Source organism: Varanus komodoensis, unplaced genomic scaffold (genome assembly GCF_004798865.1).
Source record: "Varanus komodoensis strain SLA01 unplaced genomic scaffold, ASM479886v1 scaffold1, whole genome shotgun sequence".
In the NCBI taxonomy this organism is placed as follows: domain Eukaryota; kingdom Metazoa; phylum Chordata; class Lepidosauria; order Squamata; family Varanidae; genus Varanus; species Varanus komodoensis.
Window position 1 is genome coordinate 129,671,507 of NW_025335268.1, and position 72,089 is coordinate 129,743,595.

The 72,089-nt window shown below is 41.2% G+C and overlaps 1 protein-coding gene and 1 non-coding gene across 5 annotated transcripts; both read right to left on the reverse strand.

Moving 5' to 3' along the window:
• Window positions 1-2,203: 2,203 nt before the first annotated feature.
• On the reverse strand, window positions 2,204-22,408 carry LEMD1 (LEM domain containing 1). 4 transcript variants are annotated; one of them, XM_044445927.1, is made up of 9 exons: window positions 22,247-22,408; window positions 18,017-18,095; window positions 17,622-17,791; window positions 14,329-14,445; window positions 10,788-10,861; window positions 9,742-9,825; window positions 7,605-7,703; window positions 3,732-3,790; window positions 2,204-2,526 (listed from the first exon to the last, which is right to left on the reverse strand). In XM_044445927.1, the coding sequence occupies exons 3-9, from the start codon at window positions 17,776-17,778 to the stop codon at window positions 2,316-2,318; spliced, it is 801 nt and encodes a 266-aa protein (XP_044301862.1). In that variant the 5' UTR covers window positions 17,779-17,791; window positions 18,017-18,095; window positions 22,247-22,408; the 3' UTR covers window positions 2,204-2,315. The 4 variants fall into 4 exon arrangements, with proteins under 4 accessions (XP_044301862.1, XP_044301846.1, XP_044301855.1 ...); XM_044445911.1 differs by having other exon boundaries at window positions 18,017-18,101; XM_044445920.1 differs by lacking the exon at window positions 18,017-18,095.
• TRNAW-CCA lies at window positions 22,049-22,120 on the reverse strand. The gene has a single exon. It is a non-coding gene; the product is annotated as a tRNA-Trp (tRNA).
• Window positions 22,409-72,089: the final 49,681 nt, after the last annotated feature.

Sequence of the window (72,089 nt, forward strand, 5' to 3'; positions counted from 1 at the left end):
CAGCAAGGAGTGGGTCCTGTCAGTTTGGTTGCACAAGTAGGACTCACCACTTAAGCAAGGAGATTTAGCAGGAAGCCCTAAAAGGAAGAGAGACATGGAAGAAGGGAGGTTGACAAAACTCCCTTTTGCAAGCACTGCCAACTTACTTCTTTCCAAAAATGAGCATTCATGCCCATTTTTATTGCCCCAGAAGTGTTAAATTGCCTGTGCACAAGCAGTGGAGATGTAAGAAAATTGGCAGGGGCGTAAGTTTCCCATTGTATTCTACTTGCTGTGTATCACACATGCTACCAATAGTATATGTCATTTACTTTGATAATTTACTTTTGCCAGGTGAACAGGTAGTATTAACTCCTTTGGGGAAGGGAAGTTATTGTTTCTATTAGAGACAACACACATACTTTCATTATTCTAGGACTAAAGCCTAGGCATTGGTTTAAGAGTTTACATTCATACATTCATATACCAATGATGACAACAGATTTGAGGGACAGTGGTCACCCTTCTTTACTGTAAGCTTTCTGCACATTATTATAGGGTAATTGTACAATATAATTCCTGCAGGTATTCTAGGAGATATAAAACCATCTCTCAGTCTTCTTACTAAATCATACATCAAAAGGTAATCACAGGAAACATTCATTGGAGGAGATGAATGACAGCTAGATTGCTGCTTGTGCCCCCTCATTACCACAGGGTAAAATTTAAGTTGTGCAATTTAGAGGGATGGGAGAAGTGTAATAAAGCACTTTTTGCAGGTGGTTGAAACTTGACATCCACAGGTAATGCAAAATACAACATTTATCAGAAAGCAAATTCTGAGCGTTCACCATTTGAGACCTGCTATATGCTATTCAAAACTTAAAACAGCTGAAACACAGTACTTCAATTTCTTGGTACCAATTAAAGTAAGTACAAGAGGAGTTGAACTTTATAATATGGTTCTTTTTATGCTTCAAAATATAGAAAGCCATGAGGAATTGTGAAAAGCTTAGTCCAAGGTTTTAAAGATAACAGGTAGCTATGAACATGATTTGCATGTATTTCAAAATTAGACACAAGAAAGTGTAGTCATTAGCACTGGTGTTGACAGTTTTGTTTTTAAAGCATCAGCTGTAATTATACTCTTACAATTCAAATGTCAGAATACCAATCAGAAGGAGAGAAGGGGACAAAACAACTATTTTAAGCTGGATGAGCTATGGCTGTGCCCATTCATTTTAACACAGTTAGACGGCTTCCCTCAAGCAGCAGAAGTTTCAGGACAATCTAGCAGCCTGCTCCTCCGGGTCTGGCTGGGAGCAGTCTGCAGCTTCGTCCCATGAAGCACAGGAAGAACTCCTCAGAGGCAAAGTGCTCAGCAGTGATGGCACATGCAGGCATGACCTAAGCTCTCCAGCACAGTGGTAGTTGCATATTTGGATGGCTGGGATCTGTTTGGCACCTACTGGGAGCCACTTCACAGCTTAAGCTCCTCTACACTTCTATGGAGCAGAATTCCTGGCCTAGCTCTATTAATTTTTTTTCTGAGTTTTCACTGTCTGGCTAATCAGACTTACTCAAGCATTTCTGGACAGAGAGAGCTTTTCATCTCATAACCATTACTGAGGGGTGAGGGAATTTGCTTAGCGAAACCTATACCCTCTATAATATGGATGAGGAACTTCTCATAGGTCAAATGCAGCTCTCTGAGATGTATGTCAAGGCGATTAACCTTCAAATACCCTGCAGAGAACTGAGATGTGCTGACCTCAGGCAAGAGATCTGTTGCACTGGGGTAAGTAGTAGAAGACTAAGTAGACTTGCTTAGAACTGAACTACATTTTGTATGCTTGCTATGAAAACATCCAAGCTGATATGAATTTTATTTGTCCCTGCCTACATTTTATTTGTCCCTGGCTTTCTTTGTTTTTTACCATATCCCATGCTTGTTAGCCCCATAAACCACTGCAGTGCAGCCCCCAAGACTGTTCCCAGAATGGAATTTGTATCCTGGGCAAAAAAAAAGCGGAGTGATTCCACTCCTCTACCGTTAAGAAAGGAGCAACAGTCAGGCTGAATTTTCATTAAACCTGCTGAGAAAATACCCATCTATGGTTTCCACAACAAAGAGAGAAACTGTAAAGAAGGGAGATGTTGCCAGATATTTAAGGACAGAAAGACTTAAGTACATAACAATTCCAAGGAAAGAGAATAAACATACTGGGGTTTTTTTTGGGCTGCTTTATTAGCTAACCAAAACACTTACACATAAGCAGATAGACAAAGCCAGTTTCTTTGGTCTTGCAGTTCCATCTCTATAGGATGGGATACCCTTATTTGTGCATGATGAAGGTTGTGAATGGATTCTCTAGATTCGTTTCCATAGTTACATACACAAGGAGAAGGAAAATGAAAATAGCAAACACAGCAATCTTTACACGCATTGGTATACGATCTACCCTTGGATACACGGGCACCGCCATGCATTTGGTGTCAGGACCTTGCTTCGGTGGAGGATCCTCTCTTACCGTTCTTCTTCGAGTACTAGAAAGACAAGACATAATATATTGAGAATCTTTTTTTTACCAGCAGAGAAACATTTACTAAGTTTAGGCATATAGTCTCCAAATGGACCAGCAGCATACTGGGTAAAACACTGGGGGTGGTAGATAGAGAGGCAGAAAGCAAGTGTGTTACAAGACTTCAATTGTTGCAAATTAAAAATAAACATTTTTGTGAAAGGAATACTGATATTTTCAACCCTGCCTAGCAGCAGTTGTAAATGAAGTGTACTTTATACCAGACACAGGCAGTATTAAGTAACTGGAATAACATATGTATAGAATTTCAACATGCACTTATTAGCTGCATAAAATACATGAAGTGCTTGCAGAACTCCTGTAGTCTGGGACCAGAAAAGGAAGTGGACGGTTAACACACTGCTGACAGTTTTCTGACCTAGCTTTTCTGGGAAACCTTTCAGGGCAGGCCTACTATTTAACAACAGCCTTGTTAGACAGACCAGTTGCTGAACTGCTAGCATAATGAAGACTCCCTCCATCGGAAACCTATTGATGCTTGTCTTTTTCTGAAAAGACAATCGTTCCTCCAGTTCCACTTAGCCTATTCAATCTTTAATACTTTATAAAGTCACTTACTTCTCTTAGCTTTTCTTCACAATCATATTATTCTTTTAATTTAATACAGGGCTCCCAAATAATAAAAAAGGAGTGTCCCTGTCCCAAACCTGCAATTTAAAAGACAGGAAATACAAAGAAAAAGGAGGCAAAGGGGCAGGTGGAAATGGAGCTTTTCAGTGGAGTTGATAGAATGACTCTGCTCTCTGCTATCCATTTCCTCATTACAGTCTGCTGGACTGGCTGTTGGTGTTGACAGTTGAGGGAGGAACAGCCTCCATGGGGTGAGTTCCATCAGGGCTTGTGGAATGCCTTGTTTCCTAGCCTCACATTATTTCATTTGCAGATATCACAATCAATCATGGTTGATTTCCATTCACAGAAATGTTTTCATACATTTTTATTCCTTCCAATTCACTATCACTGTCTAACAAGTCAGTTTCTCCTCCAGCTAGCAATGTTCATAAATTTGGTCCACTCAAAGCAGTTACTTCCCAACGTATGGAAAGCCATGATAGAACCTTTTCAGCTTCCTTCCAAGTGAACAAAATGCCCAACTGATCTACAGATCTTGTTTGCCAGGCTTCTTTAGGTAATTTTGAAGAGCTTTACCTTTGTCCTACACTGTTAGCATCAGGGTACCCGTAGTCTATAGGAGGTGCACCACTTCTCTATGAAAAGGAAAAAGTGTTATGACAAGGCAAGATTTCATGTGCATCCTTTGTGTCATTATGACTAGGACTTTTTATTCATGCAATTAAAGCAGCTACTGCCTTATGGTGGCATGGCCAAATCTTCTAGTGAAGGCAGATAGCCAAATAAGTATAGTAAAAGGCTATTTCAGACAGTATGGTGTGAGGGTGTCTTGCAATAAGGTTTGTGCAGTTATTAAAGCAATTCCTTTAACACAGGCAACACTGCCACATCTCCTTCCCATTGCTAATCAGAACTTCAGAAAAATAAGAAAAGTATGTTCCTGTTAATAGCAGTCTCCTGTGATGTAATGCCAGATATGTCAGCTTACTTTGAAATGAGGCTGTTTGGATGTAACAGAAGCATTCCTGTGACATCTGCATCTGGGTTTGTTTCTGTGTTAAATAACCCTAAGAACAAACTGTGGGTTAACTCAAGGTTGTTTAATCCATGATGAACTAGGGATATATGGGTTTTTAATCTGTGTTTTGAGGATTGACAGGTGTCCTTCATTTTGTCATCTGCTCATTGACAGAAACAGGGTTTTTAATCAGAAATTTGTACTCAATACATAATCTGTATTGTGGACAAGAAGCTATGGTTAGGCCAGCATGTAGAAAAGCAGAATGATTTCCCATTCACAAAGGTGTCAGACAAGGATATATTTTATCTCTCTATCTGCTCAATATGTATGTGGAACATATCATAGGGAAAGCTAGATTAGAATCAGAGGAAAGACTGAAAATTGACAGATTGCACATCACTAAATTAAGATGCACAGATGTTATCATAACTACTGGCAGAGAGCAGCAGAGAATCAAAACAACTCCTGATGAAAGTGAAAGAAGCAAGTGGGAAAGCAGGACTGCAGCTGAGAAAACAAAAGTCATGGCTACAGAAGAATTACATACCTGAAAGAACATAAGAAAAGCCATGCTGGATCAGGCCAAAAGCCCATCTAGTCCAACATTCCACATACATAGTGGCAAACCATTTGCACACAGCATTACTCAAGCAGGATGGATATAAGGCCTCCATTTGCCCAAGTTCCTGAGAAATGGTATAATGCAGGCATCTGGTAAAGCAGATAGCTTTCAAGGCTAGCAGCCACTGATAGCCTCCTCCTTCATGAATCTGTCCAATCCCCTTTTAAAGCCACCCAGACTGGAAACTCCGGCTCCTTCAGAATCTTGTGGCTCCAACGTGAATAAAGGAGACAAAATGTAAATTGCATTTCAGGATCAGCAGTATAGCTGAAGGAGCTAAGCCTTCCTTTGGTCAAATTCACTAATTATGAACAGGCAAAATGTGATATAAAGAAGTGCTCCACAAAGATTGCAGATTGGCGACAAAGGAAATCAAAGTTAGGCTAACTGCCTATTAAATGTTCCCTGAATGTATTTCTCTCTGTGTCTTAAACCAAAAAAGACCTTCTATGGCTTACAAAAAGGAATTAAAAGATACAACATAAGATTTTAAACACCTATTTTCTTAGGTCCTCAGGGCTTATGATAGAATATCAGAATGGGGATGGGTGAACAAGTGACATTCCCATTCACCTGGATTCTCCAACCATCAGCTTGATTTTCTTCTTGCAGTATTACTTCAGTCATTTGTTTTCAATTTGTACACATGGACAAATTACATAAAGTGACTGATAAAGGCAAAATTGCCCCCAGATATGCATATTTTCCAAAGTTGTACAACTTCCCTCCACAGACTAAAGCAAAGAATCCTGCAATTCCAAAATTGCACAATTCCAAGCTGCTTGTTCAATAAGAATTTGCATATTTTCCAAATATAAACACACGCTTGATCATTTGTGAATACTTTTGGAGAACTCGTGTTCCTGTTTGCAAGGACTGCATTTGCACAGTTATACCTGATGCACCAATTGCATTCCTTCCAGAGTTAATTTAATTTGGCAACCATGCATTGGTCACACCATGAGACTATTGCAATACACCTTTGAAGAGCATCCATAAGCTTCAATTGGTATAAAATGCAGCAACTAGGCTGCTAACCAGTGCATGGTATAGGGACCATATTATTCCTCTCTTGACAGATGCTCACTGGCTGCAAATTGCTCTCAATTCAAGGCATTGGTGTTAACCTTTAAAGCTTTAACCATCCAAGAACTTAGCTAAGGATCTTCTGTCTCATTACTAACATGCCTGGGTATTAAGATCCACAGGAGAGGCCCTTTTGAGAACATCAGTATCTGGAGAGGCCCATTTGTCAGATGTGGCTGAAAAGCCTCCCTCAAGCATCCTAGGAGTGATGCATATCTTTAAAAACTTTGGTTTTTCCACTCTCTTGGCTTTTAAAAAGGACGTGAAGATACTTTTTTAAACCTAAGCTTTTAAATTATATCATTGTTTTAGTGTACTAAAGTTTTACTGTTTCATTTTTATTGCTTTAAATTTCAGTGTGTAGCTTTGATGACATTTTAGCAAATACAGTGGTATATAAATGTTTATCATGAATAAATTTTACCTTTGCTTAGAGAGCTAGTTGTGTTTTGGGGGATATAACTAATATTATTGAACAGCACCACCCATATGCTTGCAGCTGCACCTTTATAAAAATGTTTGATCTGTCCATCCTTAAACAGACTGTTGGTTATTGCTGTTATTATCATTGTTGTTAATACTGTTATTATTATGATGGCCCCTTAGGTTTCCAAGGCTCTGTCCTCCAAAGGATAAAAGAAATATAAAAGCTATTGGATACTTCCTGCCAGATGTTAAATGGAAAACATGAAATAATAGGCAACATTTCTTTAGATGTAACTGCTGGAATAGGATATGGTTCTGATATTCATCCTCCTGAGGGGCTGAGATTGGAATTAATACATCACCATGTGGTTCTTAAAGACAGAATGAGTGGTAACTTTAACCCATGACCACAAAGCCCATTGGAAATGTGTGCTCTGTTTAAGAACCAATGTTAGCTCAGCCTAACAAGCAACTAACAGCAGTACTGAGAAATATCTCCTTAAAAAATAGTTTTATGATGAACAAAACAAAAGCCTTCATCAAAGCCATCTGATGCATCATAACCTGAATGGTCTTATACCAATAAAGCCTTCAACTATACTATGATTCCTTTATCCAAGAGAAAGCAAGAGTTCAGATAAAACAGCCTGTGAAATATTTACAGCAACTCAAGAGTGCAACTAAAAAGGTTAGCTGTCTGAAGTCTATTCTATTTAAAAATATATTAGCATCTGGAATATTACTTGGTGTCAAGACATAATGTTTTATCCTCCCTATCTTCCTGAGGGATTGAACTCAACTGGTTTAACATCCTATGCTGATGTGATTCAGCCCACAAAGAACTGAGGTGGGCAAATATCCAGCCCCGCAAACTAATTCTCCACCATCTTAGAGAAGGCCAGTATTCTACAAAATAATTTGGATATATCCCAATAGCTCATAATACCTTCTTGACTACATCATTCTTATAGATTAAAAAAGCAGTTCAGATTTTCAAAACCAAGTAAACTTTTACATTATCCATGAACAGAAGTGAATTAATGATAGCTTGCCAGTCCCTATAGCATGTAGGGCAGACATCAAATGTTAAACAACTTTGATCTAGCAAAGATGTAACAGGTTGCAGCTGTAGGACAAAGAGGAGGAAAAACAAACAGAATGATACATTATAGCTGTGTGCTGTTTATAAGTGAGCTTCTCTTTTTGGTTTTGCTCTACTCAACTTTTACAAGTAGCGTCTTTAGTATCTAAGATTTAAAATCTCTAAGTACATTGCGACTTATCACTAAGGTACCTTTTTTCTGTAATTATTTTCAGGACTTCCGCCAGCTTTCCGCCTTACTCCTGGAGACCGCTGCAGTGCTACTTTACCCTCCGGGAGGATTTCCTGTAACTGTCAATAGACAAGATGACATCATTAAACAAGCATGGGCAGGGAGGAAAAGGATGAACACATGAAAAACTAATGGCAAAGTTTATCCTGTCATCTCGGATAAAAGTTCAGGAATGTGGGGTACACAACCACATTAATTGGCACTTTTCAGCCTGCGTAAAAAAAAGCAAACTGCTTGCAACATGCCCTTTATCAACAGTCACTTCACTAGTGCATCCTGCTAGTTTAAAAAAGAGTAACGCTGGATGCCTCCACATTAACTCATTTTCAAACAAACTCTATGCTTCTGCTCACTTTCATTCATGCTTCCCAATGAAGCTCAATCTAGTACACACAGTATGTGCATGTATGGAGAGAGGGCAGGGAAGGGCAGGAGAGAGAGAGAGAGAACCTAATCTCACCCCCATTTTTCTAATTCAGCATCTTGGAGTATTGCCTTGCCTGTCCTTAAGTATTTCACCTACTTCTTTTATTTAAGCAGATTTTATATAATCTACACAGCAACAATATCATGGTGGTTTTTTCTGCTTATTCTTATTTATTTTGGAAGGCTTTTTCCATTAACAACCCTGTGTCACAATACCACTGAATACCTCAGTCATTCCTGCTTCTCAGTTTACATTAAAGTTATTTTGCACACATACCTGAATATATGTGATTCAGCCCCATTTAGGAAAATTGGAACACATAATCCCAAATAGAAGGAAGAAAAATGTACAGGGAACACTGAAATGATTTAAGTTTAATTATTTAAGTATGATTTAAGTTAGTCATAAGTAACTATTCTTATTTCTCACTGTAATTTTATTAAACTAAACTATAATAATGTTAAGATTTAATCCTTCTGTTATGAAATTAATAAATGGCACTCAGTTCTTACAAAAGTTTTCTTCCACCAATTTCTCAAATACATCTATTTGGTTACTTACATGACTGCAGCAACACAATATATTTTATGAAATCATTGTTTTATTGGAGATGCTGCACTGTTCCACCATTTAGAGACTATAAGAGTTAGAGTTAAGGTTAGGGTTAGGCCACTGCTAAGATTCAGGTTATTCCTACTTCTGTTTTCTTTAAAATAACCTAACAGTTATTCCATACCCTAATCTTATAAACTCAAGATGCAAATTAATACCCCACTGCAAATATCTGTAGCACTGATCATTTATATTTTTACAGATTTTATATAATCATGATAGGGTCAGATTCAAATGGTATTTCATAATGATTTCCTTAACATTCAGACAAAAACAAAGTACTGGCCAATCTAAAATGCCCATTTGCTTATCATTCAATTGTTTCCATTTACATTTAAATCTAGGAGCATATTCATACAGGCACACCCTGAGTTATGCATGCCTGGGTTACAAACAACCCATACTGATGAATGAAGTGCCATAAAGCCTATTACCTTAAAAAATTATAGCAGAAAATCATCATCACCATAGACAGAGGAAGCAAAAGGGAAGAGAGGGAATGCCTTTCTGTTCCACCCATCCAGAGAGGAAAATCCCTCTGGCATTTCCTTGGTGCAATGAGGCAGCCACAGAAAGTAGTTATTCCAACAGAAGGGACTACAATATACTTGGATTTCTAACCTGCTGCCACTGAACATCTCTCATGGTTCCCTCCAGATTCTCTGCTTTTCCTGTTTTTTTTTAATTTCTTAAGATTTGTTTTTAACCAGTAGGCTGGTACAAAGCAAGCAAAGTGCTGCCCTCCAGCACTACCTTGAGTGCAAAAGAGAAGTTTTGTGTTTGGAGCTCAGACTTCCACTCTGTCCTGCATTAGGTTTTGGGGGCATTTACTTTCCTTTTATTCTCACCTGTTTGTCTTTTGAGAAATTAATGTTGTTGGAACTTGTCAAGCCTCTCCACTGGCAGCTATTAAAAATTCCACATGTGTTCACCACCCCAAAAGGACTGGTGAACTACACCATGCTGAACAAGAAGAGTCTTTAAATGATCCACACAATTCAAGATGAATAGTTGCATCAGCCTAACTGATTCAAAGAGCTGCAGCCATAACTACTTACTTCTGCCACTATTTTGGCTAAGCTGTTCTCAGCATCAGGTGACAAGAGTTTCTTCTGGCGTTCTTCCACATCTCTAACAGGTTTCTGAGGTAGAAGGGAAATAATGAAAAACATGACTGAAGCTCAAGCTAGGAAAGGTTGTCCCAGGTCATATGGGGTGTACGGCCCACTGCCAGAGAACAGACACAAATGGAAGGATGAGTGGCCTGTCCCACTAGGTTAGTATACTTTTGTTGTATGGGCATGTATAATCTTTGTGCTTCTTATTGGTAGTAGCGGTGTTCATTGATTATCGGAAGTTCCTTGGCATGATGTTTCTTAAATTAATGTGGCTCCATGTCATGTACTGGCATGGAGCATTCAGAGAGCACTTGAGATAGTGAGCTGCCTTTTGTGCAAATGTGCATAGCAGCACAAATGTCAGGGGTCATCTACAGGGGTTGTTCCCTAGGCCTAGAGCTGGGCACTGGGATAGGTGGCTGAGTAAGATGTGGAATCTTCTATGAAGTTTTAAGGGTCTTGATAAGTAAGTCTTAAGCAGGACTTAAATGCAGAAAAAACTTGTTGATGCAGAGGGTTGGATCTGATAAATGCTTAGATATGAGGTTAGCATCCCTGGGGATGTGCTAGGTTTCCAAGGAATATAAAGTTCTACCTTGGTGCCTTCCCTAGAATAAATAATCACTAAGCCAGAGGTGGAGGTGCATGTTGTTTTGCCCTTATTGGGAGGTGGGGGTGGGATATCTATATATAGGGAATACCCAACTACAATTCCCTCAGACCTACACATTCTGTCTGTAAATAAAGTTAGCATATTCTTAAACACCTGACATATTCTTAAACACCTGTTGCAAAAACATTTTGCAACAGATTTCCCAGGGCTCTAGTACATTAACAGAACCCACAGAAGATGTATATTCCAATTATGTGATTGGAGTAATTGCTTCACTTGTCAGGACTCTGACACAAAGTACACCAGTTTATATTGGCTCACAATTCCTACATTTAGTTGTAGCCATAAAATATTCATGCTGTGGCATACTTACATTATCAAGCCCAGAGGCACACTCAGCTGTCACTTTGAGGTTGTTTGTTTGGAGGACTACTTCAGTGGTTAATCCTGGGCAAAACAAACAAGGAGTCTTGAGTAATTCTCACCAAATGAAGCAGACTGCATTACACAACAATATACTTTTAAAAAGATGATTCTCCAAACTCAGAGCCATAAAGATGCTGAAGTCAAGTTTCAAAAGGGTTTTCACAGATTGACAATTTACTGTTAGAATGCAAGGATAAGCAATTTTAGGAAAATTGTGTGCTTGACTGTTATATTTGTAGATACATCTCTATAAACCTTTGTTTCCTTGTTAATCGACTATTTATATAAGGGATCAAACATCTATGAAGCTTCCCAAATTAATGCCAGAATGCAAGGATAAATGATTTTAGGAAAATTGTTTGCTTGCATGTTGTATTCTCAGATACATAGAAACAGAGCGAGTCAGAAGGGGCCTCCTGGGCCATCTAATCTGACCTCTGGCACCGGCCGGCTCTGCTCACGACATGCCCACCATGTGCATGTCCAGCCTATCTTTGAACACCCACACCAATGGGGCCTCAACGACCTCTCGTGGAAACCCATTCCACACCCTCGGGGTCCTAACTGTCAGGAAGTGCTTCCTGGCATCCAAATGGAACCCTGGTTCCCTGAGCTTTGCTCCATTGGAACGCGTCCTGCCTTCCTCTGCAGGAGAGAACAGATTTCTCCAACTCCAGAAAATATTTTCCTACTTACTAGATCATTTACTCAAGTGTTCACACTTCTGTGAAGCTTCCCAGTTTGACACAACAAAAACCAGGTGTCCAGTACCAGCTAGGGGCTGTGTGCTCGTGGGAAGCAGATTTCCACACACACATCTGGATGGTGAACCATGCATGCAACTGACATGCTCAGATGAAGTCTAAAAAGACACAAACTGCACAACCAAATACAGAATCCTGATTATCAGCTATTCAAGTGATGTGTGCAAGAGACTGGCTTAGGGCCATGATGCATTGTGGATGGGTACAAACACATACCAGCTCAGCCATAATTCCATGCTGAGATCCCCATAGAAGCCACCTTGAAAAAGTTGCCTTGGGTATGGCAGGAAGTTTCATGTAGACTTTTAAGAAATCTTTGAAAAGACTTTAATCACTAAAAGTTCTGGAATGTTTGTTCTAAAAGGGTCTTGGGATTCTTTCTGTTGGAATGTGAGCAATAGTCAAACTCTAGGCATATTATGCTGATTGCTGAAGCCCTGGCTTGCTTTCTGATCATGCTTTTGACCTGTGCAGGAATAATCTCCCCATGAATATTCTGATACTCTAACAGCACTGGTAATTACAGTTTCCTGTCTCGAAATCTCAGATATGTTAATTCATTTTACCCAGATTCATCAATACCAACACATTTGCAATTTGATATCCTGGTGTCCACTCTCTAATATGAAGAGAGCTTCTGAAAGGAAAGGACTTCAGTCAAGCATGAAGGAAGGCATATGCATACAAATGAAGAAGGAACAGACATCCCTGGTCACATCTGTATTTGTAAAACCTGAACTCCTCTATTCCAGCTAGTTAACTTAGGCACTAGTTCTTAGATATTCCTTTTCTTTCCCTTTCTTCCCAACCCCTTTTTGTGTTTTAGGCTGCATTGACATGGAGACTGCTTTGTTATTGATCTTTTAAACTTATTGGATTCATTTTTTGCTGTAAAGTGGGATAAGGATACATAAATATATCCCACTTCTCCCTCTATATAGGAGGCTCAAGCAATTAGCAAAGCATTAAATAATTCCCTCCCTCCATCTCTCTGTCCCTCCCTCTGTATCCCCCACACATATAAAAAATTCCATTTGACCATTTCACTTAAAAAGACATTCACCAAGAACCAATTTAACAGCTGCTTCAGACCAGCATGAAGCATGCAAAATCAGTTATGCAATGATTGTGTCTGAAGGCACCTAACAGTTTTTTAAACTCCCCCTTTTAATACAGATGCATGGATCTGCATGAAATTTATACTAAAAAAATTTCTTTAGTATAAATTTCTAAAATTTATACATAGGCTTCAAGAAAAGCAGACCATATACCTAAATAAGTATCCATTGGAAGTTGGCATCTCTATGTCAGTAATATCAAAACTGAAAGCATTGCAAGATCCTCAATCCATTGCATCAGAGAAGGTGAGTGTTTGGTGTAATAATTTACACTAACTCTTTGTTCATTTCCAAAGGGTAAATAATTTAAAAGAGCATGTACCTCAATATTAAAAGCCACTCTAGTACAAAATTTACTTGTGTAATACCCTCCTCACAAATAGAGGCAACTACTAGACACTGGCAGATCTTGTTTAAAAGAAGCATTAGCTGTATTTCACCTCTAGCAATTAGCTGAATTAGACAATCCCTTATTAAAGAGAAGTTATGTTACCCAATAGACACAAATGTCTTTGCCGATTAAAACACACACTAAGATTCACAGACATGACAAATAGATGCCAAAGCAGCAATTCCCTGATTAGGGATTTTGTGGTGGTACCAACAGCAGTTTCTCAAAATATGACTATGGCCCTGCACTAACTTGTTTTGCTGACTGTTTTTGTATGGGAGAACAAAACGGCATTATTTCTGATCTTACACAGAAGCGGTTGCTCCAGACACATCTAGAAGTTCTCCTCCCTTTCCTTCTCAATGTACTAGACCCAAGTTCTTTGTATTATTACAGTTTATTACATGAGTGTTCCTTCACTTCCTGTTCTTTCCTTAAAGCAGTCATATACAGTAGGGTAGGCTGAATGATAATGATTGGCAGGGACACCCACTGAGCTTCACAGATGGATGGTAAATATGAACATGGAACTCTTCAGTACTAGTCCAACATTTTAATAATGAAACAACTGTCTGGGCATATATTTAGCTTTTAAAAAAGTCAAGCCCGAGGAGGACAGTGATCTATGTAAAGTACTGCAAACATAAAAACCAAAGCAACCTATAAGTACCTAAAGAGCTACAGTTTGGTCATAGAATATACCTCTGAAATTAATTAAGGCACAATCCTATGCATGTTTTGCCAGAAAAAAGTCCTACACCTTTCAGAATTCCCCATTCAGTAAGGTTGGCTAGGGAATGTTGGGACTTGTAGGAATTTTTTAAATCTAAAGGTAGCACAGCACTGCAATGTATTTTCTGCATGCAGAAAGTGCTCCTTTGGGAAATTTCTGTATAATACCTCCAACTCTGAGGTCAACCAGAATACTAAAGGACACCTTTGGATGACAGCTAGAGAAGGTAAACAGCTGCATATGGAGAAAGGAAGAAAATGGCTTTAGCTTGCAAATTCCATATTCTAGCATAATCCAGAAGGAACTACTCTGCAAGCCATGGAGACTACTCTAGAAAATCCATTTTCATCCATTGTTGTTACTGCAAGGACTTACTGAACTATGCATTTCTACCCACTAGCAGCACAATCACTTGCACTGTACTACACATTCAGAAACACTCTCAAAAGCAGAATTTTATTTGAATGATAACCATGCAGTACCTTTTTTTTCATCCTTTTCCAGGTCAGACTCAGCAAGTCTCTTACTCCCAGCTGCTATTGTTGGGCATTGCTTCATCAGTTGCAACAATTTTTTCTCATAAGTAGTCCTTGTAGAAGCTAAACCAAAGAGGTCAGAGTGCAAAAGATTATAGTACTGGCACACTGCACTTCTGTGTGTTCTAAATCTGAGTGATAATTTTCACATGCTCAAAACAGTTGATGTCGGAAGGGGTTTGCAGGCTGTTAGCTTAGCTCCCTGCTCAGTGCAAGAAATCCAGAGGTACAATATCCCCAACAGATGATCCAGCCTTTACTTTGTGAAGACCCCCAGTAAGCAAGATACCCCTGCTCAGCTAATTATTTCCAATGTTGAACCACTTTCATCACTTAAGGATATACCACTTTTGGTATATTCCACCAAAATACATTAAGATGGTTAGATGTAGTCCTGCCTTTTAGCACAGCAGAGAATAAGCATTTGTCCTTTTGGTGTGACAGCTCTTCAAATATTTGAAAATTATAATCATGTGTCCGTGTTGTCCCACCTAGCCACACCCTTCTGGGTTCTTTTCTCCATACCCAGTTCCTTCAGCATTTCCTTACAGGGCTGGTTCTCCATCCTCCTGGCCAAGCCATTGCCCTGATAGGAACCCATTCCGATTTATCTATATCCTTCTTAAACTGCAGCATTCAGAAAGGGACATAATACTCTAGATAAGATCTGACTAAAGCTACTCATGTTTTGGGAAATATACTATTAATACAACCTAAAATAACATCAGCCTTTTTTGCTGCAGCACCACATTCTTGACTCCTCTATGTTTGACTATAATCCCAAGATACTTTCGGCATGTACTACTGCTAAGCCACGTATCCTCCATGCTATACATTTATACTTGTTTTCATACCTCAACACAGGACTTCACAACTGTGCTATTTAGTTAGATTAAGCCCAGTTTTATTCTGTCTACTAAATTAATAACAATTCCCTCCATCATTAAATTAATTCATAAAAAAAGTTAAAGAATACTGAGTAGAGGACAAAACTATTGCAACAGGCTAAGCAAATCAGCAGTGTGATGTAGCAGGTTAAAGAAAAACACTAATAAATTCTTGGTTGCACACCTATGAAATGGTAATATCCATATCACAACCGGCAATTGTAGTGTTTTATTCTGTTTTGGTCAGACCTCACCTGGCATGCTTTGTCCAGTTCTGAAGAAGTGATTGGCCATCTGGAATATGTCCAGAGGAAGTTGATGAAGATTGCTAGTGAAGGTGATCCATGATGGTGATGAAGATGGTGAAGGTCTTGGAGACCAACACGTAGGAAGAAAGCTTGAAGGAGTTACATACGCTTAGTATAGAGAAGCAATTAAGAATCAACTTGGTACCCGTCTACAAATATTTGAAGGGCTGTCACATATGATGGAGCAATCTATTTTTTGATCAGAATTACAAGAAAAGGGTTTTCTGCTAAATATTAGGGAGTCTGAGGGCTTCAAGCTATTTGAAAGGGAAACAGTCTTGTAGGTGGTGCAGTAATAGATGATGTCTTGCATCAGTGGAAGATTAGGCTAAGTGACCTCTAAAATGCCTTCAAACTCAGATTCCATCATGGAATGCAGTTTTCCAATTAGCTGTGAATGCACCTGATCCAGCCTACATTTCATGTGTTAACACCTACTTGCTTAAATCAGACAAGGACTCTGGACATGCCTCCCCTTCTATTTTTTGCTTTTTTGCAAAATAGAACAGCTGCATTCCGCTAGTCATACATAGAGAGGACTGTTTTTGTAGAAGCTAAATGTTGAAGTTCCATGAACAAAAATAAATGCATAACCTGAACTGATGTGAAAATAGAATTTTCTCCTTTTTTTAATCATGGCTTCTGCATCATGCCTGGATACCAGCTACATACTGAGACAGAATTTCAACAGGCAAAACTGTTCTACTATTGTAGAGAGATGCTTTCTCTGCCTAAGCGTCAACTAGTTTACTGAAGCAGGGTCTGACATAACCAACTACTAGTGGCATACTGAGTAAGTTCCTTTGAGTTCATTTGGGGCTTAGTGCATAATTTTATTTACTGGATTTTTATCCCATGTCATTAGCCAGAAGGCTCCCTGAGCAGTAATAAGCATAAGTATAGTTAGAATGGCAACTGCCATTGCTCCATTTAAAAAAAATGCAGTGTTTGAAAATGTCACTCTAATGGTCCCTATATGTAGATAGAGGAATCTCTTCTCAGTCAAGTCCCTGCAGGATGAATCTAGTGTTTTGATCAGAGCCCCAGAAAAGCCATCACCATTGAGACTTGTTGAGATGAGCTCCGTCCTGCAGCATCAGGCAGCTCGTACAACACCAAATGGTACCAGTAATTCTTTGAAGGGAAGTCTGGCTGAGATGTAAGAGCAGCCTTTTGGGGTTTCTAAACATAAAATATTGTACAAGAGAGGAGGACTGGACTGAAGTCAGTAGTGTCAGACATAAATGGTCAAGCTGAAAAGAGGGAGTAAAGCTATGCTAATTGCTGATGTCTTTTGAGCTCAGGTTAGCTCCATACCTTGTCAGCTAGAGAACACTTATAGCCTCAGTACTGTGGTCCTCTGGAGAATTGTTTAGGCTTTATTAGTTCTTCAGTCTCTGATTGTTGTTTTAATTATCTTCATGGAAGACCGAAGTGCAGGGGAAGTATCTGAAGTTTTAAAGCTTCGGCAAACATGAGAACTAAGATGGGGAAATGTCTTGAAATGAGTCACTAGCAAAATATTTGGCAGAGGCCAAATACATTTTTAAGTAGCAAGGGAGAGAGGCTTCAGCGCTCTAAATAATTGCTTGCCCCTTCCCAGGTTTAGATGAAGCTGGTAAATAGACAAAACAAGTAGATATGATTTTTGCATACTCAAAAATGTGCAGAAGTCAGCCTTTGGGTTATCTCAGTGTAAGATTTGTTCTTTTAGTGCACAGTATATCCAGACTTGATGAGTTTTGGGAAATCTACAACATTCCAAGTCCACAGGATGAGATAGGTTATACATCTGAATAAACAAAAGCACCTGTGCCAGAGCAGATGCAGAACATTTTGCCCAGAGGAAAGGAGAGGCATCTTAAACCATTTGCACCTACTGCCCCTGATCAGAATTGTTGGATTTGTTATGAGGAGCAATCCCTTCAAGCTAGAATCACATGTCTCCTATTGGCAATATGTAATTTGAACCTTTAGGGTACAGCACAGAGCTCTGCTGTTCTTTATATCCCCAAGTTCTATCTATCTTTCAGTTGATGCATACGTAATATTGGTCCAGGGCTAATTCCATACAGACAAAGCTGTTCCCTTAGTTCAGTGTCATCCAGAGCTTTCACATCAATTTCATCACTGGAGTCTTGTTTTGTTGGATCCTTTTCCTTGTTTTCTATTAGCACATCTACAGTAACCTTCTCCATCATCTAATAGCATAGCCTGTGAAAAAAGGGACAAGGTTAGTTAAGGCTTGTCTCTTGGGGTGCCTCCAGACAAGGCTTTTATCATGTAATTGCCCTACCTCATTCAGAGAATTTTAGGAGGGTGGGGACAGATGGCATTCTCTTTCAGTCTCACCCCTCCCATGCTTTTCCATTTCTTCAATCTTTCTTCCTTACAGCAAAAAATCCAGTAAGAAAAGGCCATGGAATAGCTGCACAGTACCTTCAGATTATTAGCATTAGGTTCCTCCGTCTGAAGCACCCTTTGTCTCAAAGCATTTTTTTTTTTCATTTAGTCACTTCTGTATCTGAGAAGTAAACATGAATTAACTCAACTGCTACACCTGGATCTCTGCCAGTCTTGGAATGATTTCTAAATGACTTAACAGTAGCATCAAATCAATAGGATCACTGTGTTACCATGCTTAGCGTATAAGAGCATTCATAAAAAGAAAGACACCAAATTAAGTATAAATTATATGATTGATAACTAAGAGTCGTAAAAACCATTCTGCTAAAATTGTATATGAGTGTTTTTCTTGCCTGTGAAAGGAATTTAAATCAGGCTATATAAAGAGCTGGCCTGGAAGTGTGATTATTTAGTAAAATACCAGTGTGAAAGGATATATTTGGGGCCTGAGCAGACATTACAGCAATCGTTGCAAAATTGATAGCCCTGTGTCTAATACTCTTCCTTTGCCCAGAAACAACTAGTGAAACTCTTCATACAATATGGCCATTTCACTCCATAGTACTGTCTACCCATTTTGGAACTATAATATATTTCCTTATTTTCTACCTTATTTTGAAGTGACTATCTTAGATGAAACTCTAAGGAGTATCTATTAAAGATTAGATAACAGAACTGTGATTGGATGACAACAGATGTGGCAGGAAAAATGGACCAAATATTCATTCCAGCAGTTATTAATAACATGGGTTATATAAAAGTAGTATGTAAGCTCAGATATAAGCTTTGGGCCTCTTACATGAGGAATTTAAGTAGAGGATTCAAAAACAGGGAAAAAAGAATAATTATAAAGGAAAAGATTTAGAGTGCAATGCTATGGCCTTCCAACATTGTCTGGGACTCCAAAGGACCTGCAATCTTGGTTTTGGGATTCCGAAGACTGAAATCTTGCTGTGCTGGTACAGAGGGAATTGCATTGGTTGTCTCTCTAAGGCTGCAATCAGTTTCAGATGGGAGAAAGGGGGAGGGGAAACACCCCAACCTCTTTCCCTTGCTCTCCATGCCACTTCCTCTAGTCAGCTGAAGATGGCTGCCTAGATGAAATGCAGAGCACAAGGCACAGTGTCAACAAAGGGCACCACCACCATGTCATACTCCCTTTATTGGAGACTTGTATGCATTGAGGGCTAGGGGCACTGGATTGCTCCCTTAATGTCAAAATCAGGTATGATACAAAGAAAACCACTACACAATATGTTTTCAGATTAGATTCTGTTTCTTTTAAATCATACAACGTAGGATTCTGGCAATGGAGGGGGCAATCGTACGGTTCCTAGAGAGTATCTGAGTGCCATAGGATTGTTTGGATTCTCTAGCTGAGATTGGACATGGAGCTCCAGTTTCAGGATAGGAAATCAGATCCCATTCCATCTCCTTGCAGCCAATTGGTAAGAACCATACCGCATGCCTTCAAAAGTTAGGAAGGGGAGAAAGGGATTTTTTCCCCCATTGGGTGCAAAGAGGAGGAGACTGGAGAGGCCAAGATGCAAAGTTAACTTGAAACCTCTGCAGCCTCCTTCCCTCCCCTTCCGAAAAACCCCAGCTAGATCAGCAAAAAAGCCTCACTAGCAAAAATTGGAGAGCACAAGGATGGCAAGGGAAAGACAACCCCCACTGTTCTTTCCACTTTGCACAGGATGACCATAAACCTCTAAATCTGGGGGCTTACATTCACTGAGGTGCCACCCAGAAAGTATCATTAAGTATCATATCTACCCTCATTAGATATGCATTTTATTTCTATGCATAGTTTCTTGTCTACAAAATTATGTGATCTTTCAAGAATAACGCATACACACACATCTTTGGAAAGAGATTTTTGTGAAAAATGATAGAGGATTTCCTACCTTGGAGAGGTGATGGCAAAAAAGATGATACAAATAAGTATTATTGTGTTACTACTTCTTTGGAAGATGCCCATTTTAAGGTCATTTCTAAATGGGATATGAGAACTCAGAACAGGATTTTAAAAAGTTATGTGTTTGCATAAATGCAGATTAGCATCATGTTTTAAAGCTGTCCTGAAGTTAAAACTTATTATGTGTCTTACAAATAAGTTAACAAAAACCGATCTAATATTTCAACAATGTTGTTAAGTAAGAGCACAAATATATCTGAAAATATTATATTTAGTACCTCATAAGCTGCTAGGTTTAGACTTACATTTATATGAGTTTTACTAGTAATAAAGAATGGAAGCCAATTGCAATCACAACATTAGCCAAACCTGGCACATTCAAAATTGTATTTTCAGTTTTTCAAGTAAATACTCCTAGCAACTATGGCAGTACACATACACATGTAGACCTCAATGTGAAATCGAGCTAATAAAGAGTGACAGTGAAACTGAAATTCCCCAAACCACCTCAGTTTCAGGTTCCTGAACTCAGCTGAAATAGCAGTTAGCAGGTCATGCACAGCCAACTGAATTGTTAAAAATTATTGGTGTGTCATCAGTTTTCAGTCTTCTTGTACAGGGGAGGGGGTCTTAAGCAGCTTAAGCAGGGGAAACATGCTATTGTCTTTTTCTTTCAAATATTCTAATAATGTTTTTGCAGAATATATGAAAATTAACATGGGGTACCTTTTAAAGCTTTGGTATTCTCTAAATACAAGTATACTCAAACACTGGATTCCTGCACTGAACAGGGCGTTGGACCTTACAGCTGAATGGTCCCTAAACTCTGATTTTATGTTAAATTACATCAACCTCTAATGCAACAACTGAAAATTGCCTTGTGCAAATTAGCCAAATATACATAAAATATATATTTCAATTGAAAATTTCACCCAAACCTCCATCACAAAAGCACTAAGGTGCTTTTATATTTTTTATTTATTTTATATTGTTAATTTTAATTTTATATTGTTATTTTTGTATTTTATTGTATTTTATTGTGTTGTAAGCTGCCCCGAGGCTTCGGCAAGGGGCGGCATAGAAATGTTTTAATAAATAAATAAATAAATAAGGTCAGGTTATCCAGGTACAAGTGAATGGACCATAGAGGTAAATAAAATATATGATCTAGAGAAGAAACGGAAAGAGAAGTGTTAATTAGCAGGCTTTTGTTGTGCTGGACAAAGCAATTTTACCATTACCCAAGGCCAGTAGATGGGGCAGAAGTGCCTCTTCAGAGTCAGAGAGGAATTCCACCAAGCAGGCAGCACATCCATCCGGGCAGCCCCATATACATCCCTCAAAAGCTCCATGGGTATATATCTACCACTAATAATATTCCCATTGGCAGAAAGACCCCCCAAAAGAGTTTGGTCCAAATCCCACTCACTCACCTGACATGCCCTTGGATGTCACTAAAGAGCTAAGCCAGCCTAATTTCCAGTGGGAGGGAAAATAAGAGGAAACAAAGATCCACCAGGAGGAAAGTGGGCTGGGGGGAAGCAACATTTCCTGCCCTGAATTGCTCTAAGAGACTATTACATATTGATAAAATGTAATTATGTTTGTAACATTGTAATTCTCAGGCATCATGTTCTATACTTCTCTCACTTAAATGACATTAGTCAGTGTTTTTAAAGGGCAACTTTGAAGTCACCTGTGGCTGTCCTGTGAAATCATCTTCCCAAACTCTTTTTTTTTAAGATGCTCTATTACATGGCCCTCTCCCTCCACATTTTTAGTCATCCACCCTTTAAGTCAACTCTGGACGGTGTCAAGCTGGATCTCCCCCGCCTTGATCTCTTACCTCGTTTATTTTTCATTTTAGGATGTCTTGGTTTTACTTCTATTTTTAGGTCATATGGCAAAATGACAGGAATAAGCCCCCATAATGGACCATGGCTTTTATTACGTCTCATTGACTCAACTTGCTGTTGCCTGTCCCCACAACTTGTGTAAGCTCGGACACCTCCTTGTCCCGTCGTGTTATCATCACCGGTTTAAAGTGAAATAACGCGCAGCTCAGTAAACCGTAAGGTATTTACACCTACAACACGAGAGTTTATGTTTCATTTGAGGGGTAAAATAAATCCACAGCCTGGATTTCATGACCCCGACGTGATTCGAACACGCAGCCTTCTGATCTGGAGTCAGACGCGCTACCGTTGCGCCACGAGGTCCTAGGAAAACGAGGCGGAAGCAAGGCTTCAAGAGACGGCTGATCGCGTTCGGGTTTTTTTTAACTTGTTCTCGCGTTCTCTCCTTCCGCGCATGCGCCCAGCAATGTTTATTTTCACAATACTCACCGCGTGGAGACACCTTGCCTCCTCTGCATTCTTATAATTAACTGCTTTTTCCCAAAAGGGGTTCAGGGAGGCGACAAAATTCTTCACGTTTCTTCACAACCAATCAAACTAGCCCAACCCATCCGCTTTCCTCGGAAACCTCCCGAGGAAAAAGACTCCTCGCAAAAAGTGAGCACGTGATTTGCTCACCCAACTCGCTCGCTTTGAAACAGTCACTTTGAAGGACAGCCCCTGAGGGTCAGCCAGCCAATCACCAGGCAGACCACGCCTCTGAGAGGGTGGGACTTACGCAGAAATTGAGGAGTGTGAGGTAAAGGCTCTTATGTCGGAGGCCATAATTTGTCCTCCTCAGCGGGCAGCGTCTCTTCATTGGTCAGGGGGTGGGGCGAGAACGTGAAATCAAAATATGGTGTTGCAAAAGTTAAATCGTCGTTTTTCAAGGCGCAGAATTCAAAATGGCGGCTTCATCTAGGAAGTCCGATGCTCTCAGGACTGAAGTCCGACTTCATATTTACGGAATTCAATTGGGTTACTGCGTGAAGGGATAAGCCCTTGTATATGTGACAGAAAAAAGGTTGGGGCATGCTAGCTGCGCCTTTAGTCTGTTACAGCAAACACAACCAAGCGTTTTGTAGCACTTCGATAGCTAACCATGTAATTCTACATGTCTTGAGAGAAGAAAAAAAGAGTCCTCCAACTCCTAGCATGTCACTGTTGGGAATGCTTTCCTGCGGCATGCTGGGAGTTGTAGTTTTTCTTTTCTGATCGCATCCTGACAGCCTTCGAGGGCATAAGCGTTTGTGCACTACAGCCCCCTTCCTCAGAGGCGGTGCTGCTGCCCTCAGTCGGCAGATGGCGCTACATGCTTCGGGGAAGAGGATTTCACGCCAGGCGGTAGATCTTTCAGACATGGTTGTGCTCCAATGTTTATCATCCCTGTTGGTGAAGGATGGTGGGACTTAATAGTCCCACAACATCTGAAGTGTCGCACGTTTCCCATTCCTTTTGTATTTAAAATGCCACAGAATGGGTGTATTCTCCATATTTAAATCACTCTTTACATACAGAGTAGCTCCTATAAGCTATAGAAGACCCTAGCTTTGTACAACAGATCAATAATGATATAATGATTCCATCCATGTACCTCACCTGAATATATCTGGACTAGCTGCTACCCAACAGACTGATAGTCTCTCTCAATCAAGACTGTGTAACTGAACAGGGCATAAAAAAGACACTTCTACCAAATTATTTCCCTGAAAATATGACAGCGGTTTAAGGGCACCTTGCAAACACAGACTACTAATTATTTATTTATTAAATGAGTATACCACACTAATAGCCCCGTAGGACTCAAAGTTAATGGATAGCATTTGTGTGAGACAATTATTTTAAAGAGGTTAAAACATGCTTTTCCTTCTAGTGGCTGTGCTTATATTTTTCAGCAAGCACCCTTTAAAAGAAGGCAGTCCTTTGAAAGGAAATGTCTCTTTTCTAATGTAATATTGACTACTTCATTGTTATAATTAACCTTTTCACTTTCCTAATTAATCAGGTATATTTACAAATTGATTTAAAGGGTTTAAAATTAATTGTTTAATATAACTTGTAATGCATTATTTTAAATACCATAGTTTGACACTTTATGTATATAACCTAATAGCCACTAATCATGATATCTACATATAATCTCCAGCATGGGAGACCATATGCCTTTGAATACCAGCTATCCAAAGAAAATGAGTGGAAGGGTATGGTTGTACTCATGTCCTCCCTGTGTGCTTCCTGTAGGCGTTTGTCTGGTCACTGTGGGAACATAATACTCAACTATAGAGAACTTTGGTTTGATTCAGCAGACCTCTTCATATATTCTTACGACATGTGTTTGATACAGTCTTCCATGGAAAAGCAGTGTATAAATTAAGCTAAATAGTACTCTGCCTGATTACTCAATGAAGGGAGCAGTTCTATGGCTCTGAGGTATTGTCCGAGAATTCCTGACTCTGAGGTTGGGGACAGTGTGCCAACCTCAGAGCCAGGAAGCAGAACTGCAACCCCCATTCCACACCCCTCACAGTTGCCACTGAGTACTCTCTAAGAGATGGGTTAAAGGGGACAGGGAGGGTCGAAGACCGGAGCACCCAGGATAAGAGATATCTCAAAGCTGCACCAACCCCTTTGCTTCCTCCTCCAGAACACCATGGATAGATGGCCAAAAATGCCTGTCTACTGAAAAAAGAGACCAGAAGGAGCAGGGATGCAAAGATTGTCTTTGATGTTCCTCCTGCTCTGCTTTGGATGAGCATGAGCTTCCAAGTTCATTGGCTTATATTCATAGCCATAGGATTGCATCCTAAAGTGAACTCTGTTCTTGAGTATTGCCTACAGATAATTCATCCTCCTTTGTTTCCTTCTTCACTGGACCTCTCAATAAATCATGTTCCTGACATCTAGTGCCAGCCTTATGAGTTGGCATGGTCAGGGTCATGCCCAGGGCCCTTGGACAATCTCCTGGGACTTCTGTTCCTCTTTGGCGTTACAACCTGCTTAGTCACCTGCCTCTCACTCTTGCTCAGACAACAGTGGTGGTGAGGAGGCCCAGTAGATTGCTCACTGGCCTATTTGCTCACTGGCAAACAAGCAGGTGATAACAGTGATGAGGAGGTGCAACAGCAGTTGGGAATGAAGATGAGGAGCAGATGGAGGGTGTCTTGCCCAAGGGTCTTAGAAAGCCACTACTGACTGACTTCTGAGCTTACTTTCCATCCTGAAATGTTTAACCTGGTCTATCTTCTGATTCATCCGTAGTGTGGCTCAGGCTGTGCTGTGGAGAACTGTGCACATGAAATAAGTAAGATTTCTGAAGTGGAGCTTTGCCAGCAGCTATGTTTTGTGAAAGGAGGTAAAGGATAGCCCTGCAGATGGCAGTGTGTGATCCATTTTCTTAGCCTGTTCTGTGCTCAGCTCATATAACTCCAGGCAGCACAGAATGCAAGAACAGATAATCATGTATTTTACATATTTACATCAAAACTGTCAAAATAGTTGTTTCTAAAATGAGAGCAGCCTGCTGCTGTTGGCTACTGTAAAATTAAAAGCCTCCAAAACTCATGACCCAGTAGGCATTTATTTCCCAGAATGGAAGATATTTGGAAACTATCCTGTATATAAAGGGAGCAGCTGGATTAGACATGAAGAACACAATCCAACAAATGCCCATGTGGAAAAACCACTGAAGTTATGGCTTCTCTATAATGCATTACTGATGATCATGTGCCTAATCTTAGCTATTATTTATAAAACTTCAGCACAAATAACTTTTCTCTTGTTTCTGATTGTTTTGTATAGTGTGTTTTCATTATGGCCTCTTGACAGCTTTCAAGGTCACAATTTTCCTGTGCATTTTGGGGCATTCTCAAAGGGGACTTGAGGGCCTGGCCCCTAAAGGATGTTTCAGATTAAAGTTCAGATAATTTAAAATAAGTCTCCAGTGCTTCTTGTTTTGTAGCTATTGTTCCTAGAGAAGAAGCTGATATTGGAAAGAACAGTGGGGCTTTACCTTAGGATATCTTCAAATGTTTTGTTTCTTACTATATATTTATTTTACATATTGCTGAAATTCCCAGTATAATGTATTCAGCTTTTACTAACATACATACAAAAGAGAAGATTTTGTTGTGGAAATTTCTGTTCTAGGAAGTGAGCTTTATTAGTCATGCACTTGTTTTGGAACCAACTCCTCTTCACCTTATAACTGGCTGGGGTATATTGGGAGATGTAGGCCTTTTTCTCTCTAAACTTGCATAGGATTGTGCTTTAAGTGTTTTATCCCTGCTTGTGAGGAGGAGGGACAGGGGCATAAGCTGCAGCTAGCATGGAAAGAACTGTGCTGGCTGGGAAGCGCACTCTGAATTCAGGGCAACAGCTCCCGCCTCAGAGTGCTTCTCTGAAAATTTCCCATGACATTTAAACAGTTTCTAGCAGCCATAGGTTTGCTGCCTACATGTGTTCACACATTTCTATTTCATTTCAGGATTAGGTGCCATCTAATTCCTAAATGTGTACGTAGCTCTTCATATCAAACCAGTCTTAAAATTTGAGTATTTATATTTATATCCAGGTGTTTTTTCCTTTCAAGGAATTCAACATGGCTTACATCATTCTCCAATCTTATCCCTGCAACGACAACCCTGTGAGGTAGGTTGGGCTGAGAGTATGCCTGGCCCAAAGTTGGCTCCATGACGAATAGAACCCAGCTCACCTGAGTCCTACTCTTGCACTCTTAACTTCTACATCACCATGAGGCAGGGATATATGTAGGCTATATCCTCACTCAATTCTAGATGTAGCCTACATATAACTGATAGAGTTCCATATATGGTTTTCTCAAAGTACTGATGCTAGTTCAATGGAAGAATGCCTTTTACATATCTATCCATTTAAAATTAAACAAATTTTAAGCACCTATTACTATTTAAATGAAAGTTTAGGCATTTTTTGTAGGCAGAAAGGACAAGGCAAAAATGAACCCATTCAGTCCACTTAAAAGCAAAGGCAATTTTTCCCTACTTCATTTTATTTTGGAATCTGTTATATTTGCTCTGATCACACTATTTTGTGCTGTGGAAGAGTTGTACAAATTCACAAAGCTCACATTTTCACTACCCTAAAAAATGGCATTGGCCATAATGAACTGATAAAAATTATTTGGGATCCCTCTGTATTTACTGGAAAGATAAATAGTCTGATCCGGTGGATACAAACTTGGAACTGAATCTAGGATTAAAGGCTCAAGTCCCAGCTATTGGTGTGATATTTGGCAAGTCCTAGTCAGGCTTAGCTATTCATCTGGAAAATGGAAACAACAGTGACCTACCTGAAAATGTTATTGGGGGGTGGGGGGCGTAAAAGGAGTTTGTGAAGTATTTTGCAAATCAAAAGTTCTACCTAAAAGTTGTTAAATTCCAGGTTATCAAATGTTGACCATACTATTCATGTGAAGAACATGCTTCTCTAACTCCATATTTTGTCTCGTTTTCTGAAAGTTGTTTAGCAATAGTTTCTTGCATACCTTTGTCCTATTCATAGAATTGGTAGGCCTCTATATATACTGATTTCTTAACTTTGTGAGCAACTAAAATTTTATTTTTTGTTTTGCTAAAATAGACTGCCCTGTTTCTCTTTACTTCTGCCTAACTCAAAACAAGAGATGGACCTGAGTTACAGCCAGCCTTTATGTTTTCAGAAATGGGGGATCAGTCATTTTTTGCCCCAGAATGTTAAGTATAATCTGATACCTACCAGTGAATAATAGTTAGCAATCTCAATCTTGAGGCTGGATCTACAGTGCAGACTTCATTGCTACAAAATCTAGCCTTTTAGAAACTTTTGTTCTTTCTTCTTCCCATTTTTGCATCCCCTAGAGTGATGAAGAGTACTGCAAAATGCAAATGATTGCATAATCTTATGGAGCATTGTGGTTGGTTGTAATAAAGGTAACACTGAACTGTGGATTTTTTTTTTCTTGGACGAACACAGCTATATTTATTTTTATGGCCTTAGAATGGCCAGGGTATGTAGGAAGGGAAGACTTGTATATTGCAAAGAACCCTAAGGGGGTACAGTGCATGGTTATGCTCTCTTCATACAGCAATATATTTGAAACCTTCCACCCCAGCATATCTCTGCCAGGGTACTCATTGGCAGGGTTTTATTTCTCTACTGCAACAGTGTCCCCACCTGCAGCATGTTATTTTTCCAATAGGAATGCTTGACAATCATTCACTTACTTGGGAGAAAGTGTGTGTGCTTGGCAAAATTCCAAAGGAAGCTGAATTTGTTCCCTGTCCCTGGTGTCCCCAGCTCCAGTCAAGCCTGATCTCCATATTCCCATCCTGGGCAATGCCTCTTTTCTGTGCTCAAGTATGGGGAAATGGTGGGATTTCTGAATATAGGAAGCTGACTCATGGTCAAACCAGATGTTATTTTAATTGCATAGTTAGCTCCTGTGTCTATGTTTTATTTTGTTTTAATTACTAGGCACTGAGGATAGCGGGAAGAAGAGAAAATGTTCATTTGGACCACAGTGAGGAGAGAGGGAGGTTTAAGTCTTTCTTCCCTAGCCACAATCCTGACAAAAATTATCCTTTCCACACTAAAATTAATGTCAGGACATCTACCTCAGAATGGTCTACAGCAGGGGTAGCCAACTTATGGTCCTCCTGATGTTTTAGCTTAGAACCCCCATCATCCCTCAATATTAGTCGTTGGCTAGGGTCAATGGGAATCGTATGCCAAAATATCTGAAGGCCTGCATGTTGCTTATCTCCACTTTACAATACACTAAGTAGCAGAAGTCCTCCAGGGTACTGGACAGGTGTTTTTCTTAGCCCTACTGAGATATGCTAAGTACATGACATTGATATATATATAGATGGATAATTTTATATATTTCAGGGATGTAACAGCCTTTATATTCAGATATGATTTTTTTTACATTGTCAGACAGCCAGGTCTACCCTTTACTCATTCATTAGCACAGAAGGCATTTTCCTGTCAGGATGTGTACGATCTAAAAGCTTATTCATATGAGACAACCAAGAATCGTGTAGTTTTGTGAATAGACTATGCTTTGTTATTTCAGCATTGTTCTCATTTAAATGTAAGAATAAAAAGGAGGATAGACAGCTCGGTTTTCACAATTGCCTCATTGGCCTTCATCCTTTTGCATTCTGTTTCTGTTCTTAAACAGCAAGTGCTACCTTTGTGCCCCTTTCACTTGTCTAAATATGCAGTTGTTCAGGTTAGGGGTGTGGCTGATATTTCAGATTATCAGTTCAGCAATAAATAAAGCAATAGCATTAAGGTGGCGGATGTAATTTGTAGACTGCAAAGAGGTGTAATAATAAAGTCTGTTTATTACTACAGTTAACATATCTGCTCTCATAAGCATGCTTTCACAGTTTGAGCAAGAAAGTGCTTACTTCAAGTGCATAGATTAAAAAAAAATACAAAGAAAGGAGCTGAAGTCAAGCAATTTAGCTGGTTCCAAAACAGGCAGACAAAAAGGAGAATTAATCAGCCAGGAGACCAATCGATAGGCAAGTATTTCAGTGAAAGAGACAGACATGATAGGCATCAATAATTTATAATACAACCTTGTAAACCTCCTTGTTACAGAAGAAGTCTTTGGGCTCCAAAGATATCTGTTACGTGTGAAAAGAAAATCAGCTGTGCCACAAGAGTTTTACTGATCTGGTTGTAAGATGGACTGCTCCAACCACATTGACAAGTGCTGGAATGTATAGAACACACTCAGCAGTCTTATATCAGTAATAAAGACAATTGAACTGCTCTGATTTACCTCAGCTCAGTTTTCAGGCCATATAAAACTATTGATTTAGTTTGGCAAAGTGATCTCAATAATGTCCAGCAAGACACAGATGAATCTCAATTTGTATTCCTTCCTCTAGCATCACATATTATTCATAAAGATTAGTTCATTTAGCACCATTTTCCCTCAATGTTTAAACCAGAAAACTGATATGATTTTAAGGGTATGTACAATTTGGGAATCTTTGTAATAGCTGTTCGGATGTACTATGCAGTGCAGAACAGTTTATTTCCTGAAATGGTCTTGGAGTCAAAGCATTCAGGTAATCCCATTTACGGGAGCAACATTTCCAGAAGGATATAAAAGTTCTGACAGGGAGGTACACAGTGAATTTGGGTAACCAGACATTTCAACATATCATGATTTCTGCTGTATACAATGCAAATATTTGTTACATATGTTTTCAGCCCTGCAATGTAAATAACTTGGTTAGCAGCACACAGATATGGCAGATATACCATAATCACCACATTGGAGGATTGTGAACTTTTGACCCTTGAAAGATATTATTGAGGAGGTGGGCAACTTATGACCTTTCAACAGTTTTGCCCACAACTCCCATCAGCCTTACTCTATGCAATAGTATAGTTGATGGGAGTTGAAGGCTAAAGTATCTGCAGCACCAAAAGTGATCCACTGTATTAGTGACTTGAAACATCCACTAGAGGAAGAATCCTGAAGTACTTTTTGTGTTTCTTTCCCTTTGTGAAGTGCATTTTATTACTAACCATACAAATCTGATTCTTTATCCTATTTTATAAAAGTCTACCATAACAAACAGACAAGAACCCATAAAACAAGATCACTGTCATTGGCTGGTATCATTCTTTGTTATTATAACTGCATCCTCAAAGGCATTCATTCCATTTTAAGAAAGAAATTGTGGTGTATCTTTTTTAAAGTTGTCTACAAAAGAAGAAAGTGTCAAGAAAGTATATCTCTGTGACTTGTATCTCAAGACATATTTTACAATCAATACTACAAATTGTTCTAAAAATTCTCACAAATATTTATATCTCTGAAAGGGTATTTAATAGCATGTGAACAATCTATGTTATTTTATTGGACAATTATACATAACGTCTTTTCTTCATAGATTTACAATATTATACAACAGGTATGCATGGCTTATTAAGGACATACAATTAGCAGGAAGCTGAGTTGACCTGCCTATCCAATATAGAAAAAGTCATTTACTGATATCATGCAAAATAGATAAAAATAGCTGGTTTCTCTGGCTACTGAGACTGGAAGACTCCTGAGGAACACTTCTATGTAGGTTCCTATATGATAAAATCTAGCGGGAAGAAGAAAGAATTGGCGTATGTGTCAGGGTTGTATTTTGCTGAGGTGTTTCCCAGCCTTCTGATGCAAGTATGTCTCTTGTTCTTCATAGACAAGAATAAATTGGATTTCCATATTTGAGAAAGGCAAGGATGTTCTGCACAGTGTACATACTTCAGTGAGAGATAAAAATAATCATAACTACATCTATTTTCATCTGCCATTAGGTCCAGCGGTTTTCCCATGAAATCAAGCCTGGAGCTGAACAAATATTTCAGAAAATGCAGTGTGAGCAATCAGCATGGAAGATTTTCATATTGTGAGATAGGCACAAATCTTCTGTAACAGATGAGGAAGGACTATAAAGTGAAGCTATATGAGTAACCCACTTAAGACTTCCTACTCTCAACTGCAGAGATGTGTCCTCAAATGACCTAGCTCCCCTTTCTCATTAAGTATTACACAGTTTTATTCTGTTGGCTCTAAAAGTTGTCAAACTGTCATAGCAGGAAAGAGCATATGGAAATAGGAAACAGCTACCAGTGATTGGGGCAGGTGATACTTTTATACAGGACTTGCCCCCCCCCCCGCCCTGCCTGGCCCCAGTAATTGAAGGACATTTCCTAAGCAGGATGTATTTTATAATGTGTTCTGAGAAGCATAAGAGTTTTCCAGATCATCTGCTTAGCAAAAGCATCAAGGCCTGTAACATGTTTGTGTGTGTGTGTGTGTGTGCATGCACACACACGTGCGTAAGGGGGAGAGAGAATGTTATTGCTCCAAACAGCCTCCCTGCCTTGCACACTCTGCTGTTGATGAAGGGCTGAAAGAGTAGATGAAGGCATCCAAATGCTATATGCCTCACCATTCCCGATATTAGGAGATAGGTTTACAACCAGGAATATTCCTGGGTTTCCACATGCTGGGTGGGTCAGGTCCCAGCTGTAGATTCAGGCAGCTATCTGAAAATGTTTATAGAGAGAGTCCAAATTCCCTGGTTCTCAGCTGAGTGAAGGGCAGCAAATGTTGCAAAGACATATCTATGTCTTTATAGATGTCTAAAACTCTCCTATTTAGAGTTAATTGGAGTTACAGTAGCAGTGAATATGAACTACTATACCTAGCCCTGATCTAGGAAAGTGCTTGAGGGCATGCTTGATTCCATCCCTTTTCAGCTATATATATAGTTATCACCAGGGCTGCAATCCTGTGCTCCCCTTATTGAGAGTAACTCAACTGAACTTAGGATAACTTACTTTGTAGTACCCATGCATAAGATTGGGCTGGGATTCTCACAGATTGCAGCTGAATTTAAAGATGTGTTTCACTGGTATGTTGGAAGGGAATGGACTGAAACTTGTGCTCATCAGTAACACTTGACTTTTATATAGCACCTTTAATCCTAAATACATATGATGTTACTGTTCTTTGCAAAGCTGTCAGTATCACTATTCCCAGAAGAACCACCTGCTTAGAGTCATGTAGTAAAGACAAGAAGAGCTTACCTTATGTCACCAACAAGTTCTTAGTCCTGTGGAAAAGCTTACTCTCATGTGGCCAGCTATGGGACTTCTAAGTGTGTGTCCCATTTATTTCCTTTAAATATATTGCCTTTTCATGCTTTCAGGTAGGCCCAAGGTGTATACATCTACCATCTAAAAGCCTTTGGCTTTGAATGAGGCCTGTTTCTATATTACACTTAGTACCAAGAGGATGGCACACTCTGAAATCAAAATAAGCTAGTGCGCTCTAGTTAGACTCCTGCATAATTGATTCAGAGTAAACGTAGGCTATACCTGTAATTATATTAATATATCAGTCTATAGATACTAAAGAGACTTCAGTTGAATCATTAGTAGTCTATATATACAAGTAGGGTACCATTTAGTTACCCATAAATGTGACTGTGCAAACTGACTGCAAGTACATTCAATTAACAGATGGTTCCAATAACCACTATTCTCATAAATCAGAGATACAAAATCAATAGCACACAGTTGTGCATTCTGCATACATAAATGTTTACAGGATTGCAGCTAATTACACCACCTGGAGCAAAATGCCTATAATCACAATGGTAATTATGGCAGTATTTGGTCCATGCAGTATTTTCCATGGATATAAAAATTAAACAAAAGCATGATTTTAATAAATAACTGGTCAGGGGAAGTGTGAACCTTAAATCAGCTTGAATTTTCATGAAAATGCTTGGCCAAGCACCCTTCTGAAAATCAGTAAGGCTTTATAAACTTACTGATCATCTATGCATTAAGCAAAATACATCTTGTTGTCACAGCAATTAGAGGTTCCACAGTAGAAGGTGAAAGATGGCAAGTTATTTTTTGATTACTTCAGTTCTGCCTTCTCAGAGACATGATCCTGAAAACCCAGATAATCATGAATATTTAAATGCTACTCTTCCCAAAACTTACATCTACTAAACCTGTAGAAATAAAGTGCTTCTTATATCACCTTTAGTGCAAAAACTACATTTGTGGCTACAGTTTTAAAAGAATTATTTCTACTTTGGATAACATTGGAATGCAGTAATTGTACAACCTAAAATAAATCTGGTATTCATAATATTTTATATCCTTAAATGTCACATTCAGGGTTACTAGGATTACTGGATTTATATCATCTCTATTTCACAGTATACAATTTCATCATTAATAGTGCAAGTTTACATAGCACAGCAGTTTATGCTGGGTAAGATTTCATTTTTATAATTTTACAGTTTCAACTTGCAGGGCTTCAGGAAGATGTTGCAATGAGGAATTTGAGTGACTGTCCTTGCCTTGGCTTTATTTCCACAATTTATGCATGTTCTGTGTCGTTCCAGCTTGCCACATAAACATGTTTTTACCTGAAACTGGGAAAGTTCTCTTGGCACAACTACCTCTGTCAAAAGATCAAAACATAGCATCAGTGAAAGTTTCAACACAGACACACACATTTTGCCTCCTCTCTTACTGTTGTCACATAACACAAACATTTAGAGCCCGTCTGGCTCCAGTGAAGACTTGTATTTATAGACATAATGCGTTGTCGTCCTGAAAGATACCCTGAGATGAAGACTTAATTTGCACAACATAGTAATCCATTGTGGGTAACTAACCATGGTGGAATATCATTCCATGCAAAAGCTGGGCCTTTCCCCTGCAGGGGGACTTGTTTTCCCCAGCAAGCCACCCTGACAATACATGGCTGGTTTAGGGGCTGTTGAGCCTACGATGTTGTCTGAACCTGGGCAACCAACCCCATCATGGGCTGTCAGAAGTGGTAAGGTGCTCAGCAAGAGTAACAAAAACCCCTTGTCACTCTTCTCAAGGTCACCCAGGCCACTGCCAGTGACAGATCCTTCAAGTGCTGAAGCAGCACTTTAGAGTGACCATTACTGGCTTGGTCTCCCTGCCTCAACTGTAATCTCTTTTACATTCCTACAGCTTGCCCCCACCCCTTTTTTTTACATGTCACTTTTCATGATCACCAAGTGCCAGCCTCTCCAAAGCAGCTCAAGTGGCACACTGGATGTAGAAGGTGGCAAACACCAGTTCTTTATTTATTTTGCACTATAAATGAGCAGACTGTCTGCTCTGCGAAGGAGGGTTGGATTGGTAGTTTGGAGTTTCACATATGTGCTTAGCCTGGTCAGTGTCCTGATAAGTGTGTCCTGTCAAACCACACACTATCCTGGGACACTGACAAAGCTGGGCTTCAATTACATTACTTTCCTTTTACTTGACAGCCATGAAACAAGGAGTTGTCAAGTGCAAAACAAAGTTGCAAGATCTTTGCTTACAAATAGGGTTGGTCAGTACATCACCTCCTTCAGATTTTAGCTTTGGATCTGACAGGTCTCAGTATCCTCCACCTTTTCCAGAATTCACCAAGCTTGTAGATATTTAGGAAAGTGGAAGAGTGCTGCTCACCTTACTTACAGATGCAGTTACTTTTGATAGTAGACGAAACTAAAAGCATTTTTAAAAGGGGGACTTTGACAGGGTGAAATGGGTGTTTTTTACAGGGATGTGTGTAGCCATGAAATTTGAATGGAAAAAAATGCCACAGCAACCACAAAAGGGGTCACAATCATAGTGGGAAGTGGAGACATGCTAGTTCTGCCCTGCAAGTCCCTGGTATTCCTGTAGGGGCATCAAGAAGAAAGGTGTGGGGAAAGTGTAATCATCTCAGGCATACCATAGGTTGTTTCATGAACAACACACACTGCATAACATATTTATAAAGTGGGTTGTTGTGTTGTATAAGCAGAACCAAAGGGTGTTTCCAGATGCAACTTTTATCCTGCAATCACACTGCCTTAAATACAGAATGTTACCCACAGGGGCCTGTCCTGATAATAATGTCTTCCATTTGCAATCCAAGTTTTCCCACTGCTGCTCCCATCTTTTTTTCTTTCCAGGAATAAGGGTGCTTCCAGACAAAGCTTTTATGGTACCATTGCTTGCCTCAATCTTTAACCTGTAACCCTCCTTCTTCCATCCTTTCCTTTGCTGCAGAAAATCCATTAAAAAGAAGATGGAATCGCTTCTAAATGCCTTCCCATTGGTTCAGCTAGGAGCCCTCTACTTTGAAGCAGCCAAAATTCTGGGTTATTGTTTTTAATGCTTAAACACTTCCTGCATACCTACCTCTGACTGACACTTCCCATAGTTGTTGATTCTCTTTAATTTCAAAACATCCTAACTTACTATTTTGATGCAATTTATGCTAAATGTGACCAGAGCACTGCATCTTTCCAAAGCGCATACCTTAACCAAAAAGACACATCTTCATCTATCCATAATACTGTAATAATAAAGGAACAACTGGCGGGTGAAGCAGTTCTGAGCTGATTAATGATTTAGAACTAGTACCAATTCCTGCTAATGTCATCTGGGAAACACGAGAACAAGACCAATGTCGCTATTTGATCAGGAGCAGCTATAACAATGTCTGGATGTATACATAGGTGAAAAGTGGCGATAGTGCGCTCCATCCATTGGTTCATGTGGGGAAGAAAAGATCAAACAGCTCTGTTGAAATGGGCTTTTCCCAAGAATAAGAACACATCATGAAAACTGTAGAAAGTTATGTAGAAAACATCTGCATTTATACAGCTGCTCATAGGAGACAAATGACATTTGTCTCATTTTAAGGGTGGTGATGGTGGTTTGGTAGACTTCCAAACAAATTCACATTTTCTTTGCAATTACAAACTCTTGAGGAAAAAGAGCAGTCATGCAGCTTTCAGCATGGTTCAGCCTGAGCTGTGAAAAAGTCAGCTGTGGTGGATGTCTACTGGCTAGTGTTGCCTAAGGCAGCACATATAGCACAGGTTCTTAAGAGAAGGGGGAAAATAGTTCATAGCACATGGTTAATTTTCCCATTTGTTACATGGAGATGGGACTCACACACTTGTAGCCAGAGCCTGCTTTGAATGAAAGCTCAGTCTTAAACACAATAGACTTTGGTCTTATTGCACATATAATTAGGAGTGAGCTGCACTGAGTTCTGAAGCAAAAATGCATAGGGTTGTGGCATCAATTATGGCCAAATTGTACCAGGTGACTTCATTTTCCTAGCCTTGTCTTTGTGTAAATTTGAACTAGTCAGTCTTGTACCAGTATCTTCTTTCAGCTCCATGGCAATAAGAAGAAAGGGGGGGCGGGGGGTAAGAAATCCTGTTAATTTTTCAGACTGATTCAGTGAGGGTGATGACTGAGAGCTAAATGAATTTCTATTGTGGCTTCAGCTCATTATTCTGCTGCTCTGTACAGTTACAAGTTTGAAGCAGCTGAGCCATCTCCTACAGCAACTTCATCCCCTAGTACCTGATGAAGATTAATTAACATCTTAGTCTCTCATTTTTCTTTTCCAACCCCCCTCCAAAAAACAAAGCAAAACACCTCCCACCTTCCCAGGGATGACATATCTGGTTCATAGTTGGTCATCTTTGCTGCACAGACATTTCACATTACCCTCATGGGAGAAGAAAATAAAGTAATCACTGGGTGGTTCATGGCAAGAAGCCGGACTAATAAGTCAGTCTTCCCTAACCTGGAACCCTCCAGATGTGTTGGACGACAACTCAGAGCATGGCCAATGGGCAAGGATTATGTATACTCTGGAGGATGCCAGGCTGTTGAACCTGCAAGAGTCTTAGGAAAGCTTGGAGCTGCTAGCTAACTTGTATAAACCAGGAGTTCATCACAGGATATGCCATGGCACAGAAAAACAACAGGTGTGTTGTGTTGGTGCTATACCTAATAACATAGGTATATTGTACCAGGGTTGGTGCAAGTAAGAGATTGGCCTAGTGGAAGCAGTTTGAGGGAATGCTCTCCCTCCATCCTAGTACAGCAGAGCAACATGGAGGCCACAAAATGTCAGCATTAGCTCATTATACATGCACAAAGCATGCCGCATTCTAGTGCCACAGGACACTGATACACATATGAGTGGAAGTTCAAAAAGGAGAGAGAGAGAGAGAGGTTAGCAAGAGGAATACTGAATAATGGCCTGCATAACAAATACCCAGCCATCAGCCATTTTGCATTGCATAGGGTATCAGCTAGCTTTCACCATTGCAAGAGCTGTCCAGCAGCAACAGGCCTCTTCAGGCACCAACAGAACTGGGGCTGTTAACTGAGTTTTACTTTGGTGCCAATGAGAACTAACTAGCACTGTTGTGGGGGTGGAAGAAGACTCCACTAAAATGTTTTTCCATGCTTTTCCCCCTATTTCAGAAAACTCACTGCTTCATAAAATTAATTAGAAACATAATGAATGAATATTATACCATATCCATAAACAGTTTCAAAGATGTAATTACATTTTTAAGGCAGTGATTTTTCTCTCTATCCAGTGGCATTACGAAGATTGAGGGGGGACTGGGCAAGGTGCTTTCCAAGCCCCTACTGGGCATTCCACCTCCCTGGTTTCTCCCTCACACGCGTCCTCTCCCTTGCCGAGCACTCTCCCTTCCTGTCCTGTCTCCCATCCCCTGACCTGCTCTCTTTGATCTTCTACACACCAGGCAGTGGCACCTTTTCTTTCTTTCGTTCTTTCTTTCTTTAAGACTAGCGAAGCTGCAGTTTTTGACAGGCGTCCTGATTCTTCTGTTGGGCCATGCCTGGAGAGCCCCCAGTAAAATGAAGGCGCTGGGCACCTTCCGAAGCATGGGCGGCTTTTTTAAAAGATGTAGAACCTGCATTTTGGGGCCAGGTAGGCAGAGGTGGCCCTGTGCCTAATGGGCATGTCATTGTGGCAACACGGATTCTCCTAAAAAAACATCTAAACCATCCACAGTTTTTAAAAGTATGCTAGTGTTTTCAGCATATTTATATAACACGTGCACACATATTTAGGACTATAGGCCCTTAGATATTTAACTGGGAATAAAGCTTGTTTAATGGAATGGTACTTACGTTTGAGCAGACATGCGAAGGACTGTGCTATTAAACAGTGTAAGGAAATCATATTGCTACTATCATGTCTTAAAATATAAGTATGGTGATAAAAATAAATTTACAAATACAGTTTGAGTGTGCTTGAATATTTAGTATGCTAAAGCAATTCATTCTCCAAGTGTTGATCCTTATGAAACCAAAATGGTGCCATCCATGCACATTAATGAGTCCTCAACAGGCTCAGGGGAATTTAGGGTTTCAAAGTACAACAGTTTCAAATAGTGTTTTGCAAAGAGTTACATGCTGCTTTTTGGCATCTACATAGTGAGTTTCCCAGCAAGTGTACATGCCAAAAAGCAACAAAATTTTGCATATTTTAATCTGTTTAAATAAAGGGGAAGGGCCCTTTGCAGCAGAATATCTGAGGGTATGCACTCATGTCCATGGTCTGACTTCAGTTTTGCAAGTGAGGAAAACCCAGGATATGTGTCCCCACCCCAAATCTACCAAGGATCCTGCAGAAAAGGGTGTTTGTGGGGGCTACTACCTCCATTCCCCTTCCTTTCCAGGAAAAGTCCCGTAGAATTTGGGGAGTGACCAAATGTCACATATTCCTCTTTTTTGTCATTGGCTCTGAATTGATGGCACTTTGGGGAGCTGCAAAAATTGGGGAGGGACCCTGCTGATAGAAGTAATGAGGTTTGACACTTACCCCAAACTGTGAGACTTCAAATTTCTGCTTTTGGAGTAAGACTTGGAAGCAGTTAAAAATTCCTTTTCTCACAAGAAAGTACACAGGTCTGTAGATTCCATATACTTGCACACTGTCCTGGCCAAAAGGAAATGTCTAAGTCCTTCCAAACCTCACCTCAGAAGCTGAGCTCTGACTCTGACACCGGTTTGACACTTCAGAGCTCCTGTCAGGTGGGATCCCCTCCAGTTCTGAACCCCAGTGCTGGCATCAGGGGAACACTTCCAAATTGAGGGGGCACCAGGGACAACTGATCTCCACCCAAAACTCCGGAGATCATGCTGTGAAGGCACGAATAAGCCCCTTATCTCTTGAGGCTTTGCAAGCATCTGACAGGTTGGCAATGGTCAGACTTGTCAGAGGTTTGCAAAGTGGGGAAATATTTGCAGCCTGAGCTAGGCACTGTAAAGGGTAGATACTTGTGGGATTTGGCCAGCAGGCCCACACACACCAGCCAGTACACATCCTTGAGCTAACCTGCCCTATGAGATTTGCACATGTCCAGCAAAGCAGGTAAAAACAAACACACACACACAGTGCAACTATTGGCTTACATTATCGGACTGAAAAAGAGCCAGGGAGGGAGAGCAGGGAGGGTTTCCAAGGTCCTGCTTGGAGGGGCAGCTCATGGATGCCCAAGTGGAGGTAGCAAAAGATAGCTTGGCAGTGAGCTGTCACAATCTCCCAAACGAAGGGTTTTAAAAAGAAAATTCAAGCCACAATGCTGAAAATAACTTATAATGAGGAGAGGGGGAAACCTCAGTGTTTCTGCAGAGTCCCCTGGGAAACCTGCAGGAGCCTAGGGGGGCAGGAGGTGGGCGTGAACACACAAAATACCCAGCCATCTGTCAGGCATATTGTGGGCCCCAGAGCAATCAACCCTTATCGTGTGGTTTGTTCTGCAGTGCAAATTGCCACGCTGTCCAAACCTGCCCCATGAGAAACCCTGGGAAGTATGCACCAGTGGTGCAATCCTATAGGCCCACTGCTTATTAAATCAAGATTTTAATCTCTCTAGCAGCTTTTATATGTGCAAGTGCTTACCAAATATGTTCATTAAGATAACCCAATGCAAGCATGTGTGTGTGTACATTTTAAACTGCAATGTATTTGATTACATTGGAAGGGTGGGAGACTGGTGGCAGTGGCAGCTTTACTGCCTGGTAATAATAGATGAATTCTTATAGGCATAAGTCTTGTCTCAAGAGATATCATGCATATACTCTTTACTAGCTAGAAACACAGCAATTAAAACCATTGAAACAGGGTGTCAGATCCTGCTTTTGGTTTAATGAAGACCAAGAGCACACACTCACTTTGCCTGAACAGACTTTGACAGTAGCTTTCTTGAAGAATGAGTAAACAATCAAATCTCTACCTCAACAGGCTACCTTCATTGTTCAAGTTGCAAACAACCCCCAGTCTGTAAGGCTCAGGGTGATTCGAACCAGGAAATTGCACAGAGTGGCCATTTTGCCCAGCCAGCTTCGGGGACTTTGGTGCTCTTTCTGCACAGCTGTTGCTCCCCCCACTGCAGTCTGCAAAGTCTCTAGGGAAGAAAAACAAGGAGAGAGAGGAATAAATGTAATAAAGCAAATTAATGTCTTCCACATTCTTCCCACTGCCGACACTGATGAGAGAGGCTATCATTCACGTAGTGGGTTCATCTCTGCTTGCCAGCATACCTTCCTGTGCTAATCCATCAATCTCCATGGGAGAGCCAGAAGGAGGGCCGCACCTCTGCCGGGAACATGCAGCTGGCAACATGTGGCTTATTCCTAAACCTGTAAATGAAACCTCCAAATCTGTGAGGGAGGAATGTTAAATAATAATTAAAGGAGTTGCCCTACCTATCAATCCCACCTACTCATTAGAACCGAGTTGCAGAACCCCAGGCCAAGGGCCAGCTCCCAGAATTCCCCTGGAATGTCATGCCCCTGCCCTGGCCCCCACCTTCTCTCCCTGAGCTCTTCCACCTTGCTTGCAGGTTTCTCAGCTTTTGTGTACATTTTCCCCCATTCAGGAAGGTTGAAATGCCTCTCCTGTGGCTTACTTACTTGCACTAAGAGCTTTGAGCTGGTATTTTTTGGCCCGGCCCCTTTGCCTTCATCCTGACCTACCACTAGAATAGAGTTCCCCCTCCAAAGCTTCTCCAAAATCCAATTTATCCCTCCAAAGAAGTTTAACACTCTTGCATCAAAGAATAGACCAGGTTGTTTGCAGACAGGTTTTTGCTTCCTTGTTTGTTTTTGTTTTTTGGGAAATGGGGGATCCATGAAAGGGAGCCTACAGGCATCGCAATATCATACCAAGTTACTGTAGCAACAGTGCTCTTCTTCCAACTCCACAGAGTTTAAAGTGATGCCGAAAGGAAATGCCTTCTCTTAAACAGCTGTCTCTTGCTCTGTGCTGGGCTCTTCCTTCTTCCCCTTCATCTTGCAGAAGCCATGGAGCCCACAGAAGCAAGCAAAAGTGAACTGGGGCATCCCCTAGGGCAGGCAAAAGGCAGAAGCATCCAAAGCAAATCTACATGGAGGAAGGCAAGAAAAGAGAAAGAGGCTTGGGACTTTTCCCCACCCTTCCAGGCTGAACATCTCTTGCTGGCATTTTATAGCAATGTTCCAGATTGCTAGTGCAATAGGAAATGACAAGCAAATGAATCTTGGCTTCTCTGAGACCCTGGAGAACCATTGCCGCCAGACTGACAAATAGTCTGACCTGGTAAAAGCTACTGCTTGTATTCCTAGAACACGGGCAACTGCTGCTACCCACAATTCAGATTCAGTCCAAGTGTGCCCTGACAAATAAGTTTTTGGAAGTCACCTTCTCCTTTTTTTGCTTGTTCCTAACGAAGCCCACCCGAAACACTCATCACTGAACAAGCAAATACTTTCATAAACAATGCATCATGGGAAGAATTTCCTTTCTACCCTTTTCATATTAAATGTATGCCCTTAGTTAATATGCCATTTACAAACAAGTATGAGACCTAGCATCTCTTATGTCAGAAATTAAGCAGTGGATGACTCGCTTTCATCTCCTCATTATACCTCATGGTCTCTGATTATGGTGCAATGCCTTGCATGTTAAATTTATGTTATGATTGCTACTGCAAAGCCACTTATCCATTTCTGGTTTCCACTTTTCAGTACTGTATAGATGTATCAGCCTGATGGTACAACTTTACCCTTTACAACTTAAATGGTAAAGTGTAACATTATTGCACTTCTGATTGTAGGTTTGAATCCCACATTAGGTCTGAAGGGTCTTTTATCAAGATATGTGTATCAATCAGGAGAAGTAGCTTATTAAAACTCACACAAATACACACATACTTTTCATAATTACAGAAAACTGTTTACAAATGTATCACATATTTCTGCAATGAATATAGGTCCAGGTTTTCCACCAGAATGGTCCTCAAGACGGCTATATAAGCATCAATATAGCCAGGGTCTTCTCCTGCTGACTCAGTGAAGATTGAGGGCAGCCTGGCAGCTTCTGTGAGAGACAGACGTAAGTACAAACTCTTGGTAGACTAACTTCTATTTATGCTGTATGACTTAGGTGGAAGAAGGCTCTGTATTCTGCCAGCAAAGCAATCAATCACACTGGAAAGAAAGGTTTTCATAACCAGTCTCCTGATTTGGGTAAACTGAAATTAGGACATTATGGAAGTCAGTAGGATTATGATGTGTTACTACATCTGTATGTTATGGTTTTGGAACTCTTTTTCTAGGGTCATTTTCTAATGTCACTGAGATGGTGTTATCTCACTTGCCACAGACAACTGGGCACTATTTTTACTGGGCTGCTCCAGCAATCTCAGAGAAAGAATGGAGATCTGTTCTCCCAAAGTGGTTCCTTGGCCTGATCCAAACTACTGCTAACAGATCAGTGGTGAGATAACCTCCACAGAGGCTACTGACAAGTTGTGAAGGATCCTCACCAAGTTGAGATCCTCTTCCTGATCCGTAAGATGTACAAATACCAGGATGCAAGAGTTCATCAGCTAATTGTTCATGGTGATACTTAGCAACAAATCATATATTTTTGCATGCCAGAATGAGTGGGAAGACTCCTGATCACATTTAGTAAATGGGTCTTTGATGCCGTTAAAGCTCTGTTTCTGTCTCTGAAATTTGTAACCTTGTACTACGTTTAAATTGTCCAAAGAATGGCCACCTCTGCCCCTCTCTAATCCTGCAAATGCTCAAAGGATTTGCTCAGCAACCTCAAGCACTCCTGTAGTCTGTGGGTCTGAGTACTTTTGCATACAAATGCCCAAGCATTCATTGAACATGTAAAGGGGAAAGCTGAATCATACCTTCTCCTATCAACCATCCTCACCTCTATGTGAGTGGGCCAACTGAACAGACCCTACACACTTTATATACTGTCCATATTCTAATTTATATAGATTCTTAGATTGCTAGAATAGTAGGGTTGGAAAGGGCCAAGAAGTCCATTGGGTCCAACGCCCTGCTGGTGCAGGATAGCAAGTCACACCATCCCACCATATGTTTGCAATGAGGCACCATCACTTAAAAAGAAATAGAGTACATCTCACCACAATGGGGATCACTGGAACCTGCTGGAATACCAGTTGCTCAGTCTGCTGCTCAAGTATTAAATGATAAAGGGCAAAGCTGGCCCCTCCACCCCATACTTATGGGTTTTTGTCTTGCAACCAGCCTTGGGCTAGAGATGCTTTCCAATGGGGTTGCCTTCAAACAGAAGACAGTCCTCCATAAGATAGAACATATGGTCACCCTGCCTGCACAGTTAGTTGGATCTATTTAAAGCAGTCCTTCAGACCTCTTTTCTCAATGCATGAAGAGCCTTAGCAGGCATGTGGATGTCATGAGCAGGGCTTAAGTATCTTTCACGTACTTGAATGAGGGTGGAGAGCCTGCTTGTATACAACTTCAACATACATGAGGGTCTATCAGCTTACGGCTTCAGATGAATGTGTGGCAGTCAAAAGCAGAGAGAGAAGAAGCATTCCTGTCCCCATGGCCTCCCTTATATGCAATGAGTGTAAAAGGCACCATTACTGAATGCTTGATGCTTCAATAAACCAAAAGGGTGGGAAATAGGCACAGGATGGTCAGCAATTTCTTCAATTTCTTCAGAACCACGGTCTGCTGAGGTTCCCATCCTCCTGACCCCGTGTCCTGGCAGCAATGTTTGCCTGGTCTGACAGTCATGCCTAGGCGCTTTCTCCCAACACAGCACAGACAGGCAAGGAAAGGCCCCTGACCAGGTGAACAGACAGAGGGGCAGTCAGCCCAGGACCTGTATCCATCTGAGGCACACAGAGACATTGCTCAGCTCACCAGGTTCACCCTAGTCCTACCATTGCTGCATTGCAGCATTCGTCTCAGCGAACAACGAGCAGGTCCAGGCAGAGTGGTGAGCGAGCCCCGATGAGGGCTGCATTGGTAAGCGATGCGCCGCACATGGCCTGCCATGCAGCCCTTAAGCCTGCCTGCTGTCCTCAGGTGCAGCAAAGAGTACGGCCCTGTCATCAGTGTTGAAGTAAGGTTCAACTGCTAGTCAAGGGGGCAGCGCAGGTGAGAGCAGCCATCTTGCCCTTCTTCTCAGGCAGCAAAATGTGTGGGGCAGGCCCTGGAGACAAGAACTTGAGGGTCAACCTTACCATGATGCAATTTGAAATGAACAGCAGTAGTTTCCAAAGGGGAGCAGACGTTTTCCTGACTCCCTCTCTGCATTATTAGTTTTAAATGAACTTTTGCCTTCAGATGAAAAAAAGCTTGAGCCAGAACAGGTTGTGAGGCTCATCAAGACTTTGGCAAAACCTTAATAATTCACTGGGTTGCAAAAAAGGTTCAGACACAAAACCAAACAGACAAAGTCCAAAGGGCTTCTGTGTGTTTCTCTTACCACCACCCTTTCAACTCCTACCCCCCACCAAAGCAAAATATTCCAGACTGTGAAATACCTCGGCCAGATGAAAAAGAACCAGCAAAAGCCAAAATCCTGTTTGAGATGGTTGCTTTTCAATAGCTCGGCTAACACTCGGGGCATGATTAAGCCCTCCAAGGTTACAGGGAATATTTGACTGACCTTCCAACTTCAAACACAGCCGCTCAGCATTCATTAAAGAACCCTTCAGCATCTCAGAACAGTCAGTTCCACATGGCAATGAGCATTGCATCCCTCCCATCCAGTATCCTGGGAACCAAAGGAGGCTAGCTTTATCCTCTCTGCTTCAGCCTGACCTTGTCTTCACAGTGGCAGACCTGCCTTTAGCACAAAGCAGTCCCAACACAGATAAGCAACAGAAATGCACAGCCCATTTAATTTACTTCTGCAGCTGCACGCTCTCCCCCATGCAGCCAACACCACCGCATCACCAGCTTCGTTTGACAGGTTTCTGTATACCTGTCTGCCAGACACCTGGTTTAAATAAGGACCAGAATACTTCCTCTGAGACTTACAAAACAATGACTCCTTAATGAGCCTTCCGTGTCTGTGCACCTCTCTGCCACTTTCATTCAAGGCATGTAGAAAAGGGTTTTCTGAGGTAATGGTCAGGACAGAGCAAAAATTCTACCAACCAAAGCTGTCAGAAAATGAAGCTATGGAACCCCAAAACAAGTTTATGCCTCAACTCTCCATCTGTATTTCACAGAGAGTGCTTGAATGCCTTCTACAGCTACAAACTCCATAGCAGGAAGAAATGATACTATGTAATAATGATGTTACTTAAATTAAATTAATTCCTTTGCTATATAGTACTTTCTTAAGTTTTGGGCCTTCATACCCATTCTAATGCTTAAGAATCTCACCTTTGAGTGGAAAAAGGTAGTTGAAATTACGGCTTTTGTGAAATCAATACAACTTACCAGAAAAATAAAACTAGCAAAGTAGAGCAACATAGATGAATATCAACAATTAGAAATAGCCAGAATATCAAAATTTTGTAAGCCAGTTTCTTCTTCATTTTCTGGATTCACAGAAAATATTTATATCTTTTGATATGTATGTCACATTCAGTTGCTCAAAAGCTGACATGAGAATGAATCTGCACATGCAGCCCTTCATGACTCACTTCCTGGCACAAACAAACTAATAAGGCACTTTCACCACAGGCTTCTGTTTACTCTAAATAAGAAAACTATTGTTACCAACTTTGGAACATGCCAGGATATTAAAACAACTTCTAGCCATAGTTTAATATCCTAGCTTATTCAGACAAAACATGAAACTATGGTTAATTAGAAACTTTCTGGTTTAATTGTTTGCACTATGAAAGGAGGAGCAAAGGGATTACAAGCACAAACCAAATGCTCACTCATATCTCAACTGATTAAGCCTGAAATATGATTGTCCAAACTAGTTCACTGTCACATAGACATTTTATTGCACTGATGATTTAATTCTTTTTAAAATTATTATGTTTAATCTCCCTGCTCTCTGAGCATTGTCATGGTTTCACACCCAAAAGAAAAAAATAATAGTTGCACATGGTTAATAAACACCTGAAAATGCATTTGAAGTGAGCCAGATCTAGGATACCAGAACCTCTTCCTTTTGCTCGATTGCCCTGCCCTGCCCTATTTAATTATCTGACAGAATTTATGGTGGATTTAAAGCTGCCCTGTAATAAGTATCAACTAGAAAAATAGGTACAAATAATGCATTTATGTGAAGTGAGACAGAGAGCACAACTCAAGAGGAGAAGATATAGAAGTGCTTCTAGGAGGCTCAGTACTAACATACCCTGATAAATAATTTTGGAAGCTTTCATTTCAAAAGTCAGCATAGCTTTCTGCTAAGCCTTTAAGGTTGCTTTCAGATGTAAAGGACAGAGCATATTTTCCCCTACTTTCCTCAAGAATGTGTATGTTTCTCTTTGTTTACTCAAGCAGCTAACACTGTTTCTTCATAGGTACCTTTACATAGTGAATCTATTCTCCGATTATAGCCGATAGTTAAATTTAGCAGGAAGTCACACTGCATGACCTCCTAAGTCACGACTAATCAAATTTTTTATGAATCTATGACTTGCTAGTAAAGCTGTTAAATCGGTGTAGCTGGTGCTAACTTTGACCCTGAACAACAAAGATAAATGACTCCAAGGTTAATTTAATTCCATTTGCCGTTTCCTGCTGTTTCCTGTGGTTGAGGCCCCATCCGTGAGGGTGTTCAAGGATAGGCTGGACATGCACATGGTGGCCTTGTCAGGAGCAGAGCAGGCTGGAGCCAGAGGTCAGACTAGATTGCCCAGAAGACCCCTTCTGACTTGCTCTGTTCCTATGTTGTTTGGGATATTTACCTTATGGAAGCTACCAATGAACCTGCTAGGACCACTGACATACACAAATGTTCATATCCTACGTTCATGTCATGTTAGTTCATGTCCTATGACTTAATGATACCGATTGCATGCAAGGCTGAACTGAATCGCTTCATGAGCTGTGCGCTGCTCCAGCTGGGGCAGTGAGTAGCATGTCAAGAAGGTGCAGCTTCTCCAGGCACCAACCCAAATGCTCCTCCGGATGCCACCTGAGTCCCAAGGAACTCTGCCCCTCTCTCTGCATGGAGGAAAGAAATAAGTGGGGCAGGATGGATGGCATGGAGAACAGCTTCAGGGAAAGGGCCCCTCTTCTTTGATATTGTCTAACCCACTGAGTTGGGTTACAGATTCCTGTACCATGAATGTACCAGACATGAATGGTGGTTAGACTATACTGGCCACTGCTTATGTTCAGAGATTTGTATAAGTAGAGATCATTCTTCACCACTCCTTTCCAGTTCACTTCCCTATGCTCCATTTTCTCCATCTATTAAATAGCAGAAGTCTAATAAGATTTTCACAGGAAAGCTGTAGCTGTGAATAACTCGACATTCTTTTTGATCATGAACTGAAAGGTGAGAAAAAGAATGCAGGCTATTAAGGAACACATTTCTGTAGGTGCTGGCTACTTCAGGGAAGCAAACAAAGGAAGAGCGATGGTTCACTAGTAGAATATACACTTTGCAGTCCTCAGCATCTCCAGGTAGGACTAGGGGAACACCTCTCTGAACACTGAAGAGCCACTGCCTGTTGATTTAGACAACAGCTAACTAGATGGCTTAGTGGTCCAGTTGGGCATGTTTTGCATGCTTCTGTGTCATCTGCTCTGCTATTATCAGATCCCTGCCATGCAAAGAAAGGGGGATCTAGCAGGTTAGAACTACACATTGTACATTGGAGGAATCTCCAATCTCTATCCTATTGAGAAAGTTTCCAGTTTGATGTTTGATATGTCATTATGGCTGCGATCTTTTATATACTTCACACATGCCGTCATGCTTAGAATTGTGGTTCTTGTCCCTCATGTTTTAGTATTCAGGGCCCAAATGCCACATGTACTAGTCTGAATATAACTGGGTGAACAGAATGTTGGACTATATGGATTCTCATTCTGATTCAACATGGTATTTAATTTTTTTTTCTATTATTGTAAACTGCCCCAGAAAACCTAGCAATTAGACAGCATTTTTAAAATGCTCGTGAACTGGGAGACAGCAATAGCAGCAATAGTGACAACAGCATGGACAAAGGTTGATTTATTCATTTATTATTTATTCTGCAAGGTGGCTCACAACCAAAGCTAATATAGTTGGACATGCAATAAAACAATGAGATGATTAATTAGTAGAAGTTTGAAACATTCATATGAGAGAAGGCCAAGCTATTTAAGTGTTTGATAGAAGAAAACTATCTTCACTGCCCAAGGTAGGCAGTTGAGGAGCCAGCTGAACAAGCTGTTCCCACCTGAGATGGTCCTTTTCTGCCTGTTTGTCCACTGCACTTGAAATAACAAGAGAACCACTCTAATGAAATGGAGTATTTGGGCAGGATCATTCAGGAGAAGGTGATTCTTAGGGTACTCTGGCCCTGAGATGTTTGTTTGCCTATTTAATGCATTCCTTAGCTTGCAGGCTTTACAGTTTTAGGTCAGTACCTTGAATCAAGCCTGCAAACAAATTAGCATCCAGTGTAGCTAATATAAGTTCAGACTGATATCTTTTAATCTCTTGATTGCCTCCAAAACTCTGTTGGATGCTTTCTGGGCCAGCTAATGTTTCCCAGCAGTTCTAGGAGCAGTACTGCATGTATCATTTCCCAGTAGTCCAGCAGGATAGTACTGTGAAGAGGGGAGCCTTCATAGTGACAATGAGCTATGTGTATTGTATATGAAATTCTATGGTAATAGGCAGCAGAGGGAGGGAATATACAAAACTATCTGGAGCAAATTTGCTTGCCAAGAGACCTGGGTGGTCTGACTGACAACAGTCCCAATTCCATTAGGGAGCTATTGATGTAGTTAGGAAAGCTTGTAGCATGGAGCCTTTTAAAACTGACCCACCACTTTCTATTCAGGGGGCAGACAATGATGAACGAGACTGGAAGAATAGAGGCGGCACAGCTGAGTCAAATGCTTCTGTTCTTCTGGAAAATGGAGAAAAAGGATCTTTTAAGGAGAGAGGAATAATTAAAAAATAAATGAACTAGCGCTAGCAGAGTGACAGAGGCCCTACTTGATTTGCAAAATCCAAGCATGTTTCATGGCCCTGCTCTGCCCTTTCTATTCAGGGGAGAGGATCCTTTGAATAAAACTCTCTGCAGCCCAGAAAATGTGGCAGCATTAAAAATGTAAAGCCAGAGAATTCTCTTTAGTCATTTGCTTAACCCCAGGCTGTGTTTGTCACTGTCAGAGTGATGAATTGGGAGCTGTCTGAAATCAGCATGCTCACTTTAATAATGTCACTTTCCCCAAGCCCTAATAAATGTCTTTCTGAACCAGCTGGACAGAACCAATTCCTTAGACCAACAATTACCGATTTCACTAGGTTTTTGCTCTTCCTAACAGTTAGGTCCCTGTTGCTGAAATTGGAAATCTTTATCCTTTTTACAGTTCTCACAGCAATGAGGAAAGGAGGAGATCCAGTTAGTTAAAGCCCTTCATGAGAAACTGGGGCAAAAGGCTACACTGTCCAATGGATAGAGCAAGGCAGTTATCTGGTTTGGAACTTCAACTTTGACTGATGACACAGTGCATGCTGGTGAGTGAACGATTCTTCTCCTTGAGTATGGCTTCCTGGGGCTTAGGAAACATGCATTTGGTATGAATATAGTCATGCGAACCCAAATGAGCTCATACAGGCATCATCATCACATATTCAAATATTCTCTTTCAAAAGTTGTATTCACTCTAAGATCCATGCAGCCAGACATTCCTTCAAATCAGATAGTGTCCTCTTCTTGCTGAAAACTTTGCATTTTGTACCTGTTATAAGGCGTTCCTTCATAAGGTTGCCATATAGCACAGCAAATCAGGAGCTCACACAGATCAGCACTATAGAATTTCCTGATACATCCATATGCCCATGAGAGAGTAAGAGGGAGGGAGGAAGAGAGTATGTACACAAGCTTCTACAAGAGAATGGGAATTCATATTTTCTCCTGCCAAAGCAGAATTTGGTCCATAAAGTTGAGGACAAGATAGGACCATAGTCTCATGCCAAGTCCAGACATTGATCCATCTTTTTCAGTGTTGTCTTTGCAGTGACTAGCAGTTGCTCTTCGATCCTACCTGGAGATGCGGGGGATTGAACGTGGGATCTTTTACCTGAGAAAGTGGCCTCTTTCACTTACTTATAATAAGCTCACTAATGCAGGGTGACTAGAAGGAAAGAGTTTGTGTCATACACGGGTGCAAAAAGCTGCCCCTGCTGTGATTCCCCCAGTCTGTATATAAGATCTCAAGGTACAGAACTCCTGTCTTTCCTTACATCAGGTCAGCCTTAATAAGCTGTACAGAATGAAGCCCTGTGGCTCTATTCAACACCAAATGGAGAGAGCAGTTCAAGGATGCAATGATATACCAGAGCCGGTTCAGTTACAGTTGTTGAAGTGCTCAGCCTGGTCTGGGTTCAGATCCCCACTCAGTGGTAAATGGGTGAGACATTCTTGCTAAGCCTTGCTTTACTTCACGGAAGTATGAGTACAATGAGATAATCCCACCCCATTTGCTGCCCTAAGCTCCTCAAAGGAAGGGTGGATTGCTAACTTTTGTTTTTGCTTCAGCTTCCCTCTTATCCCTATTTTTAACTTCCATTTTGCCTTTCTCTTACCAGACTAACCCTCTGTTAACAGTCAGCCCAACACACATGCAGAGAGAGAACACCCAACTGCTGCTAAAAAACAAAACACCCCACTAAAAAGAAACAAACTCAATTAGTGAAGGAAGGCACTGTCCCTTTAAGGGAAATAATGATGCATATACAGCTGCTGTTTCAGGCTGTAGTATTTGCAGAGAATTGCTAATTAAAACATTGCTTCTATAAAGTATGCTGATCCCATTGATTCTAACCCCCTCTTCCCTCAAATGCACACAGTTAATTTGCTGCTAGGAAAGCAAAGTCACAAGGGTCCTCATTATAAAAATTTCACTGGCTGCAGCTAATGGTTGTAATTAATAGGTGCAATAAATTTCAAATGGCCAGCCAGGGTGTTCATTAGTTTCAGCCTGAGTCAGCACCAGTGGGGTAGCCTGTTACTTAATAACCCATTTTCTATCCAAAAGACACAGCAAGGTTTTCTATGGTTCAACACAACTAGAGCTCTCTTGCCAAAAAGAGACAGAGCTGAGTAAATAATTTTTAGTGAATAAATCTAGCTTTGGATACACCTGTTTGCCAACTGAATAGGATGAAGTAGGCAAGCCCATACTCAATTGCAACAGTTTGGAAAGGCTAGATAGAGTTTGTATTTTAATTAAGCTCCTGAGCCACTGTATCATTAGTTAGAAACTGGGGGCAGAGCAGCTATAAATTGTCAGCTACAAAGAAAAAACATTGGGCAGGCCTGAAGGTATTGCTGAGTAAAAGGAAGTTAGTTGATGTAGCTTGTGTGTTCTGCAAGAGGGAACAGTTTCTTTAATATTAAGTAACAAGTTAGATCTGCAACAAAAGGTCACCATGGGTAGTGCTCTGGTTTAGAATTTCAACCTAGAATATCATATCCCAGGTAAAATATTCTCTACTGGCAGGTGGTGTAGGTGGTCCCTGTCCAAGAGCCTACAGTAGCATTCTGCAACCTGGCATCCTCCCAGGAATGCCTCTGGTGATTCCTTGGCTCTACCTCGGATGGACCCCTTATGCCCCACCAGCCACTGGGAGCATCAGCTGCCACTGGTCCCAACTCATCAACTATACCTTCCTCCAGGAAGCTCTATTCCATCCCGTCCCCTGATTTCTCACCATTACCAGCAACACATTTCAGTCAGCCTTACATGGCTACTTGAATGTGTTCAATCCTCATGGGGCATATTGGGGTGTCCCCCCACCACCTTAAGGTATTTTCCCCCTAAGCAGTTTTCCCCCCAATCCATCACTTTCTGCATTGATTTCTCAGATTTATTTTTAAACACACCCTCACTTTCTAAACTTTGAACACAGACGGAATGGTGTGGCTAGGAGTTTCTATAGCATTCTGGAACATTCAGAGTTCTTAGCTCAGTAATCCTTGTAATGGCCCTATAAAGTAGATATCATTATCCCCAAATTGCAGATCTGAGGCTATAGAGTGAATTTATAGCAGAGGTGCTGTTGACACCTTTCAACCTTACCACTAGATATAGCTATTTAAATCTTCACCTGAGCAAGAGAGAAGCTGGCCAGAGTCTGTCTTATCTATTCTCTCTTCAGCCAGCCATACCATTCATCTGTTCCTCTCCTATAATGGGAAATGGGCATGTGAGGGAGGGAGAAGGCAAAGGACAAAAGCATTATGCAAGTGAGCAGCAAAGACTGCTGCCATCTTGTCTCTTGATTTACTGGGAGGTTTATAAAGCTGTGGTTTCAACTCTGGGTTGTGAAGTGGTTCTCCTACTGGAGGTGTTATTTAAATTTTCCTGGTTCATAGCTTTTAGCCCCACTATACAAGCAGTCCTGAGAGAGTCAAACCAGTAACATTAAGCTGATTAACTACATTATCCTATGTTTGGCTATGAAGTGGAAGCAGGAACTTTTTATCATAACCAGAGGAGGTTGGAGAAGGGAGTGAAATCCATCCTTCTCCTGACTTAATTTAACCCCTTTTCCACTGGTTGGCTTCAATACTAGTCATGAACTGGGCTGGAAGGATATGGCCTTATAGCCAAACAAGCAAGCATATGTTTTAATAAGCACTCTTGTGCCTGGTGTGTTCTGTTATGTAGAAGAAGAAATTTCTGTAGGCAACCAACAAATTTTTGCAGTGTCCCTATTTTCCTCATAGGGTACATAGTAATGGGGAAAGTTTCACCTGCTGAATATCTGCTTACCATAGAGGTGTTCAGGGTATGAGAAATTTGCCAGAAAAAAAGTATTGATTCCCACTCCTGTATTGTACTTAGTCACTTTTGTACTTAGTCACTTATGTGTTCAGCTTTCAGCTAATCAATATGTCCTACAGGTCATAAACTTTATGCCTGAAACAGATTCTAATTCTTAGTATGTTGCTACTCAGAATCATAACATTATGTACTGAGATGAATTAGTGATCCACAGAATGACATCAGATTTGGAAGCTTCCCACCTGGGACAGATGCTTGGCTAGTTCCTTGCTGACTCATCAGCTTTCACAATCTCTAAGATCTTTTCTTTCATTCTCTTAAATTTGGAGGGCAGTCTGAGCTTTTCAAATACACTGATTTTTGGGAAATTAAAACAAGCTAACAGCCCACACCTAGATGTCTTCATTATTAGAAGAACATTGTTAAACTATGAGAGAACATCCTCCTCAGGGATTTTCACATGTGATGCTTACATCAGTTTGTGGTGGTAGCAATCTGTGATGCAAATATAAACTGTTAATGAACTAGAAAACACATTCAAATTCTTTTTTTACATACTGTCCTTCATATCAGTGTCCTTTAAGAGTTTGTTGAAATGGCAAAAGGGAGGCAAAATGCCACTGTTTTTCAGTGTCATACCTGGGAACAGTTTTCCAAACCACAGTTACCAAAGTTGCATAGATGCCTGCTAGTAAAGGTAAGGTCCCCTTGACGTTACGTCCAGTCATGCCTGACTCTAGGGGGCGGTGCTCATCTCCGTTTCCTAGCCGAGGGAGCCAGCTTTGGTCCGCAGACAGTCTCCGTGGTCATGTGGCCGGCATGACTAAACACCAAAGTGCATGGAACACTGTTACCTGCCCACCGAAGTGGTACCTTTTCATCCACTTGCATTTGTATGCTTTCGAACTGAAAGGTTGGTAGGAGCTGGGACGGAGCAACGGGAAGTCACCCCGTTGTGCAGATTCGAACCGGCGACCTTTCGATCAACCAGCCCAGCAGTTTAAACCACTGCGCCACCTGCAGTCCCTGCATAGATGCCTACTAGTGGAAGGTTAATCACACCATGCCCTGCACACTGATGCTGTGGGATGCAGTGTAGCCATGTGTCTCACTTTACAGAGATACTTTGAAGTGATGTTTAGCCCAGATCAAATTTAAAGGTAAAGAACCAAAGCGAGAACAGAGCCTTGATGCTGCCCATTCACAATTAGCACCTGGACAGCATATTGAACAGTCACAGTCTCTGACCACTGGGAGATATATTTTGCTTCTATTTAAATTCCAGTAATTATTTACAACTTTGCACCTATACATCTAAATTGGTAAACACACATTTTATATAAATCTGTCATTTACATTTTTGGTAATTTCTTTCCTGTTCTATGGTCATGAGAAATGAATACCAATTACATTATTGATCTATTGACATTTTCAGCCATTATAGAATCATACAGTTGGAAGGCCATCTGTACGGCCATTATCAATACATTTGGTACTTGTGGACCAGTGTGAACAAATACGTTTCAGCCCTTTGCGCTCTGAAAGAAATATTTGGTTCGTGACCGCTGCATTCTAAGCACGCTTACTAGACAGAGAGAGTTCCGTTCAGCATAGATGGACTTACTTCCAAACACCCATGCTTAGAATTGTATATCAAGAAATCTGACAAGGAAGGAACAGAGGGAGAAAACTTAAGCTAGGACATAGAAGAAGACTTTAGCTGTACTTAAATTATAGTTGTGGGGGGAGGTTTGGACCCCCAGCAACTAGTTCTAGAAGTCTATGGGGGTGAGGTCTATGGATTCTATAAAGCCTCTTCTTTCCCCCATAATTCAAAAGAACACCATAATATTAATTTATCCAACCAGTTGGTTTCATCTTGCATCTCCTTCCTCTGGTCAGCTGTGAATGTTGCAAAAACACTGATATTTGACCGCTTCTTTTGCTGTCTGCTTTGCCAAAAGAAAAATCAATAGCAAAAAGAATAGCAAAATAAATTGTAAGGGACAAGAATCTAGCCTACATTCCAAAAAACTTGCTGATAATACACTTTTGCAGAACCTCTTTTCTAAAAAAAACCCCAGCAACAAATATTTATTGGAAAGAAACTTTGGTACGAGTTCTTCAAATTGGCTGATAGAAGAATACAGAATTTATCCTTAGAAACAATGTGCCAGTCTCCTGTGTCTGCAATATAAACAAAGGATGTTGGATGCTCAGTATTGAATTAAATGAAGAGACAAATGATTCCTGTCTGTTAGATTAGCCAGAGAAGCTTTGCAATTACAAGGAATTAGAACATGCCATCCAGACTTTCTAAAACATGTGATCTAGAGATGGAACTGCCTAAGGTGAAACAACATCCAGTCCTGCAATCACTAAGTAGCAATACCTATTTTGGCTTCTATGGCCTCTGTACTTAGCATATTTTCTAACATCAACATCTAACGTTGCTAATACAGGCTTATTTTTGACTTGTTCTCTATTTCACAAGGTGGGGAGGGGCCTGCTTAGAAATAGGCACAGATTCAAATAAATGCTGGGTTTTATATTTCCAAAGAGGAGCTCTTCCATTTCTTCTCAGTTCTAGCTATGATTGCCACTTATTTACTGTTCATTGCTCCAGGGCATTTAACAGCATCCTCACTGGCAGACAGAAACAACAGATAATGTTTATCTCCTTGCCCTGAAAAGCTTTACTTGTTTTTGTTTGTTTGTATATCAAACTGTTCTTAAGGGCACAATAGCAGGCTAGATGGCTTTTTTTGCTGGTCAGCCTCAACCCTGTTTGATCCTCATAAAGATATAGCATTACTGTTCCTGTGAATATTAAAGATTATCAGCACAGCTCTCTCTTTTTGATGTATTAAGAAATCAGAGAGTGGCAAATCTATGCAAGAACCATACAGAAAGAACCAGGGTTTGAGAAAAGGCATTCCTCAATCCCTTTTAGTAATGTTAACCATTTAAAAGTCTAGCCTTCAAAAGTGCTTGGGCCCCTGTTGCAGCTGCCCTGATCATTAAGAGATACAATTGGGGGAAAAGAGTGAAAACAGGGCTACACATTCCATAGGCGTTTTGTTCCAATTCAGACTTAGCTAAAGGCAAACGGGATTTTGCTCATTACTTTCCCAGCACAAGAAAACATTTTGGTTTGCCACAAAGAACCTGGTTAAATGGGTTCTTTATCCCCCTCCATCCCAAGTCCTATTATTGCTAGTTAATTAGGCACTGGCCATCCTCGTTCCACTCATTCACCGCTGCAAGCAGTACAATCAGAAAAGCAGGTGTGTGGTATGACCTTTGCAGTTGGCAGCAGAGAGCACAAAGGCAGTGCCTGCCAGAGCAGCAGAGCCATAGTTTCTAGGGTGCCTGTGTCAGAAGAAGGCTCGGATATCTTACACATAGATATAATTGTGTGCTGATAAAAGAGGAGGAAGTGAAGGAGGACCTCCAACCACTTCTCACTTCAAAATTTTCTGTCTGTTCAGAAACACGCATCCATTCCATTGTAAGACTGACAGCTGTTCACAGAAAGTAAAGGTATCTCCTTACTGCAGCAAGATGCAATTAACTCAGGGAAGCTTTGCATGTACACAGGGCACATGAGGGAAGACTAGTCTACTCCTGTGCTTCCAACAGCAACTCGATTTCCAAAGATCAGCAGGTGAAACTTGTATGGCACAGGAAAGATAAGCATTATTGGCTGCTCATGGTGGTCCTTCTAACAGCTTGGAGGTTGTCATGACCACCTGCTGGTTTTTCTACCTCAAGTTGTTGTCAAGGGCAAAGCTACAGGGGCTAGCTGAAAAGCCAGGACAAAAATTTAGACCAGGACAGGAACATATACCACTCCAGGACAATACCCATCAGCCCCAGCCTGCATGGCCTATGGCCCAGGAAGATAGAGCTACAGACCAGCAACAAAGGGAGGGGCACAGGACTTGGATCCTTATCTTACACCATGCCTAAGTTTTGGTAGAAAAAGCTCTCAAAGTGCCTATATGTGATGTGCCTGTCTCTCATGATGTGCTATCAAAGTTCAGCTGGCTATTTTTGGTCTGAATATACCTAAAAGTACAATCTTAAGCACTTACTGGGAAGGATGCCCCGTTGCACTTATGGGGCTGAATGGACATGCTCCAGATGGTGCATGAAAGTGTTCTTAGAGCTCTGCATGTACTCTTACACTTACGGTCAAGGCTGTAGCATGCGGTTGGCATGCATGCACTCTGAAAATTCCTTTTGCAGACTCCCCAGTGAGGGCAAATTCATTTGTGTCTTTCTGATTGCTACTCTGAAAGTTATTGTGACTCTGCTTCTGGCTGAAAAGCCCAGCTTTTCCATTTTCTCTCAGCTCCTGCCTGAACACCTGCACAACCGGTCTATGAGAAAGTGCTTCTAATTATCTGGTAGCTGTTCTCTGCATGCTTAGTTAACTGTTGTTCTATTTCTGTTTCATGGGAAAAGCTTTCCATTCTGCTCCAAGCACTTGTTTATGATGGGCCACAGGGTAAGGAAACATTTGCTTCTCCCCCTTCTTCTGCAGAAACTTCCCAGCTGTATCCTGAGCCCTTCATTTCAGCTCTGAATGAAGAGGAGAGGCTCAGGAGAATGAGAGACTGATCCAGGCACTTCCATATCTTATTTTGCTAACTCCTTTCCACATTCATCCAGCTAACCCTTGCTAGGCTCCGGCCTCCCACAATGACCATTGGATACAAAATGAATATGGGTCGGTTCTTTCTTTCTTTCTTTCTTTCTTTCTTTCTTTCTTTCTTTCTTTCTTTCTTTCTTTCTTTCTTTCTTTCTTTGGAAGGATGGTAAAGGTAAGGGATCTGTATTTCATGTTGCTTTGCTGAGGTGCCCAAGGAAGTGGATTATTCCTCTGTGTAGCCCATGGCTTTTAGCCCTACATGAGTTATAAAAAGCAATCACATAGGAATAAAAAGCCATAGACCACAGCCGAGGGCTTAAAGAGGATAAGCTGAAAGCCTTCAGAAAACACAAAAGGAAGGGATGAAAATAAGAACCTCCTGGCTGGGGCCACCTTGACTGTGCCTCCAATGTTCTATTTCACAAAGATATTCCTGGAAATTTTGGTCTCAGCTTGTCATGTCCTCAGCAATTGACATCCTTTGACAGTTTCCAGTCTACCCTAGATTCATTCCTAATGAAATGTGCACAGTTCCCCTGAAACAAGTTTTTTAGTGGCCACATCCTGTTTTTGTAGACAATGAGACCTGAGAAACACAGCACAGTCCACCAACTGGCTACACTGCACTGGTTAGGCCAGCAAAGCCCAGGCATCTTTGGAGTCCGATATCACAAGATTCAGAGGCATAAGCCTCCATTGCTGTTAGAATTTTGTCAAAGGCTCAGCAGAGGATTGCCGGATACTTGAAGAGCTAACAGTGCTTTGGAAAACTGTGGAAAATAAAGACAGATTTCTTGCGCTCTCAAAATTGGCAGTAAAACAGAGTTCGTGAGGATTATACTGGGCATGTCTCTAGAGTTGTACCTTGAAATTCTGCTTCCCAGCTCACATTACAGGACTTTTTCCCACTAAGCCTGAATAGAGTGTTTGAAGTAAATGGAAAATCCATTGTATTCACTCCAGTCAAATTTTCCAGTCCAATGCAAAATGTATCATAAGAATGTAGAAGTATGCATTTGAAACATTTGATCATTGTCCATTTCATGACTCATTACTGTAGGAAATCAGTTTGCCAACTGGGTTCCAAACTGAAGAGAAATCAGAAAGCATCTGAAGAAGCCAAATACTGAAGCACTATATAACAAACTGCCAAAACCCAGTAACAGTTGGCTGGATTCTGGTAGCCGCGCACAATGCCATGCACTGGAACCTGGAAATGGTGAGATTTGGTTTGAAAAATTCACCATGACACAATTGTTCTGCAGTTGTATTTCTCCTGCAAAACATAGTGAGGCAGGCAAGACTGGGGGCTATGTTAATATCCACAGGTTTTCCTATGTGTGATGCTCAGTGCAACACTTGCAGAAGGACATCCAGGAAATGTGCTTCTGGAAATTTCCTGTAAGATGCTGAAAGGTAATGTGCCAGTGAATGAGGTGCCACTTGCTTCTTTTTCAACCATGGATTATTTCCCAGCATTTCCCCAAAACATCCCTTTCTGAGGCATGGTACTGTTCATCATGCATATAAAAGTACTGTATAAATGCAGCTTTTAATAGAGCAACTGCACAACTCAAGAGTGTTTCCACAAATACACTAGAGTGCCTTTTGTAAATGTATACCAAGTAAGAAGGTGGGAGAGAAACACTTTGAAATCAACTGTACATTTCTAGTCAATGTAGGTTTTAATTCCATCTACAGATGCAAGAAATTTGAGACCTGATTAAAGCATCACTCATGAAAATAGCCTGAAATGAATGAATGCTGGCATGCAGAGCTCTGAAAGGTGTACAAAACAAAACTTTTCTGTAGCTCCTGCACAAAAGGGATAAAGAGAATTGGGGTGTACAATTTCCGCCTCCTGCGTTTCAGGTGGATGGGCTCTCTTCAGCTGCCTTTTCAATGAAACTTCTCTTGGTGCTTAGGCAGAAGAAACTACAAAAAGAAATAAGGGCTCTTGGAATAAGGAAAACGCTTTAATTAGAGAAGAACAAAATCTCCCCGGTGCTCCTTCCTACAGATGGGAACAGTTCCTTCTCTTTAATGAATCTGTCTGCACCTTGTGCTCAAGATGGAATTTGTGGACTAAATCTGCCCAGCGCCTGTGGAAATCAATGAATTTATATCAGTTTGCCCAGCTGAAGATCTGGCACTCTGCCTTTACTTTTCTCGCTGTACAAACACTGCTCTGACTCATGCTTGCTCAACAACAGTGCTTATTTACTAACTAACCAAGACAAGAGGATGGCTGGTAGAGGAAGCATCCCCACACCCACCTCTTTTTGAGTTAGTGATTTAAAAACAGCCTTAAACCCCCACCTGCAGCAGTAAACCTTACATCCTGCAATTTGGTATATGGAGCATGCCTTTATCCCACATGCTGACTATCCAGATATATTGCTCTAAAGTCTTATCTAACCACTATCTTAAAAATAGAAAAACACAGCATCCAATAAAGACACATGGCTCCATGTGGCCAGGCCTCTTTTATGTTTCCCTATGAGTGTTCGGCAGGAACAAGATATATCCCAACTGTATGGTCCATTGGGAAAAGGTGCAGTAGGCAATCCCAAATCTCACCAAGCTGATATGAATAACTCTCAGCATCCATACATGTCCACCACAAATGATAGCCAGTGTATGCAGTAGGTAGATGTTTGGCTTTGAGTTAGACAAGCCAGTTCACATGCTGATTTGGTCATGGTGCTCAGGCAAGGGTGACATTTAACCAGTCACCTCCTGTCTTTATCTACTTGATGGGACTGTTGTGCAGATAGAAAGATGGGATGAGCTCAGTACACCGCCCTACACTCCTTGGTGGAATAGTGGGATAATAAATAGATATGCAGAGCTTCAGTGAGTGTCTCTCACTCTATGATGCTCAAAATCTTTCCTTGAAAAAGCATAACACAAAATGCTGTTTTAAATTTTTGTCAAAACTATGACTTATCTGTTTCCCTCAGGAGTTGAAATTAGAGCAGTTTGGATGAGCGAACAATGCTATGGATTATATTCAATTAGGTGGTATGCTCTTAAATGGTCATGCAATCCTAATGGATATTATACTATTGAATACCCTGCACAAAGCTGTAATTGGTTGTGCTCTGTATTTTGTACCAGACATCCAGTCATACTTCCAACAGCTTAAAAATGAAAATATGTGCTGCATACCATCTTCCTTTCCTATTGTAACATGCATTCACTGCATCTTCTGGTTTTACAAAAGTCTTAAAGCTAAATATTTTTCAGCTTTTGCATGAGGCAGGATATTATCTGGTATCATCTGTGCATATATATGGTATTAGGGTGGCCATTTAGCATATCACTGGAAAAAAGTATACCTATTATCAAAAAAGGACAAAATATGTGCTTATTTAAAATAGGCATTTGTATGTGCTTTACAAATTTGGACATAATTACTATTTAAATAGAAATACAGTACATCACGGCTGTGGCCATGTGACCCATGTGTCCTGCTTACTCTATTGTCTGGGTGCAAAGTGTTGATAGAAGCTCCAGAGCTCTTACTCTTTCAGGTATTAACATCTTTGTTCATTAAACCAAACTTGAACTAGATAACCCTTTAACCAGAAATCCCTTTTAGATGGAGGACATGCTCTGTAAAGAAGGAGACATGGCCAGCCTGTACACCACATAAGAATATAAGGTTAGCCCTTCTGGCTCAGACCAAGCACCCATCTCATTTAGTTCTCACCAGGCTAACCAGCTGCCCATGGAAGATTCACAAGCAGGCCTTGAGTGCAACAGCACTTTCCTGCCCATGTTCCACAGCAACTGATGTGCACAGGCATGTTGCCTCTGATACTGGAGGCAGCACATAGCCATGAGGACTAGTGGCAGGACTAGATACCCCTTTGTTGAATCTCCCTTTAAAGCCTTTCAAATTGGTGGCTATCGTTCTATCCTGTGGAAATGAATCCCATCGTTTTCTATGCACTGGGTGATATTATGTGTAAGAAAAGCCCTGCTGGATCGGATCAAGATCAGGGGTCCTCCTTGCCCAGCATTCCCTTCACACAGCGGCCAAGCCGCTCCCCACGGGAAGCCCACAGGCAGGACATGGATACCGCAGCAGCATGGTCCCCAGCAGCAATGTACCTGGGCATGCAGCCTTGGGTGCTGGAGGCAGCAGCAGTGATACACAAGACACATTTCGCCCATGATAGGAAACGAGACATTGATTTCTCCAGAGAAGTTATACCATCTCACAAACTCTGAGTCTCTGGAATGTCTTCTGCAAGTTCCCTCTAATACCAGCCAGTAATGCAGTTGAGCAATTGCAGACTTTGGACTTAATGGCCTTATGGGGGATCAGGGGATGGCTGCCAGCTAATAATAATGGCATATTTCAGAATATGGCAAACCAGCCCTGCTGTGTTTGACATCTTCCAGCTCATGCTAATGACCGAGGCTCTGTTCCTTTGCCCCATGGTCCAGCCCTGATGGCATCACTGCTAGCAGCAGTTAAGCTCTATCTAGGGTGTGAGTACCCACAAGAGAGCAGTATGGACTCCCTTACTTCATGGCCTAAGATGGGGTCACTGGGAAGGATGGTTATGCAGAATCCAGAACTGTACCAAAAATGGCACCTATTCACAATAAAAACCTACAAGTGCAATCTTCTTCCCTGTCTTCTCACTGACACTCCAAGAAGAAGCGGGCAGGACATGACAGCATTTCATAACTAGAAACTTCTAGGACAACTGCGCTATGAGACACAGAATCTATAGTTATCGATATGTAGGTAAGATATGTAGGTAAGCAGATGCCCGTGGAAGGCTAATGCTGATCTGGAATTGTTTGGTTCATATTAAGCAGTGCATACAGAAAGGCCATTATCATAAGTGATGCTTAAAAGTTTTTGCATAAATCAAATGAAAAAACTATATTGGTATAGAGCAATGCAAGCCACACAGAGATCTTTGGCTATGGGGCAGTATAGAAATGACATACATAACAAATAAGAAGAAACCCTGACCCTGACCCTGACCCTTCTATGCCATTAACAGCATATCACAATGGTACACCCTGGACAAAAAGCTAATTCCTGTGTATGTTTGCTCAAACTAAGTGCATGTAAGGTAGTAACTTCAGGCTACAACCCAATACATCCTTATTAGTAAACAAAGGCTGCTTAATACAGTGAAGCTGACTTTTCAGTAAACATGCACAGAATCATTGTGAAAACACTAAAAATCCTAACCTTTTATTCCAGGTGAATTAGCTCCAAATAGCTACAACTGATTCTCCATGCTCTAGATACCATCCTGGTTTACAATGCAGAAAACCACAGGAAGAAACTTGGAAAATCTTGCTAATCTTCAACCACCTGCATGGTGTATGTGTGTGTGTGTGAGAGAGAGAGAGAGAGAGAGAGAAAGAAAGAAAGAGAATGAATGTTAGGGTGGATACAGCACGTTATAGTACGGCTAATGAGAGTGATTGCAAGCATCCCTGCACCCCCTTGCCTGCTTTCCCACCACTCCAAATCCCATTTTAGCCATATTGCATCCATGAGCCCTTCCCCACCCCAAGAAAAGTCCTGAAATGGGGACCGCTTCTGAAGTCTCAGGTCTGGTGCAGAGGATCTCACCTTGAGCGGACAACCTGCCTGGCAGCAAAGACAGTGCCCGCACAGGCAGCCGGGTTGCAGGCCTTAGGAGCAGCAGCTGGAGCAGCAGCCATGCAGGTGGGTCACCAGGAGCCCGGCCAGGTGGCTTTGCCCTTCCTAAACCTTCTCTCAAAGGGCCAAGTTTCAGGATGGGTCCTCTCACGTCTGCCTGGCAAGCACCATAGGGATCAGGCTGCCCGTGGCTAGCCCTGTGCATGGCAACGGCACTCCACGCCTGTGAAATCTGAGCAGTGTCCAACTAAACTTGACTCATTTTTGAAGCCCCTGACCCCTCCCTTTCCCGCCATCCCTCTTCCCCCTCCCACAGGGTGCCTCCAGCAGTAGCCAGGCAGCTACTGTTGTGTTTCATACTTGAACTGATTCTGCATCAAGGCGCTTGGTTGTGGTGGAAGCGGGCAGCCAGCGGGGGGGGGGGGGGGGGGCGGGGAAGAGGGAAGAGATCAGGTATTTCTCCATTCCTGACTCTGGAGGGCCTTGGTAACAAAGGCTCTATTTAACCAGATCCTGTGAAGCAGAAACCTCTTGTATCTACTTCACTGCCTTTGATCTAACTCCCCCAGTGGGATGTGTATTAGTCATGTCCCTCCTGCTAAGCTCTTCCAGCCAAGAGCCTGGGCAGCGAACTCCCACCACACCCCCCCCCACTGCACCCCCGCCCCATTTTGGGAAGCCCGCCCTGGACTGAGGCAGGGCAGAAAAGGCTCACCCATCCCTGTCTTGTCACAGCTGCTTCCGTGCATTTGAGCCTCTCATGCCACTCAGCTCCCCCCTTGCTCACCCAAAAATGCATCGCCTTCCCAGCTTCATGATTTTCAAGGATGAGATACAGACACTTATCCCTGCCTTTTATCACTCGCCCAACCATTGAAGTGACAGCATCAATATTCCACTGTGCCTTAGAGCCCTCTTTTATTATGAGCTTTCCCTCCCCACCCCTCTTGCTGTGACTAAGCACCTTGCAAAATCCATTCAGTCCTGGCTTAGCATCCTGAGAACATTGAAGTTGGTGGATGCTTTTCTTTTTTTCCAAAAGGGCTTTACTGGCAGCTGGACAAGGGGCAAACAAAGGAAATATTTGACTGGATGCCTAGATCTTCTGGTACTGAATGTGCTTTTTAACTCCTGCCTTGTGCAGCTCTTCTGCCGGGGTTCCTTTATCTCAAGAAGCATGAAGGGCAGCGCTGGAAGTGGGGATCTCTGCGGACAAGGTCTCTAGATGGCAGATTTCTAAAGAAACGCAGAACTCATCTTGCTACTTGTGGAACAGGGCTCCTAAAGCCATCAGATTCTCTTCCTGTCAACAATTAATGTCTGAACAACTTTGATCTGCAGAATCCTTGTAGCAGACTTTTCCAACCTGGTGTCCTTGAGCTATGTTAGACTCCAAGACCCATCACTTCCAGCCAGCATGGCTAGGATGTGCTGGTTGAGCGATGATGGGAGTTACAGTCCAGTGCATCTGAATGGCACCAGATTGAAGAAGGCTGCTTTACAGTCTGCAATGCAAGGCACATCCATGTTTTCCACTCGACTAAATTTATCCAAGAATATTTAAGGCACAATGCCCATCATCCCCCAGCCAGCCATGCAGATCTTTTTCTGTTTAAACATGCATAAGATTGTGCTCTTAGTCCTTAACAGCACTGTTATGGTGCTAAATTGCCAGTGCAAAAGAGAAGAATTGTGAGCAAATATGGTGCAGTGGTACCAAAAGTACCCCATTTGGAAGATTTGGGTTCAGATCCTTGCTCTGCTCCGCAGCTGACAGAATCTCCTCACATTCATCCTTGACTCTCAACCTAATTTAGTACACAGGTGTTCTGTGAGGACAGTATGTATGCCACCAAGATGTCCGTGGAAGGAAGGGTATTATGAAAATGTACTTAAATCAAGAAACAGGAAGGCCAAGGAGTACATTTCATGCAAGATCCTACTGCCTTGGAATGGGGATGGGAAGCCTACAGCACTCCAGTGGTTGTCAGATAATTATTCCCTTCACTCTTCAACACTGGTTGTACTGACTAGCGCTAATGGCGGTTTGAATGCAATAACATCTGGAGAGTCAAGTTCCCCACCTTAATGTAAATTTCACATTTACATTTAAGCAGGGCTGGGCATACATTGGGGTAGCAGAAAAAAGAAAAGAGGACAGGAAAAGAAGAACGTTGTGTTTGGAATGTGGAACTGAGAATCCTGAAAATCTCCTTTCCTCTCTCTTCTTCCTATGTTTTCTTTAGGGCTGCAAAACTGTACTCAAAATTATTGAAGGAAAAGCCTTCTGAAACCGCAGAAGTTAGAGGGGTGGAGGTATAAAATCATAGAACTGGAAGGCCACCAGCAAGGAGGACCAATAAAGTCCAAGCTGCAGTTGACGACAGCAGGCCAAGCCTCCCAAAGCAGCTTTGCCCCAAATCCTATCTCAAGAGCAGCAGAGGTATGATTTTAAAGGCAAAATAGGGATGCCAAACCCATGCAGTCTATCCCCTAAACTCCTTGCTCTCATCACTCATCTGGGCACTGAGTTTGGCTGGAAGAAGAACATTTGGATTAGGCAAGGGCTGGTTTGGGGGAAGTTTCTTTGGTGTTTTAAATTGCTTCTTTTACCCCTCAGTTTAGATATGCCAGGGACATATTTGAAAAAATTGGATCTGCCAAGCCATCATGTATGATTTTGGCCTTAGATTTCCAGTGACTAGTGGTGTGCTTGATCAGCTCTGAGCATTCCTTGCCACTCCCTCCACATATCTAGTGAAAGCAGAATAAATTATGCAAAATGGTAAAAACACAGAGTAGCCCAAGCAAAATGAGAAATGATGTAACTTTACCTCCTTTGCATAATCTATGCAGATTGTTGACTTTCGACTTGAAGACCATTGACTCCAATCTCAGACTGGGAGCATTGTGACCAGATTTCAAAGTTCCACTTGAGCATGAATCTCTCTTATAAAACTTGGGGCAGTGAGCATCTTTCAACTAAAACAGCATCTCAGGATAGTTGAAAGTGGAATATAAATAAATACATTCACCTTTTGCAGGGGGACAATTAGAATCATTTGGGCACAGAAATTTTATTTTTACAGTCAGCCTTTAAGATGTGCAATACAGAGCAATGCAACAGTGAAACCAGCTGTCTAGAGAGGTGGTGGGCTCTCCCACACTATAGAGACATTCAAAAAGAAACTACAGCCATCTGAGTGGGATGGTGTAATGTGGTGTCCTACAACAGCAGCGGGTTGGATCTGATAGCCTTCTTGGCCCCTTCCAACTCTTCTATTCTATTGACTCTGTACCACAAAGTGGCATGCAGTCTGGTGCACTGAAATCAATTTATTTTAGTAATCTTGAGAGCATCTGTCTTTTCTGTTGAATCATAGCCAGTTTGTTTTCTAAGCTCCAGCTTTGCTAATTTTACTATTACCATATTCCAGCTCCCCCACTTCAGTTCTTTTGTCTGCTTGCAAGGAACCTGTGAGTTCAGAGTAGTGCTAGAGACAGTCTGTGTATTATTGCATTGCATATATTATTTGTGTTGTTATTACTTCCAAAGGAAATCCACAGTTCAGGAGTTCAGCATGCAACAGTCTGTATGCATAAGGATCAAGTTTAACCCCTGGCATCTGCAGCTGAACACTCACAGGTAGCTGAGCCAAGAGAAAATGAAGCCCCAGAGAGCTGTTCCTAGTCAAAGTAATTATCCCTGGGCTTGACGGATCTGATATGGACAGTTGGCTCCAGCCTGGTGACCTCTTGATGTGTTGGACTACAACTCCCATCATCCAGCAAGCACAGCCAGCATCTAAGCTAGTTGGGGGAGTTAGAGTCTGCCATGTTTGGAAGATAGCAGGCCGGCAAAGGCTGATCTTCATCTGAGACCTTTTACACAAGGTTTTACTCCCTTCCAAGTCAAACCTGCGTGGAAGCTTGTCAGACTTCTTTTTAGAGCTTGTCCCATTAGCAGAAAACAGTTCATCTGAATGACAATGGTGTTTTCAAACCACCCATATTACCCTTGGCATTTCCTTATTCTCAGTCAGGGTTGAGGGACTTCTAGACCTGCAGATGATATTGGGCTATAACTGCCATGAGATCCAGTCAGCATGATAATGGGAGTTGTAGTCCCAGAAAACCTGGAAAGTCCTGCGCAGTGTGAATGGGACTGCAATCTTATACATTCTAGTAAGACCTATTGAGTTACATCTGAGCAGAAATGTACAGGATTGCACCACAAGAGTTGAAACTGCTGCCACCAATTCAGCCTGGTGCTCAGCTTATGTCCATACACTTCAAACATACCAACTGGTATCCTAAACATCAACTTCTCGAAGGAAGACCAGGAGAAGGGTCTCTTCACTAGGTCCAACTTAGTTCACTAGGAACTAAGAAATGTCCTTGAGAAAGGCTATTTAGTAACAGTGCAGGATTGCCACTCACAGCATTAGCAAGTCTTGCCTAGATCCATTTTTAAAATGCTGTTTAGCTTTCTTTTAAAAATGCGATGCAGGTACTTGGGATGTGACATCAGAACTGAGCTCTGTAAACAACTGGCACCAGTCTGCTCTCCGTGAAGTTCACAGATCAAAGTTAAGGACAAACTTTTAACAATTGCCAGTGCCTGCCTTAACATGTCTTCATGGTTGAGTAGGACAGTCTTTTCAATATCCAGGAAATGGACACCCTACGGGACATCAGTGCTGCTACTTGCAGAACAACACTTACAGCTCAACTCTCTGTGTGGGTGGGAGGAGATGGGCAGGGGAGCAGCAGAGGCAGGGTGCAAGCCCATTTTTAATCAGGCTTAGCTCTGCCAGAGCTGGATCCAAGTCAAAGGGAGGGAGAGGCCTGCTATCTCCTCCCCTTTCCCCAAGGTAAGGTTTTTGTTCCTTGGAAAGTGGGGGGAGTAGCAGGAAGTTAGGCTTCAGGGCTGTTCAAGCTGAGTGCTTGAAAACAACTCCAGGGTTTTTCCAAGCGTTCAACCTGAACATGCAAAAACCTTGTTTTATTTTCTGGATGAACCGGAGGGATCTTGTGAATCCCTAATCAAAATATTGGCATAAAAACTCAAGTGGTATCATTTTTAAAAATCCTAGTGGCCTGGGGAGCGAGAAAGTACATAATCCAAAAATGGAATAAAATCTGTAACGGAGAGAACATTTTAGTAAAGACAACTGCAGCTACAGCATTCTCTGAAAACATGAATTTATTGCACTCCTTTTTGTTAACAAACATATGGCTAAAATAAAGGAAAAGAAAGGCTCATACGCATTTTCCCTATTACTGTTCCAAAATACATTCATAGCTCTTGGTGGATCAGAACCAGGAGATCTTAGTTAAGTTAATGGACCTTTGGTTGGACTGTGCCAATCTGTTTTTATAGTCTAAACCAGCATGAAATTAGGAGAACAGTCCAATCTGCATTTATATAGCTTGCTCTTCACTGTTTTGGATATTTCAGCATTGTGATGAGAAATCAACTTTGCTATGAGAATACAACAAATATGCCAAGCTTTTTGGCACTGTTACCATAATTCCTGCATGAAGAAATATCTTGCCAATCCTGCTTATCTCTTAAAAGTCTTACCACCTAAGGACACAATCCTACCTATGTTTAGGCTGGAAAAAAACACCCTATAACTTTAATCATGTACCAGTCATCCATGTTGAGATATTTTTTATTTAAATATGCATATAAAGTTGAAATGCTAGTGCCTTTAAAAGTGCCAGAAATATTAAAAGTGACATAAAATGACAAAAACATCAATTTTTGTGTGTGTAAGCTCAACATTTTGCAGTTAATTTTTTTCAAGTAAGTCTTCAGGTAATTCCAGAAGAAGGAGTTTGTGAAACTTTATAAACTTCAAGTTTGCACAAAAACAAGCAGGCACTTTTGTGATCTTACGTCCTTCTTGTTTTGTTTGTTTAGGGCTTCTTTGGCAATGTGTGGGCCTCCCTGCTGTTGGTTACTTTTAAAACTGGCTGGTCAGTCTGCCTGTTCTATCTCAAGCTATCCTTGGTTTCCATGAGGGGTCAGAATAGAAAATGTAGATGGGCTTGTAAAAATTATACACGCCCCCCCCCCCAATGTACTCAGGTCATTTTTTGATTTCAAGAGTCCTTTAATCTGCAAGATGTATGGCAAGTGCCTCCAGCAGTTCCTTTTAGTGGCAGTCGTGGTATGGTTTCTGCTTTCTAAAACTCAAGCCCTAGGAGGTGTCCTGGACGTCCCAAGTGTAAGAAAGCAGCACTTTATTTAGTCCCCCGCTTCCCCTTGCCTTTGCACCAGTTATGGTCTCCACTGCAGTCCCAGCCTCAGGTGCTTTCATTCCACCAGTGTGCTTGGTCTCCAAGGAGCTGAGAGATTTCAGAGAGGCTTCTCTGGTGTGACAGAATGCCTATTCTTCTCCTAGCTCTGTCCCCTCTGAGAGCTCATTGTTTGCCGTGACTACACACATTCTTGGGTTTCTGATGAGACCCTTGTTACTTCTGCCATCCAGAGGGAGGGAAAACAGCATATGCCAATGAAGGAAAGGAACTCCTGGCAACACAAGCGGTACAACTACATCAGGTCCTCACACAGCTTGACCTATCAACATTCTTTCTCTGGCAGCCTCAGGCTCCAGAGAAGCACAGGAAAATCTGCTCAAAAAGGAAAGTATTATACCTTATTTTGTTCTTTCTCTTGGTGAAAGCATAAATGAATGCCCGGCACAGAAGGTACCGAGGCTCGGTCATGGCTCAGCCCTGGGACTTGCTTCCAGTGCCATTGCTCAGCCCAAAAACACATGAATCTGTGAGCAGAAGGTGCCTATGAACATGTACAGGATGCATTTTTCTACCTACTGAATCATAATAGGCAAGGCCTTCTCATCTAGGATTAGAGAGAAGGGATTCCATGTTGGAGGACATGGCTTCCAGGGAAACTTGAGCCCCGATGTCTTGGAAATTAGCACTGCATAAGCAAAGTATACTGAAGACAACACACACAAAGATGCCTTGCTTGTTTCACTTTCATTTTAAGTCCCTCACCATGCTCACAATGTGGGCTCTACTAACTGAAACTGCACCAAGTATCATCAAGGTAAGCAGGGGAATCTAGGATTCCAGATTTAAGGGGCTTCCTCTGAACAGTTTTTTAGGCATTAAGACTGGAAACTCTCAAGCTGGAAAAGTGTATTTTAACATGTTTGCCTCAGTAAGCTTGGGACACATGAAACACAGGAAGCTGCCTTATCTGGATCAGCACTGTCTACACTGACTGGCAGCAAAGGATCTCCTGTGCTTCAGAAGGATATCTTTCCCAGTCCTACTCTGCCTGGAGATGCTGAGAACTAAAGTGGGCTCTTTCTGCATGCAAAGCAGGTTTCTGCCCCTTGCTATAGCCATTTGCCAAGTAATAACTAATAGACTAATATGTGCAGACCAACCATATACAAAATATAAATTTAATGTACCATCCTATGCATGATTAAGCTCAAAATAGTCCTACAACTCCCAATGTTCCCCAAACAGCTGTGGTGGCTGAGGAATGCTGAAAGTTGTAGTACATTTTTCCTCTTTAAACATGCATAACACTTTGTCCTAAATTTGTTGATTCCCTCTGCCCAATATTCAAGTGCAGTAGCATGATTAAGTCACATTTTCAGCATTACAAATCTGAATCAAATCTGAATGCTGCTGAGAATGATTACTGGGATAAAATAAACCAGCCTGGCTTGTTTGCTCTATTTTAGGAGAAGCAATGCCCCCTTTTTGGCTGCCAAAGTTAAATTGCTGGTTGCCAAGTGAAGTTGTTTGCAGAGTCCATGTGATAAATTCATAAAAGAGCTGCAAAGCATTTTGTACATTACAAAGTGATACCTCTACCTATAAGTATTGCTTTCCAATCAAGCCAATTTAGGGAAATCTGTATCTTTCTTTTTATGAGCACTGGGGAGCTTTCAAAGAATAAGAACTTCCTCAGGGGAGAAAAGACTGGAGACTTAAAATATCATTAAAAAAACTAAAGCAAACAAACAAACAAAAAACAGATTGAACAAGCATTGGGAGTACAGAAGCAAGCACACAGAGAGCCAGATTTATTCCCAAAGCATTTCACGCCTTTTCAAATCCAAAACAGATCTCTACCAGACAGATCCATAAAACTGCTGATTTTCTTCTTTATTCATGATATTCAGAGTAAAGAAGCCAGCCTGCAAGTGAGGGAGAGTCAAGGTACATTCCAGTGAGATACTAGATAGCGCTCTACAACTACTTGAATGGCTGTCACACAAAGGAAAGCCAGGGTGTCTTCTCAATCTTCCCAGAGTGCAGGACACAGAATAACAGGCTCAAGTAACAGG

What these genes read in the sequence shown, in the direction of transcription:
- LEMD1 (XM_044445920.1), bottom strand. Translation starts at nt 17,778, where the DNA reads ATGATGGAGAAGGTTACTGTAGATGTGCTAATAGAAAACAAGGAAAAG. An exon ending in TAGCCCTGGACCAATATTAC is followed by an intron (nt 14,446 to 17,621) that starts GTATGCATCAAC and finishes TCTTTGGTTTAG; the next exon opens with CTTCTACAAGGACTACTTAT. An exon ending in GGAAAAGGATGAAAAAAAAG is followed by an intron (nt 10,862 to 14,328) that starts GTACTGCATGGT and finishes TGTTTTGCCCAG; the next exon opens with GATTAACCACTGAAGTAGTC.